General features: G+C 42.5%; 1 protein-coding gene across 1 annotated transcript; it reads right to left on the reverse strand.

Moving 5' to 3' along the window:
- Window positions 1-2320: 2320 nt before the first annotated feature.
- Window positions 2321-32189, reverse strand: AQP9 (aquaporin 9). The gene is made up of 6 exons (XM_040413887.1): window positions 31980-32189; window positions 21308-21434; window positions 14100-14237; window positions 8870-8988; window positions 5554-5771; window positions 2321-2925 (listed from the first exon to the last, which is right to left on the reverse strand). Exons 1-6 carry the CDS (start codon window positions 32160-32162, stop codon window positions 2751-2753), a joined length of 960 nt encoding a protein of 319 aa, XP_040269821.1. The 5' UTR covers window positions 32163-32189; the 3' UTR covers window positions 2321-2750.
- Between the last annotated feature and the right edge of the window lie 39900 nt (window positions 32190-72089).

The raw sequence follows: 72089 nt of genomic DNA on the forward strand, positions 1-72089 counted from the left end.
CTCTCAGTTCCTTCTCCTCTTCAATATGATGCATGCAGATTACACTGCCATTTCCTGGTGACAGGTTCCCTTTTTATAGTGCTTGAAAGGGGTTGCATACAGTCCACAACAGGGTGTCATCCACAACATTTCAGGGCAACTGGATCTCTTTCAATTCCGGTTGAATTTATTTGGAACCAAATCAAATTGCCTGATTCAATCGGCCGAATCAGATTTCAAGAAATTTGCTCATCACTAGTTTCTTTTCTATCACTATCATAACATCCCATATGTCGAAGGATGGGTGGCTGACATTTATAGTAACACCCAAACGCAGTGCAAGTAACATTCACACTTCATTATCTATACCATCTTGCATAAAATATTTAGCGTAAATTTTAAAAAATATGGGTAACTGCTCTTTAAGAATTAAAAGTATAGATCTTGATTTATCAAGACCGGCATGTGCTACCCTGGCAAGGGCGGATTGGAAACTTAAAGTGGCCCTGGCAAAAAAAAATCTAAAAGTGGCCCCATGCTGTGGGTGGGTCCAAATTGACAGAAGATAGGAAAAAACAAGTAGGCAGGGACAACTGAAGATGGCAGGCCCTGCAATACCATAGTGCAGCACAGAATACAGCCCCAGCAGAACCAAATACTACAGGGACCACAAAATATTGCCGCCTCAACTATAGTATTCAGTTGTATCATGAGGACGGTAATACAGTTGAGTTCAGCAGGGGACCTGTGGCCATTGAGCATCAGATCATTATGTACATGGCCTGCGCCATCCAGAGGGATTAAGTGGCCTCCTGGGCATCAGCCCACTGGGAAATTTCCCTGTAGGGTCTATGGCCAATCCACAACTGTACCCTGGTCTTGATAGGGAGGAGGCATTTAAATTATGACAGGGCGCAGACCTCATCATAAATTCAGTGACTTCTACGGACGTCTTTGTCCCAGAATCAAATCTACTCCAGCTAGATTTCCGTCATCATTTATATCAGTTCCTGGCGTAAATGATGGTGAATAGTGTTTATCACGAATATTCGAATTGCAAATTTTTACCCCGAATATCGGCACTTCGAGTATTTGTGAATATATAGAATATAGTTGTATATATTCGTAATTTAGAATATTCGAGATTTTTTTTTAATCAATACACATGATCCCTCCCTGCCTCTAGCCTCTAGAAGGCTGCAATATTTTTGACTTTAGGAGTAGTGTTGATTGCGAATTTTCGTAATGTGAATTTTCGTAATGAGAATCAATGAGATCGTGAAAACGCAGGTCCGATGGTATATTCTAACCCCCAGGCATTCCCATGATGACGGGGACTCTTGTCGGGGAGGAGTATGCCAAAGTGGAAGAAGAACTGTACAGATTAAAAAAAACAAGATGAATATTCTAAAAAAAAAATATATTTGTTTCTTAGAATATTCGTAATATTCAAAAACAAGAATATATAGCAATATAGCGAATATAAAAATATATATATATTGCAATTTAGCTAATATAGTGCTATAATCTTCTTTGTCTAATAGTTGTAATTTTTTTCTCATCTGAAGTTTTTATTTTTTTAGAATATTCGCTATATTGCTATAAATTCTTGTTTTAGAATATTACGAATATTCGAAAAAACAAATATATAGCACTGTATCGAATATATTTCTAGAATATCCATCTTTTTTTTTTAAAATCTGTACAGTTGTTCCACTTTGGCATACTCCTCCCGACAAGCGTCTCCATCACCATGGGAATGCCTGGGGGTTAGACTATACCATCGGATCTGAGTTTTCACAATCTCATTGATTCTCATTACGAAAATTTGCATTACGAAAATTCACAATCAACACTACTAATGAATATTCGAATTTGCAAATATTCTACGAATATTCTACGAAATATTTGCGAATATGACCCCTGCCGCTCATCACTAATGGTGAATGTGTAGGGACTGATGGCCCTGCTCACACCACTCCCTTTTTAACGGCAAATACCCAACATAGGGGAGTGATATAGAGTATTTTCCCCTAAGCCCCTATTGATTGCCTCAATATTTTTTGCTTGGGGGTAGCTTAAAAGTTTTTGAGGTTGCACAGTAGACTGTAGTATTTAAGTTAAACATTGAAAGAGTTACAGCAGAAAATTTTGCATGTTTCTAGAAGCTACTGTATTTTCCAGGCCTGTAGCTTTGAGCTGTGGCTTTGAGCACTGAATGTTTATGACTTTACAAATTGACCTCACTAGCAGCATAATTGATAGCAGCGCATCATACATTTTCTTCTAGATGGGAAACAGCATCTTACTGAAGTGAAGTTCTTGGCCTCTGACAGTAAAATCATTTTAACACACAGCAAATTTTAATGGTATTGATGATTGATCACGGTTATTACACATAAATGTATGACAAGACCAATTACCTGCATATACCTTTGTGACCCAGTCTATGGTCCATTAGTGCTTCATTAAGAAGGCTGATTTATGGCTGAGCAATTAAGAGGCATTATGATTATCCCCTGATACTTTTATGTTGGCGATTGAAGGCTAGGAATAAAATACTAATGAGAACCTTTAAAAAGTCTCATATTTTGTTTTAATTTGAACTTAAAATTTTGCAGGTAATTACTTAAGTCACGGCTCACAGTTACATCACCATAAACCAATCACAGATTGTCCATGTGCAAAGGAGAAAGGCAAGTTGGCGTATGCACACAAGAGCACGTAGCCCGTGGATGTCGGAAAGCAGGTTAATAAAGATTTGCAGTCTCTCACGCCATGTTGGCAAGTTCATGTTTCTCAAAGTGATCAGTATCAAGGGTTTGATCAAAGGCGCATGGTTCCTTTTTGTGATGAGCTTCAATGAATAGAATGTATATGTAGGATCCAATTACAGCACCAATCATTGGTCCAATCACAGGGATCCACCAAAAGCTATTGCCAGCACTGTGAATGTGAAAAAGAAGGAATTTTTACTATCAGGAAATAAAAGATAGTAGCACAAGACACAATGTTTGACTAGATGTTAATGTGTGGAGAGGCTGAATTTATATTGTGTTATTATTTTTTTATGTAGTTTTTATGGAGAACAAGCTAAATCTAAAGACATCTCTCATGAGAAAGGTGCTCTCAGTGAAACATATCAGCAAGTGGTATGGAACTGCTCCCCAAGGACCTATTCTGGGCTCCTAAACACCATGTGGGTTGTATGTACTGGATGCTCTGAGTTATAGGTGCCTGTTATCATGACAGAGTTCCTTTAAAACTGAATAATGCATAGGTCAAAAAGGATATTTATCTTGGAGTTCCTGGAAAAGGGTGATGTGTAATTGCTGCACCATTGATCATTCAAGTATTCACATCGAGCACCTCTTTCACACAGTCAGTGAATGATCAGTGATTTCCATCAGTTATTATGAAGCCAAAACCAGGTGTGGTTCGAAAACACAGAACAGTGGCAAATCTTTCCATCATATCTTATCATTGTGTAGGCTCCACTCCTGGTTTTGGCTCATAATCACTGATTGCAATAACTGACCAAATATTGGTTTTGTGAAAGCAGCCTAACAGAACGTGTTTCTGATGATTAGTGCTTGGCAAATATTGCAACCATTTAAAATAAAGGTAGTAAAGAAAAAGTTAGCAGTAAACTTCATTTCTCTAGTGCTACACATTTTCATTAATATTTGGAATATAAACTTTAAAAATTATGGACACTTTTGACACAGAAAAAAATATTTTTTAACCTCTCCACCCAACATACCCACTCACCTGTGTATGTATCCTGAACAAGAAGAGAGGGGGTGGGGGGGGGGGGGGAGACTGCTACCACATTCCTCTGACTGCAGCTTATCTCTCCAAGAACAAAAGAATTGGGTAAACAAAATACTACTGCCTGATCGTAATCTATCCTGACATTTGCTGCCAAGGAGAGCCAGGAAGCCTCATACACATTAGATGGGCAGCCAATCCCTCTGAAATTAGCAGGTTTGGACAATATTTAATGTGTTTGACCAGGTAACTGTGATTCTGGTCTTCAGTGGAGGGGAGCCATCAGGCCACCACCTCTTGGAAAAGTCCTGGTGCGGTTGGAAGTTGACTCAAGGGGGTCAGAGACACTGGTGCAACGCACCAAGGGAACAGGCAATAGTCAGGAAATAGGCCGAGGTCAGAGAAGGCAGAGTACATGCAAATCCATGAAACTAGTCCGAGGTCAGGCAGGCAGCAGAGGGTCGATAAGATAAGTGAACTAAGGTCAGGTCAAGGAGCAGGGGTTCAGATTGGGTAGTCAGGCAGGCCCCCACCGCTGGCAAAGCGGAAAGGAAATTTGTAATGAAGACCAGTCAGACAATGTTTACATTTTGCATTTCAGAACCAATAAGAAAACTGTGCAAAGATGTCCATTGCATTTAAAGGGGTTTTCTGGGCTCCAGACATTTATCATCTATTCTCAGGGTAGGTGATCAATTTCAGATCTGTGGGGTTCAAACCCGGCAACCCCATTAATCAGCTGTTTCCTGTAGCCAGTACTACCACTTTGAACAGAGCCAGAAGCACAGCTCTGTTCAAAGTGTAGTGGCTGTGCGGGTTTAGCTTTCGCACTGGTGGGTGCAGGCTTGGACTGGCCCATCAGAGTGAGAGAATCATCACTCCACAGAACTAGTTTCCACTGCTCCAGAGTTCAGAAGTGGTGTGCTTTTCAGCACTCCATTCAACGCTTGGCATTGTACTTGGAGATATATAGCTGGCATCCAGTTGCTTGGCCATAGAACCCCTTGAAGCATCCGGTGCACATTTTTGTGCTGATGTTGATGCCAGAGGAGGTTTGGAGCTCTGAATTTATTGTTGACCATTATGCAAAATGCGCCTCAGCACTTGGAGATTCCACTGTGTAATTCTATGTGGTCTACCACAAGGTCTACCAATGTGATTCCTAAAAACTTTGCAATAATAACCCTCATAGTTAATGGTGGAATATCTAGGAGGGAAGAAATGTTCCGAACTGCTTTGTAGTTCGAATTACAGTACCACACTGGAATTCAGTGAGCTCTTTAAAAGGACCCATTCTTTGGCCACACGACACATATTTAATGTACTGCTAATGTAAATGAATATGGATATTCACAGGGGCATATCATTTCAGTCAGTATTTTAAGTCTGCAGCATGTCTTAGTTTTGTGAATATTTGTTCCAAAAATGCAGGAAGGAAGTATGTAAATTCAGGTGCATTACTGAAGCAATACTGATGACAATACGGATGATATATCTTCCGGAATCTGTGTGTATTCCAGAGCTGGAATGTCGACTGTTTTTGATACGCTCATGTGAAAGTGGTCACTGACAAATATTTGTAAATGTAGAATGTATGGCTAGGTCCTGGATTTTATACACGTATTGCCATGGGACTAAATGAAACAGCTAAGTTCAATGATTAAGAGATGTGTCCCAATATTTTTGTCCATAGAGTTTATGTGCTCAAGCTGCGTCTGATTATACGAACAATAATGTTTTAATCAAGGTCTTCCAATGTAATATACAGAATATACACGTTTTATTATCTTGATCATCACTTACGTGAAAACTTCAAAGCCCCAGCCAGCCACAGCGGTAAAGATTCTTGGACCTAAATCTCTAGCTGGATTCATAGCAGCTCCACAGTTAGTTCCTAGTGCTAGCACTAATGCTAGAATGAGGAGCCCAACTGCAATTGGCTCTAGTCCACTTGGAGCTGCCATGTTCTTTTTGTCAAACATGGCAAAAATCATAACGAGCAGCAGAGCAGTGGACATTATCTGTGCAAAAGAAGAATGAATATTTTTTTTACTACTTTCTCTTCTTTTAGCAAATTAATCAAAACCACAAAAAACAACACTACTATATAACTTTTGCTCAAAGTCAAAAACATTGCACCTGCTAGGCTGAGTAGGAGAACACACAAGCCAAAGATCATCCTCTGCACTCTCTTTCCTAGCTTAGCAGGTGTGATAACATAACTACATTGTGCCTGCTACTGGGGACATCAAGATGTGCTCCATTCATTAGGGGGACAGGGTTAAGTAGGTATTACATTTTCATTTTATTAATACCACAGGGGTTTTACTACTGTAAGGAGTCACTAAAGGAGCAGCACTACTGTAAGAGGGACACTAAGAGGCTAAAACTACTGTTTGGGGCACCAAGGGGGAATACCTACTGTGTGGGAGCACTAAGGAGGCATGACTACTGTGTGGGGACACTGAGGGGCATGGCTACTGTGTGGGGGTGCAAAAGAGACATAGCTACTGTAAAGGGAGCACAACAGGGGCATTCTACTGCAAAGGGGGCACTAAGTAGGAACAACTACTGTGTGGGGGCACTAAGGTAAAACAACTATTGTGTGGAGCACTAATAGGGAATAACTACTGTGCTGGGACACTAAGGGGGCTAAACAACTGTATGGGGGCATTAAGGGGGCACCACTACTGTGTGGGACACTAAGGGGGCATGACTACTCTGTGGAGACACTAAGTGGACAAAACTACTGCAGGGGGGTACTACTGCTGATGGGGACTGTAAGAGGGAATAACTTTACCATGTGGTGGCACTAGGAGGGGATAACTACTGTGTGGGGGCATTAAGGGAGCAAAACTACTGTGTGGGGGCAATAAGGGGGAATAACTACTACTAGAAGCACTAAGGGAGCAAAACTACTGTGTGGGGCTCTAAAAGAGCATGACTGCTGTGTGGGGGACTAATGGGGCATGACTAATGTGTGGGGCACAAAGGGGACATAACCACTGTGAAAGGTGCACTAAGGGAGCATTTTACAGTGGGGGGCACCAAGGGGGAATAACTACTGTTTGAAGCACTATGCAGGTATACAGAACCCAGGTGGCATATTGTAAAATCTTGACCCCTCCTCTTGTCTAGTGCTAGTAAGCGTTTTATTTTCATATTTTCTTACATGACCAAGTGGGTTGGGGGTTGCATTGCGAGCATGGGCACTCTTGGCTAGCCATGCGGGGCTGAGCATTTTCTAGTTACTCTCCTGATACTTTCCATGGATCTGTACTCTGAAAGCTGCAAAAGCAGAGCCGATGCAAGTGGAAGGGGAAGATCACTCTGAGAAGTGCTGCTGCACCTTGCTGTACATAAAGGTTTAGGTACTCTTTAAGGAGTAGTGCAACTCTAGTCCATACCCTGTTTTTGGTATTGCAGTTCAATAATTCCACCCTATAACACTGTATGTATACCGGCCATCTTGTCTGAGAGGACAAACCCCTTAGAGTACAACTTTTAATGCAGTTTTGTGTTGTCTCAAAGAGATTTTACTGCACTGTAATAAATCAGCTGGGAAAGCATGAGTATAACTAATGTAGTGACATTACAGTCCCTACAGAGGTCATCACCCATCTTCCCTAGATTCCTGAACTGCAAATCTGTCCACTTATATAACTTCACAAAAGAGATAGCTGTATCACAGCCTAATTAGGTAGAAGCTGTAAATGTATCCATATTAGGGCTCTTTCACACCTGCGTTCTTGTCTTCCGGCATAGAGTTCCGTCGTCGGGGCTCTATGCCGGAAGAATCCTGATCAGGATTATCCTAATGCATTCTGAATGGAGAGAAATCCGTTCAGGATGCATCAGGATGTCTTCAGTTCCGGAACGGAAAGTTTTTTGGCCGGAGAAAATACCGCAGCATGCTGCGCTTTTTGCTCCGGCCAAAAATCCTGAACACTTGCCGCAAGGCCGGATCCGGAATTAATGCCCATTGGAAGGCATTAATCCGGATCCGGCCTTAAGCTAAACGTCGTTTCGGCGCATTGCCGGAGCCGACATTTAGCTTTTTCTGAATGGTTACCATGACTGCCGGGACGCTAAAGTCCTGGCAGCCATGGTAAAGTGCAGTGGGGAGCGGGGGAGCAGCATACTTACCGTCTGTGCGGCTCCCGGGGCGCTCCAGAGTGACGTCAGGGCGCCCCGAGCGCATGGATCACGTGATCACATGGATCACGTCATCCATGCGCATGGGGCGCTCTGACGTCATTCTGGAGCGCCCCGGGAGCCGCACGGACTGTAAGTATACCGCTCCCCCGCTCCCCGCTCCTACTATGGCAACCAGGACTTTAATAGCGTCCTGGGTGCCATAGTAACACTGAAAGCATTTGGAAGACGGTTCCGTCTTCAAATGCTTTCAGTACACTTGCGTTTTTCCGGATCCGGCGGGCACCTCCGGCAACGGAAGTGCATGCCGGATCCCAACAACGCAAGTGTGAAAGAGGCCTTAGTTGTCACCTAGTCATGGCTATAACTTCCCACATACCAGGTATATAAGTTATGAGACCCAGGAGACAAGGGGATCCTTTTTCTCTCTAAGGCTACTTTCACACTTGCGTTCAGAGCGGATCCGTCTGGTGTCTGCACAGACGGATCCGCTCCTATAATGCAGACGTTTGGATCCGTTCAGAATGGATCCGTCTGCATTATAGTTTAGAAAAAATTCTAAGTGTGAAAGTTGTTCAGACGGATCCGTCAAGACTTTACATTGAAAGTCAATGGGGGACGGATCAGTTTGAAAATTGAGCCATATTGTGTCAACTTCAAACGGATCCGTCCCCATTGACTTACATTGTAAGGCTGGACGGATCCGTTTGCCTCCGCATGGCCAGGCGGACACCCGAGCGGAGCGGAGGCTGAACGCTGCCAGACTGATGCATTCTGAGCGGATCCGCATCCACTCAGAATGCATTAGGGCAGTACGGATGCATTCGGGGCCGCTTGTGAGACCCTTCAAACGGAGCTCACAAGCGGAGCCCCGAACGCTAGTGTGAAAGTAGCCTAAGAAGGGGTGCAATTAATTAAAAGGGGTGGATTGTAATGAGTGCTAATCAATGTAACTTCAGCTTACTTGATCTACAAGTCCATTAATTGTTGTAAGATATGGAGATGGATACGTTGCAAAAATGTGTGCTGTAGCATTCGGGCCAGTTACTGTAAGTGCTCCTCCCGAGTATGATTTTAATGCATCTGTAAAACACATCAAAAGTTTGTCATTAAAATGTAACTTATTATAGCTTTCTCAACCAATTAAATAAATATTTGTATAACAGATAACCTGCTAATGTTATAATCTTTTATGTTGTTTCTGTTATTGAGGACTATATTTTGTGCATTACACAGATAATTACTATGTATTTTATAGCTAAAAAAACATAGGCAGAAAGCTATGGGAGAAAAGGATAGATAGATAGATAGATAGATAGATAGATAGATAGATAGATAGACAGATAAATCAGAGACACCATTGCAAAGTGCAGAGTTTGTGTGATTCGGAGGCAATCAGGATAGTTCACTTCCACTGGTTAAGGTACTACATAAATTAGGAAGCTAAGCTCAGGCACCCTCCCACTTAGGAAGGCGCCTTAAATACCTAGATGCCTCCATAGGTTATGAAAGAATTACAACATGCATGCGCTGGCAGGAAGCTTGCACCCTATGGGCAGGAGCAGAAGCAGACCCTGGTGGCCAGGCCCACTGTCGGTGTGGACAAGGAGGCAAGATAGAGCCTGTGCCTGCCAAAGGACTGCACCAGTGCCCGCCAGGCTAACAGTATAATATTCATTCATTCATTCATTCTCAGTACTCCAGATATTTCGTTTGCAAACTGCTCCTAGTCTCAAACCTTTCTCATGTGGATGTGTCACTCTCAGCAATACAGGGTGTGGCATGATTAACAGTACCTGTTTCCCTTATGTGGTTTGTAAAGGATAGCGCTTATAGGGCCTCATTTATCCAAAAGCTCTTACAATAAAACTGTGTTTATTTCCAATAGTAACCAAACAAAGCCCAGGTTTCATTTTATAGCATCCTGTACAAACAACACAGGGGAAACAGGGTTCTGTTTTTTATGGCCCACCTTGTATATTCTATATGTGAGAGCTGTGTGTCTAGGATGCTACTGCCTTCACTCACTCTCATTTATCAGAACAGCCAGGGCCGGTGCAAGGATTTTTGCCAACACAAGCGAAGCTACATTTTGGCGCCCCCCCGCCCGGACGGCCCTGGTCACATCCATGATCACATCATTACCCCCTATTGTGTCACATTTCTTTCCCCCCCCCCCCATGGCACATCATTCCCCCCCCCCGCCCGGATGGCCCTGGCCCCATCCATGATCACATCATTACCCCCTATTGACAATAGGGGGTAATGATGTGATCATGGATGGGGCCAGGGCCATCCGGGCGGGGGGTGGGAATGATGTGCCATGGGGGGGAGAAATGTGTCACATTTATCCCCCCCCCCATGGCACTTAATCCCCCCCCCGCCAGGACGGCTCTGGCCCCATCCATGATCACATCATTACCCCCCATTGTGTCACATTTTCCCCCCCCCCCATGGCACATCATTCCCCCCCCCCCCCGGCCCCCAGCCGACCCTTCCTGGCGACCTGGCCCCATTCCCATGTCACATACAGTGACATACTCAAAGTACAGACATTTACATTGTCCCCCCCGGCCCTCCCTCCATCATGTCACGGTCACACAAACTAGATCCAGAGCAGAGGCGCTCAGGCTTAGCACGGCATCAATGATGTGTTTAAAAAAATTAATTACAAAACAACAATCATTAATATTTTAAACACATTGATGCCGTGCTAAGCCTGAGCGCCTCTGCTCTGGCGCTAGTCAGTGTGTGCGCTAGCCTAGCTCTTTGCGCTTATGGGCGCTTATGGACACTCTCACACCAGTCACGCCCCCTGTGCAGGTGACTTGAGGCAGCCTGAGCCTAATGAATGCCTATCTGTGAAACTTTCTGTTGCGTACTGTTGCCCTGACTACGACAAGCGCCACAGCCGCCGGCCAGCAGACGCAGGCTAGTGGCGGGCGGGTTCACTGATGGAGGCGGTGCTGCAACACAAGTAAGTGCTAAAAAAAAGGCATTCATTCAGTCTTCCGCCCTGCGCAGCCGCTTGGTCTGCCTTATGGTAGCGCCGGCCCTGAAAACAGCGCCATTCCTGAAACCTACTTGACATAGTGATTATGCGCCTAAGGACTGGAATGCTGGGTAACTTTGTTCTTAAAGGAACTTAAAGGATCTTAAACTTCTTAAAGGTTCTTACATTTAGATCACATATGTACAATATGTATCATGGTGAAGCCATAAATCCCTAAAGTCTATTTGTGCAGACCTTGGAAAAAACAATGCAGTAGTATGTTGTAGTAACAGTAGTGGTGTATGTTGTATCTGTTCAGTATTGTCTTTTAGTACTAAGCTAAGGACAGATACAATGGACATTTGTGTTTTTGTTGCCCATAACAACTTGGGTTGAGATTTGTTTTGTAACATTGCAAACTGAACTCCAGTTGGTATCTGTAACAAGGATACATAGCTGTATGCATCTAATTCCTAATTTTTCTCTACTAGTGGCTGCAGGTAGACAGGGGGCTATGTTTTAAATGCATATCTATACAGATGATCTGGAGCTCAGTATAAGAAAAACAAAGCTCCGACTATTGTAAAGAAAATAATCAGCTCAGAATTTTGGGCCTATAAAACATTGTATAAGAAAATAGTATAGGACCGTCTTATACAGTGACCTGTGAAAGTTGTGAATTTATATGCATGCCCATGTGAATTGTAACGTAGTAATAATGCTTACATTTAATGTTTATTTATTTGATGACCTTAAGGCACTATTAGAGTGCCCGATATATAGGCAGGATGCATCTTGATGAGCGATGAACATATACATTGCCGCTCATTTGCATTGGCTTATTAAATGGGTCAAGTTAATGTGGGAGGAATGTGGGAGGAATGATTGCTACCGCAGTTCTAATGATTATCGGTGGTACATAGGGAGATACAGTGTCGAACTTGAGTGTCTAGGGTCCACCAATAAAATTAATTTTGGGAGTCCACTGTACAGCTACATGCAAATACAACCTGCTCACACAGCGGCAGCAGATGATTGATTATGGGGGTCCCTGCAGTGACTTTGAGAAGGCAGGTCCTGGAGAAAGAAGAAAGGTGGCTGCCCTTCCTCTGTACCCAGAAGTCATCTCAGACCCCCGATGCATCTATAATAATAAACTGGGTCGTTTTTTAAATAATCTACCCAGTTTTTATATGAACATAGGCTGGTTGAGGTGCTGTCAGCTTGCCTAAACATATGTAGTGCAGTCAGTCTACTGTGTTATGTGCCACTTGTGCAGGTGGTAGGAGACTAGGGGTCCACTATACTCAGGAGCCCACCAGGGGATTCACCTGTTAGACCACATGCAGTTAAACAGTGAAGAGGACACAGCACTCACACGATTGCCATGCCCTCTTTAAACAGCTGGGGAGGCCAGGTGTTGGACCTTGCTGATCTGATATTGATGACCTATCCTGAGGATATATAATAGCACTGCACAACCTCTTTAATGGTGTGCATTCTGAAGAGAAATTAGTGATTAGTGGTGACCACAAGGGCCTGTTCTAGCCATGCAAGGGATGGCCCTCTTTCATGTGCTCACTCACTGACACAAATACAGACACATTAGATGGGGAATGAGCAAGATTGGTATACATGTTTGGGTTGGTTAACTCCTTAGATGCCATAGTCAGTAGTGATCATGGCTTCGAAGTAGTTTGACAGAAAGAGGGACCTCTCTCTGTCACCCATCGTTGGGGGAGCAAGGATTAACTATGGCAGCTGAGGGCCCCCAGGTCAGCCATGGGCATGTGCCTATTAGGCCATACAAGGAATCTGAGTAAGTATTTTCAAAGCATTGCATAAGAATATCACAACTAATAGTCCCATAAAGGGCAAAAAAGTTAAAGTTTATTAAAAATAAAAAGGAATCTAGATATAACATAAACTAGCATGACAGCACCACAATTGTAACAAGAATTTGTCGATGGTGTAAAAAAAATGCAAAAATAATGGCAGAATTGTCTAGTTTCCACAATTCCACAACTCATGTCCCAATAAACAATCCGCCATGTAGCTGTATCTATGAATAAATTAAAAAGTAATGGGTTTTGTCAAGGGGCTCTCCCCAAATTGTTTTCCAAAAAATATACTTTCATTCAGCAAAAGTACTAAACATTCAAAACCTGTATAAATATGGTATCACCATAATTCCATAATTGTCCAAATTCATAGAATAAATGTATTTATACTGTACAGTCCATGATGTAAAAAAAAAAGCACAGAATAATGATGGAATAGCGTTTTTTTTTTTTTCCACCAACTCAACCCAAGAATGTAAGAAAGTTCATCAATCTACTTTATCTATGTCAAACTGGTGCCAACAGAAAATACAATTTGTCCTGAAAAAAAAAAAGCTCTCAAACAGAGCTTTCTAGATGGCCCACAATCAGCTGGTCCTCAGCGGATTAAGGGAGTGGACCTAAACTAAAATCCTGAGTTTGTCACTTATCCAGGGCCGGTGCTATAATAAGGCAGAACAAGCGGCTGCCTTAGGGCACAGAGACGGGGGGGGGGGGGGGGGGGGCGGAAAAATGGTCCTCCGCTCGGCTGTCTGCTGTGAAGGGCTTGCCACCATGTGACCTCACTGTGAGCAGCCTTCACAGCTGACAGCCGAGAACCAGGAAGCAGAGAGAGAACGTTGGTGGTGAGGAGCGGCGGAGTCCAGGAGCAGGAGAGGTAAGTTATTTTATTTCATTTTATTTGTGCTGATGGTTGACATGGGGGGGCATGATGGCTGACATGGGGGGCATGATGGCTGACATGGAGGACTGATCTCAGGCATTGGGGGTTTGATCTGAGGTGCAATGGAAAATATTTTTTTCTTATTATCCTCCTCTAAATCCTAGGTGCGTCTTATGGGCCGGTGCGTCTTAGAGGGCAAAAAATACGGTCCTCAAACCAGCGATTGAAGCAGAGAGAAGATACCAGGACCACACAGAGGAGAAGCCAGCTGCTGCAGATGGGACCAGGGCCAGGTGAGCTGCAAGTAGGGATGGGGGGGGGGGGGGGGCAAAATGTAGCTTCGCTTGTGTTGGCAAAAATCCTTGCACCGGCCCTGCACTTATCTTGTATGAATTTTGCACTAGCAAGTAGGGATTAATTTATATTGTGTACATGATGGTTTGACATAGCTTACTTTATTGTGATATGCAGAACGTACCATAATAAACGCCAAAAACAACTGCAGATCCAGCGATAGCTCCCAGGAACTGTGCACTCACGTAGAAAGGAAGTTTAACCCATGGTAGTTTTCCAGTTATACACATGGCAAAGGACACTGCTGGATTGACGTGGCCACCTGAAACAACATGACAGAAAACATATTGCACATTATGGAATCATTGAGCTTTTGCCTGTTGGCGTGTTGTTGTCTGTGAAGTTATTTTGTCTTTGCATATGTGATCTACAGCGACAAACTAAAAAATTGAGCTACATAGGGGAAAATACAGTATAGCAATTTTTATATAATTCTTCAATTGCATTTTTTTTTTTGCAATAAGGACTTATCCCCTATTCTGTGTGTGATCAGTGAGGATTCGACCACTGGGGCCCCCCATCAATCACAGGAATGGGGGTACTTGCTCCCTTGTTTGGAGGGAGCAGCAGTCATGCATGTACGTTGCTGCTCCATTTAGATCTATGGGGCTGCCGGAGCTAGTTGAGCACTTGTACTTGGCTATCTCAAGCAGCCCCATAGAACTGAATGGAGTATTGGAATTCCATTCCCGAAAAAAATAGAAGATGTCCTATTCTTGTCGGCAATAGCGGACAAGAATAGGCATATTCTATTAGTGCCGACAATGTGCGGTCCGAAAAATGCGGAATGCACATTGCCACTGTCCGTGTTTTGCGTATCCGTGGATCCGCAAAACACGTTACGGACGTCTGAATGGAGCCTAATATACCCTTGTAGGAAGAGAAGTTACTTGTGCTTTATACAATTGTGAGGCAAATAAAGACTTGCAGATATTTGGCTTCATATTTCCCAAGTATAAGTATAACTTGTCATAATTAATAGTTTTATAATCAAAGAACATTTGTGCACATAGACTTAGGTTAGGTAGTGTATTTGGTTCTCAGTAATGATACAATATAAGGGGCAAATTCATTGTACTCTGTATCCTCAGTCTAAGCCTAGGTTAACTTTTCGTATGTAGCAGTTTGCATGAAAGATAATTGGTCAGGTATTCTAGTTATATTTCTTGCCAAGCATTGACGACCGGCAGTGGGTTATAATCGTACCAACCTAATATACCCACTTTTGCTGAATCATCTGTCTGTGAACATGTGGTGGAGTTGCACTAGATTTCCTGGCTCCATTTGATGTGATGTAGTGGGAACATAGAATAAATGTATAAAGAACCATCTTAACTCTGTAGAGTGCTCTACACTGGTAAGATACTGAATGTCAGCGAAAGATATCTGCAACCTTTGAGCTACTAATAGCGGCCCTGACGTCCTGTGTCGCTGCTTGCTTGGTCTTAAAGAGGACCTTTCATATTTTTTTTTTAGTTTAGCTTTCCTTGCGGGATACCCCCCACTGATGCTGCCACCCTGCCTGTTTTTTTTCTTCTTTTTTTTTTTATCACTCCTATGCCCTGCTGTGCCCTTCTGCTGTTTTCCCGCTTAGTATGTTAATACTGAGCATCGGTACAGGGAGGAGGAGATGCCAGGTTTCTCAATGGGCTTCTCATTCTCCCTGGCTGTGCCACAATCCAATCACAGCGGAGAGCGTCACAGCCAGGGAGAAGGTGAGCTTCTTTTTCTCCCTGGCTGTGATGCTCTCTGCTGAGATTGGTCCGCGCTACATCCAGGGAGAAGAAGACGCCCGTTGAGAAACCCCGGCATCACCTCCTCCCTGCACCGATGCTCAGTATTAAGATACTGAGCGCGAAAGCTGCAGGGGGGCACAGCGGGGCGTAGGAGCAATATTTGAAAAAAACAGGCAGGGTGGCAGCATCAGTACCACGCAAGTAAAGGTATTTATCTAAACTAAAAACAAACCATGAAAGGTCCTTTTTTACGGTCACTACTGAACATGTAAACCCACTGTAGATATTACGCATCATGTTAAAGGTCTTTCTGCATAGATGTATTTTGTTATTATTAGAATTATTTATGCTGACTATTTAATGAACCAGCACAACTGTAAATTTAACCCATAAATCAGGGGCAGGATTTTAGAAATTGTAAAATATTCCAGAATATAGAATCTACATAAATCTGACCAAGGAAGATCCAGCAAACAGACCGGGTAAAATCCAGTTTCTTTATTATATCCTTTTAAAATCCATAGGCTGCTCGGAGTATACAATGGTCTGCGCGTCTTAATAATGACCACAACGTATTGCCACTTTATCCATTTAAAAATCCTCCCCCACTGGGTACACGCCACCATTCTCTCTTCACCTGTCTAAATAATTATCAAATCAAGTCAAAGCTAGCGACATAAACAGTGGTGTATTAAAACACAAACAGAATATGATACCATGTAACAAACATATTAGCAGGAACTGAATCGATATTCCAGAATCAAATCATGTCTACTATTCATACCATTAGGGCTTCTTGTATCTAAAGAAAAAATCCAGAAAGATTCCCTATTGCAGAGTAATCTACTCATATCCCCCCTTCTCCCCCACCCCGGGTTGATTTGAAAACTCTTTCAATGCCCATAATTCTCAGATCTATTAGATTTCCATTGTGTATGTCCCTAAAATGTCGGGACAACATCAAAATGTTCACTAACTTTATATTGGATATGGGCACTCTGTACTTTAAGGGCTAATGAAGATCTTGCGATTAGGAAGTTAGAAAAAGAAAGCTGTACAGTAATTCTAGATGCAGGTTTATATAAGAAATAAAATGAAGAGTTACTTAGTGACCCATTCAAATATAGGGCATTAAAATCAGACCCTACTGTAGAGTTTTTGTCAGCATTACTGTTGGATAAGGGAGTTTTACTAGGGGTCCTGGATACAAGACTTAGAGATTATCTCTTTGTAGACAAACCTGTAGTACTAGTTTTTCATTTGCTCCCTAAAATACATAAAAAGATCTTTCCTCCCCTGATGCAACCTATAATATTGGGTATCGGAACTTTAGGGGAGGGTCTGGGGGCCTGTGTGGATCACTATTTACAGCCTCTTGTTAAATGTATACCAAGTTATTTAAGGGATACAAAGCATGTACTGGACATAGTCAGCAAATTAGAGTGGAATGAGGAGTTTAAATGGGCAACATGCAATGTTGTTGCTCTTTATCCCTCTATCCCACAACATTTGTGTCGGGCTTGCTTAAAGAGACATTTAGATTTGTACAGCAAATATAACCCAGCTCTTAAGGAGTTTTTGTACATGTCCGTGGAGTTTCTACTTACTCATAATTACTTCTCTTTCTTTAAAGTGATTTTTATAAATTTTCTAAATTTAACGTAAGGAATTTTACACATAAGGTTAATACAAACCATATTACAAATATGCGATCTTATATGATGTAAAGTAGTCAAACAATCAAATAAGAAATGTTACATATATGGGTGTTAGTGATTATATCACAAACATATGAGCAATCATTATTGTTATCAGTGCTAATGAATAAAGGAGAATCATGTGATTACTATGTTTGTATGCGTATGTTCATTGTTTAAACTCAGAAATGTAACATTTAGTCACCATATTTAGTCACCAATTACAAGATGTGCAGCATATTATTAAGAAGTATATACCCATTTTATATCAAGATGAGAGCTTGCGGCGTATCTTGGAACTGGGAGTTCAGGTGGTGAGTAGAAGAGCGCCCATGTTGGTGTTCACATTGTCTCAGAGTTTGTTTTTGGAGAATACCAAAGTGGGTAAACCCACGTGGCTGAATGTGACGGGGAGGTCTTTAAGATCAGATCGTATAGTTATTGTAATACAAGTAATGTAATCTACTTGGCCACATGTGTAAAATGCAACATCCACTACGTGGGTTCTACCTCGAACAGCCTAAAAATAAGGATAAAAAAAACACCTCTCAGATGTGTCCAATATAAAGTTAGTGAACATTTTGATGTTGTCCCGACATTTTTGGGACGTACACAATGGAAAACTAATAGATCTGAGAATTATGGGCATTGAAAGAGTTTTCAAATCAACTCGGGGGGGGGGGGGGGGGGGATATGAGTAGATTACTCCGCAATAAGGAATCTTTCTGGATTTTTTCTTTAGATATGAGAAGCCCGAGGGGTATGAATAGTAGACATGGTTTGATTCTGGAATATTCATTCAGTTCCTGCTAATATGTTTGTTACATGGTATCATATTCTGTTTGTGTTTTAATACACCACTGGGTATGCTGCTACATTTGACTTGATTTGATAATTATTTAGCACCTGAGAAGGGGGGAGTGTAGCGAGTGGGGGAGGATTTTTAAATGGATAATGTGGCAATACATTGTGGTCATGATTAAGACACTTTTTCAAAACGCGTAGACTATTGTATCCTCCGAGCAGCCTATGGATTTTAAAGGGATATAATAAAGAAACTGGATTAGACCAGCGGTCTGTTTGCTTGATCTTCCTTGGTGAGATTTATGATGTCCGAGCATGGTTGTGGAGTGTGGTGGGTGAGCAGTAATTTACTTACGATTTTATTATAGGATATACATAATACTGCGTCCGCATTCCATTATGTTATAAAAGTGTAATGGAAACTAGAGAAAGACAATTTCCCTTTATAAAGATTTATTAGGACAACTCCTGGCCTAGTAAATCAGTATTTCTTAAGCACTGTTTGGCAGGCAAGGGTCTGAATATGTCCAGGCTCCAGGTCATTGTTTTGTTGAATTATTGGGGTCACAGACTATGCCGCAGAAGGTCTTGTGATCCAAAGGTCAAAAAGGGGAAACATTTTTACATTTTCCAATTTGTAAGCGGTCCAAAGGAGCTCTAGCAAGGAACACTTTTGGCAACACAGTGTATGAGCAAATGTTAATTACATGTTGTTAAACTTTCAATAGAATATAGACACAACTTTCAATAGGAGGTAACACATAAAGCTTACTGTTAATAAATAATTTTATACGCAATTCTTATTCCCACACCCATAATTACATATTAGGTATCTGCGTGTCTGAACGTATAGAACTGAAGTGAGGAAACATTATTTTCATAGAATTAATTATAGAATAGAATTATAGAAAATAAAACGATTGTAAAAATCACAGAAAATATTCCGAAATGATCTAAATAAAAATGATATATTAAATATGACTGCATAATTGGATTGAATATGGGTATTCCCATCTTGTGAGGTTATGGCATGGATATGCAATCCTTTCACTGTGATTTTAATGCTCCTCTTTTTGTATTCCTCTTAGCTAATTAGCTAAAAGGAATACAATTCCATTATTTCATGGAAGTGACAACGTGGAGAACAAAGGACGCAACCACGCTGGTCCCACTGAAAATGAATACAGCATATGTTGTCACAATCCAGTTCCTAAACTGATATTTTAAGTAATGTCATTTAATTTGTGCTATGAAAATGACGGAAACCTCACCAGTACCTGAGACGACCCGAGATATAATGCAGTGGGTTCTGCTGGTTACCCTTTGGATCATTATAAATGGAAGCCATATTGCCAGTGACAGCATCATTTCGGTTTTAGACATTCACTTGCATAGCAAAACTATTTGTCTAGTGCACAGCCTTCTATACTATGTCTATGTTTGTAGCCACACATTAACAATATTAAGCAATATTCCACTTTTCCATTTTACTACTGAATTACTGAATTACTACTGCTTAACTGCCTGTTGTATAACCAAGTGCTTTCACATTATTGCAAATCCAATTTATATGCATCTAAGTGATACAGGAGCTTTAAAACAAGACCATCTCCATTCACAAATACAATTAGATTTTTTGACCACCATTGATCTCTGATCTTTATTATTGAATACCAGCTGCTGAGGTTAGCGTATACTTGACTTGCATTATTCTGTCACCTATATGATACGTGAAATATCTTCACATGAAAATTTACATTCCAGTAGATGAGACATTGAACTGTAATAAATGTCACTAAGATGGATCAGTTGTTTGCTGTCCTATGACTAGATGCTAGACTGTTTTAAAAGCTGTTCCAGCCATGCTATAGAAACATGCAGTGCAGGATTATGATTAAAATAACTATTTATTGACAAAGTTTTGTGTTTTTTTTTATTCCTATCCCCCCCGGTATATATATATCTGTTACATGGAGAACTACCGACACATACTTATGTGTGCATTCATGTGCATAGTTCAGGAGTTCTGCAAAGCACCTGCATTCGTTTTAATTGGTAAGATTTAATTATACTACCAGTAAGTAAAAATAAGATAAGATAAGATAGATAAGATGCCTTTATTGTCACTGTACAATACAATGTAATACAATGTACAATACAATGAAATGCTGTTTGGAGCAATCCTAGATGGCATGGACAGAGGAACAAGAACTGACATTTAAACTAAAGTATTACACTAGAAAAAAAAAACAAAAAAAAAAACATTGCACTAGAAAGCATTACTATTCACAGTTCACAGCATATATATAGCAAGAGCAAAGTAGGAAGTGCTTATGAGTATATATACACACTGATCAGACACCACTGCAGACAAGAGATCATATAGGTGATAAATATCTGATCACTGGGGGTCCTATCGCTGGTTTAAAGAGGCGTTTGAATGGAGTAGTGGATGAGCAGGCACTTTGCCTATTCAATGTCTTAAAGGATGATGGAAACAGCCAAGCACTGCATTTAGCTGTCTCTATCAGTCCCATAGACGTTCAATTGAGTGTCACCATACATGCTCAACTGCCAAGATATCCTCCTCACTAAGGAGAGGTGGGGGCTCTGGATCTCTGTTCTAATGATCAATGAGAATCCAAGTGGTAGGGCCCCCTGTGATCAGACATTTATCATCTATTGTATCTTGTGGATAAGTGGTAGAAGTCTAATGTAGGGAAAACCCTTTGACTCTTTTGATGCCAGGACTATTTCTGAGCTATAAAGTAAAAAATCATAAAGTATCCTAAAATCCATATATTTTCCAGAAGTAGACACCTTCGACATGCCACCCAGTACTTTACAATCATACAGTTTTGCATCAGAAGGTTCCAAAAATAGCTGTGATTGAGATACTGGTAAACCTTTTGGAAACCTTTTATCCTTATATCCTAGAGATATGCCATCAAAGTCTAACATGGATCAACCCCAAGTCTTTATACCATGTATCTATCTATTATAAAAGCTGTCCATGGGAGTTATAATGTAGGGTGTTGAGATTGGACAGTTTTTTCATATGAGAAAAAGGTTGTCAGAATATTAGATTTTGTTACCTGACACTCCTCCACTTGCATAGATCGCCATTGTGACTGCCAATGAACAGCCAACAACAGCACCCAGAGTTCCTCCAGATGTTCCATAGTTGAGAACAGATGTGGCAATGCTACAGCATGTGAAGGTCTAAAGGCAAAAGGAAAACTACAAATCAAAATAAATCTTTATATTATTATTATTATTATTATTATTATTATTATTATTATTATTATTATCTTTGGACTGTATTTTGCCATCATTCTTAGAGCTCATTTTCAGAATTATGGAATAGTAACATAGCAATAATGGTGGAATCCAAACATTGACAACTACAAAAGATTAAAACTAATGTGTGCCAAGCAGAGTATGCCTGCTGCATAATGACCAAATCAACAAAGAAAGAATATCAGAATTCTACATTGTTTCAACTCAAAAACTACCATCTAACAGTATTTGGGGCAATTCACATCACATTTTCACCCTCACATCAAAGGTATATGCTGTGAGGACACTTGACGTATCCCATTGTATAGACGTGCTATTATACTGTATGATTGTATCATTTAAACGTACTTACCAGTACTACACAGTACACAGATGTTTTATTAGATCTTTTGCCATCAGGATTTAAAGGGATATTCTTGTTATGTAATACTGCTGGGCCCCCAAATTATTAAGAGAACGGGGACCCTATACCCATAGAGCCACATTCCATCCCCTTACTTCACTTTTCTGATATATAAAAGTTGCAAACTCCTAAATCTAGGTAAAAGTGGCATTTCTATACTGCCCTATGCACTTTCCAAAAAGGAGGGATTGGCAAGAGTAAGGTGTGAGTCGGGTTATCGGCCCTAGCAGATTTGTCATTATTTACACCAGTTTTCTGGCATAAATGATCACTGTAATCTACACTAGCTAAGATCTCACGTAGATTTCAATCTATGCCCACGAAAGGCAAGAGGATGCGCTTATTTTACGACGAGCCCTGCGCCTAATCATCAATTAAGCTCATCCTTTATCAATGCAGCTGATATCAAGACCAGCATACACATGGCGGTATTGATAAATGACACCATAAAGGTTGCACCCTAGAAGGAAAAAGCTGTTTAAAATATACAAAATACAATTGTTACCAGAATTGCAAAAATGGTTCTTTGAAAAATACCAGCAATGGTCAGTAACATTTAGCAGGAAAACCGTGAAGGTGCTGGTGTACAAGACAATAGGAAATGACATGGTAGCATATTTTTATTATTCCCAATGTACTGTATTCATAGGCCCTGTTGGAATTGTACACACAGAGTTCATTGCACCCTGCCTGCAAATGTAGTTAAACTGTGGCTACTAATCAGTAAACAGAGCTCAGGACAAAAGTACCAAAAGTTCAGGGATAGGGCCTACAGTATATGGCAGGTTCACATCTGCTATTAAAAACTCTTGCACTGAATCCGGTCACTGTATCCGGTGCATATACTGGCTTTCAGTCTGACAAAAAAACACTACACAAAGCATTTTTTGTCTGGCTGAAAGCCTACATATCTAGACCAGAAAGCGCCCAGATCCCCGCTGGATCCTATTACAGTAAATGGGGAACTAGCGGAGTGCGATGGTAACTGGCTGTACCTGATACAGTGAACTCCAGCAGTCCGTTCCTCCACAGGAACAGACTGCTGGAGTTCACAGCGCAGATGTGAACCCGGCCTCAGTTAAAAAAAAGCACACTAAGGCCTCATGCACACGACCGTATTTTTTTGCGGTCCGCAAAAACGGGTTCCATTTTTCCGTGATCCGTGACCGTTTTTTCGTCCGTGGGTCTTCCTTGATTTTTGGAGGATCCACGGACATGAAAAAAAAGTCGTTTTGGTGTCCGCCTGGCCGTGCGGAGCCAAACGGATCCGTCCTGAATTACAATGCAAGTCAATGGGGACGGATCCGTTTGACGTTGACACAATATGGTGCAATTTCAAACGGATCCGTCCCCCATTGACTTTCAATGTAAAGTCAGGAGTTAATATACCATAGGATCTGAGTTTTCTCCAATTCGATGGTATATTTTAACTTGAAGCGTCCCCATCACCATGGGAACGCCTCTATGTTAGAATATACCGTCGGATTTGAGTTACATCGTGAAACTCAAATCCGACAGTATATTCTAACACAGAGGCGTTCCCATGGTGATGGGGACGCTTCAGGTTAGAATATAATAAAAGAACTGTGTACATGACTGCCCCCTGCTGCCTGGCAGGTGCTGCCAGGCAGCAGGGGGCAGCCCCTCCCTGTAGTTAACACATTGGTGGCCAGTGCGGCCGGCCCCCCCCTCCCCTGTAGTTAACTCATTGGTGGCCAGTGGGCCCCCCTCTCTCCCCTGTAGTTAACTCGTTGGTGGCCAGTGGGCCCCCCCTCCCTCCCCTGTAGTTAACTCATTGGTGGCCAGTGGGCCCCCCTCCCTCCCCTGTAGTTAACTCGTTGGTGGCCAGTGGGCCCTCTCCCCTCCCTCCCCCTCCTAATTAAAATCTCCCCCCCTATCATTGGTGGCAGCGGAGAGTACCGATCGGAGTCCCAGTTTAATTGCTGGCGCTCCGATCGGTAACCCTGGCAACCAGGACGCTACTGCAGTCCCGGTTGCCATGGTTACTTAGCAATTTGTAGAACCATTATACTTACCTGCGAGCTGCGATGTCTGCGTCCGGCCGGGAGCTCCTCCTACTGGTAAGTGACAGGTCTGTGCTCCCGGCCGGACGCAGACATCGCAGCTCGCAGGTAAGTATAATGGTTCTACAAATTGCTAAGTAACCATGGCAACCGGGACAGCAGTAGCGTCCTGGTTGCCATGGTTACCGATCGGAGCCCCAGCGATTAAACTGGGACTCCGATCGGTACTCTCCGCTGCCACCAATGATAGGGGGGAGATTTTAATTTGGAGGGGGAGGGAGGGGAGAGGGCCCACTGGCCACCAAAGAGTTAACTACAGGGGAGGGAGGGGGGCCGGCCGCACTGGCCACCAATGAGTTAACTACAGGGGAGGGAGGGGCCGGCCGCACTGGCCACCAATATGTTAACTACAGGGGGGGGCCCACTGGCCACCAATGTGTTAACTACAGGGGGGAGGGCTGCCCCCTGCTGCCTGGCAGCACCTGCCAGGCAGCGGGGGCAGTCATGTACACAGTTCTTTGAGTATATAGTGATGAGCGGCAGGGGTCATATTCTAATTCGCGATATTTCGCGAATTTTTGGAGAATATTCGTCGAAAATTCGCAAATTCGAAAATTCGCGATTTTTTTTTTTACTCCAAAAATCGGAAAGGTAATGATTGTGTAATATGAGAATTTTCGGAATTCGAATTTTCGGATTCGAATTTTTTATTGCGAATTTTTCAACTTCCAACTACTATTAGACAAAGAAGATTTTATCACTATATTAGCTAAATTGCTCTATTCGATTTTTTTCGAATATTCTCTATATTGCTATAACTTCGTTTTTTCGAATATTCGTAATATTCTAAAACAAGAATATATAGCAATATAGCGAATATTCAAAAAAAAACGAATATAGAGCGAAATTCGCAAACACTACTACTCCTAAAGTCAAGTATATTGCAGCCTTCTTATTGGCCCACAAGCTAGAAGCAGTGAGGGATCATGTGTACTGATTTTTTAAAAAAAAATCGAAAAAAAAAAGGAAAAAATTTGAATATTCGAAATTTAGAATATATATAACTATATTCGAAATTTTCGCGAAATTTCGAAGTACCTATATTCGCGAAAAAAAATTGAAATTCGAATATTCGTGATCAACACTATTAGTATATTCTAACCTGAAGCGTCCCCATCACCATGGGAACGCCTCTGTGTTAGAATATACTGTCGGATTTGAGTTTCACGATGTAACTCAAATCCGACGGTATATTCTAACATAGAGGCGTTCCCATGGTGATGGGGACGCTTAAAGTTAAAATATACCATCGAATTGGAGAAAACTCAGATCCTATGGTCTGTATAAAAAGTAACCTACGGCCACGGATCACGGACACGGATGCCAATCTTGTGTACATCTGTGTTCTTTCACGGACCCATTGACTTGAATGGGTCCGTGAACCGTTGTCCGTCAAAGAAATAGGACAGGTCATATTTTTTTGATGGACAGGATACACGGATCACGGTCTCGGCTGCAAAACGGTGCATTTTCCGATTTTTCCACGGACCCATTGAAAGTCAATGGGTCCGCGAAAAAAAACGGAAAATGGCACAACGGCCACGGTTGCACACAACGGTCGTGTGCATGAGGCCTAAGGCTACATTCACACGTCAGTAATTTTCTATATCCCGATTTTCGGTCCGTTTTTTGCGGATCCGTTGTTCCTGAAAATGTTTCCGTATGTCATCCGTATGTCATCCGTTTTTTGCGGATCCGCAAAAAACATAAACATGTATAAATTTCAATAAGCAAATAAAGTTGTTTGGATTTCTTTGAAAAAAAAATTTAAAAATAAAAAGTGAATAAAAGTCTAGTTATGTGTTACCTCAGGTGCCATTTAATTTCCAGGAACGGAATCCGCATAAAATGGATGACATACGTAATGACATACGAATGTCTTCCGTTTTTTGAGGATCCATTGACTTTGTATTGGTCCAGGATCCGATTTTTGCGGAAAAGAATAGGACAAGTTTTATATTTTTTCGGACATGCGGAACGGAACAACGGAAACGGACAGCACACATTGTGCTGTCCGATTTTTTCCAGGACCCATTGAAAATGAATGGGTACAGAACTGGTCCAGATCTGTTCCGCATAAAACGGAACAGATCAGGAAAGAAAAAACGGACGTGTGAATGGACCCTAAAAAGCAGTTTCACACTAGCGTTTCAATTTTCCGGTATTGAGATCCGTCATAGGGTCTCAATACCAGAAAAAAATATGCTTCCGTTTTGTCAACATTGTCAATAGGGACAAAAACGGAACTGAACAGAACGGAATGCTGCAAAGTGAATTTCATTCTGTTTGTTTGCGTTCTCATAACTGCATGCAGAAACCTGATTGTGTGGCAGTAACCTGGGCAAAACTGAAATAAATACTAAACTGGTTACGCCTGTATATGTTAGTAGGTCACGTGCAGATTTCTGCATTCAGATTATGTCTTTATGTAAAAAGCTGATCTGGCAGAAAAAAATAAAGGAAGTTACAAAACAGAATATTCAGATGATTGAAAACAAGTCTGCAGCAGAAATGTGCAGCATTCAGATCAGCAAATACATAGTACTGATAAAGAGTATTCAAGGCAAATAACTCTGCAGTGAGGAGACAACAGAAATCCATACTTGTTAATCATTAAGGCAGCCTACCCTTGGATGTTGGTTTATCTGGAAGTTTTTTTTTTTTAAAGGTCTATTTCCATCCTTAATACACAGGAGGCATACAAACTATGGGGGGAAATTGATCAAAACTGGTGTAAAGGAAAACTGGCTTATTTGCTCATAGTAACCAATCAGATTACACCCTTCATTTTCCAAAGGAACTCTGAAAAATGAAAGATGGAATCTGACACCACCAGCCAACCAGTTCCCCCCCCCCCTATACCAGTTTTGATAAATCTCTCCCAATTATTTTACATTTATACTTTCATGACTTAACAGGGTTTTTCTAAATAATTATCTTTCAATGCTTATACTGTCTTATATCTTATACTGATGACCTATCCTCAGGATGCTGATCGGTGGGGGTCCGACATCCAGGACCCCTGCTGATTAGCCGTTGGAAAAGGCAACAGCGCTTCTGTGAGCGCCACGGCCTTCTCTCTGCTTTTCCTAGGCTAGTGATGACACAATCATCCATCACATGGCGTAGGAACAACTCAGACCCATTGAAGTGAATGGGGCTGAGCGTGATATCAAGCACAGCTGCTATATAATTTACGGCACTGTGCTTGGTAAGCTGCGAGAAGGCAGTGGTGCTCAAAGGAGCACCGCTGCCCTCTCAAAACAGCTGATTGGTGGGGGTATTGGAGGTCGGACCCGCACCGATCATATACTGATGACCTATCCTGTTAAAAAATCCTGACGCCCACCTTCAGTAGCTGTTGGCTAAGTGACTCAATCCCATCTGCTCAATTCAGCCAAGCATTAATATATAGAGATGACCACATTTCTTAAAATTTGATTCAGGTTCAGCCAAATCGACCATCCGATTTGATTCTGATGTGAATAAATTTGACCGAGATAGAAAATACTTCCTGGTCAAATGTGTTCGCCCGACTCCTGAAATCTTTGGGGTGGGTCCCCTTTGCAATCAGCAAGAAACTTGAAAAGGAATGGTTCCAGGTCCAAATAGAGGTCCTCTTTAAAACTCCTTCTTTATTTAACATTCATTTACAGCAGACAGCCACTTGGTACACAAGACAAGTTGACGCGTTTCGGGTACTAGAACCTTAGTCGTAACAATACAACACAGTGAAACTCTGAAATTTAAATGGATATTGAGCCCACCCCTTCAAATTTCTGGGGAGGAGAGCACCTTTTCATTGGTTATTTCACTGCAATAAACACCCATCATCTAGACTGCTAATCACAGAATAGATGTCCTTCACATTGTGCTGAAGCTCTCAGACCCATTAACCCTGTATGGGGTAAGCCTAGTTGTATTTGGCTAAACAGTGGAAAGAAGAAAAACCGCACAATGTGAATGTTGTACTACATATAAAACATATGATGACATTACTAAAATGACCTTATTTCTGCCAGTAGATTCTCGACAAAAGGGATCTGTTTGTTGCCCCTGGGAGAAAGGTATATATAGATAAAAATAAATATAAACATAAATATAAATATGGGAACAATATCTCCTTGCAGCAATTTTACTGGTAGATGTACATTAACTCCCTTTTTAGGTTTAATCCAACAGGAACTCTGGTATTTAATCTGAAAATCCAGAATGCCTCCCGCAGGAGGAGTTTTTTCCGGTGGTCTCCACCCCTTGGGGGTGCAATTACCTTTTCAATTGCGAATGCATTAAAGCTTTTAACCTTACGGGCGTGCATCTGCACAAAATGTCTTGCTGCATTGGATTGCTAATATAATTCAGATGCTCCAATAGACGATTTCTAAATTTTCGCATTGTACTCCCCACATACAGCAAGTCACATTCGGTGCAACAAATGATATAAACCACCCCTGTAGTGTTACAATTGATGTAACTTTTAATTGGAAAAATACAGGAGTGGTCAGAATTTTCAAAGGATTGCAGGGGAGTCTCATAGTTGCAGGTTTTGCATGGATTGCCCCCGCACCCAGTGAACCCCTTATAACTAAGCCAGTTCTGTTTTTTATTTGGATGTTGTCTGTTGGAGGTGTATAGAGATGGGGACAGAGAGCAGGACAACGTCGCAGCCCTTCTGGGAACTATTCTGCAGCTAGATTTCAAAGCATTATATAGGATGTCGTCATCATATAATATCGGCAAACATCGGCTGCAAGAGATTATCCAGCCAATTGCCCAGGCGCTCAGTCAGGGACCCCATTCCTGACACTATTGGGCGCAAGGGGGGGGAAGGGTGGACATCCTTATGTATCTTAGGCAGGGCGTGCATTATGGGAGTCACAGGCGCATCAACACACAGATATCTGAACTCGGTCTCATTAAATATGCCCGAGTCCCGGCCTTTTTGTATCAATGTCATATACCCAATTTCATAATCCTTAAGTGGGTTTTTGGCTAATTTTCTGTATGTTGATGCGTCTGATAACATGTCTTGCATCTGATTATTATATGCCATGCTGTCCAGGACAACCACCCCCCCCCCCCCCCCTTGTCGGCCATTTTAATAACAATTTCATCACATTTTTGCAAATCCATGAGGGCCTGGGTCTGAGAGCGGGTTAAGTTGTCAGAACCTCTGACATCATTCCTCTCCAATTCTAATCTTCCCAGCTCTTTCTCCAGTACTCCATGACTACCCAGATGAGATTGTGCATACTCGAACATATAGGAAAAAAGTGGCAGGGAATTCGATTCTCAATGCCAGAAGCCACAATCCTTTACACATCATAAAAGCGATCCCGGTAGGAGAATACATCCGCACTGCGAGAAATTGCAGCTTACCGATGTACCTGGAAGAGGAATTTAGTTTAGTGGACAAGAGGTTAAAAGCGAGAAACTACCCTGATTGGATGTTGCTGAGGGGTCGGAAAATCGCGCTGCAGAAAAACAGATTTGACATGCTCTTTGCGCCTGGAAAGGAAAGGAGTAAATTTAGAAATCCAGGAAGGGGGATGGGGGTATATGGGGACAGAGACCAGGACAAGGTTCAGATTTTATCTATCAAATACAGTAAGGAATTTAATAAAATCTGCTCTGTGGTCAAAGGATGTTTGCCGATATTATATGATGACGACATCCTATATAATGCTTTGAAATCTGGCTGCAGAATAGTTCCCAGAAGGGCCACGACGTTGTCCTGCGCTCTGTCCCCATCTCTATACACCTCCAACAGACAACATCCAAATAAAAAACAGAACTGGCTCAGTTACAAGGGGTTCACTGGGAGCGGGGGCAATCCATGCAAAACCTGTAACTATGTGACTCCCCTGCAATCCTTTGAAAATTCTGACCACTCCTGTATTTTTCCAATTAAAAGTTACATCAATTGTAACACTACAGGGGTGGTTTATATCATTTGTTGCACCGAATGTGACTTGCTGTATGTGGGGAGTACAATGCGAAAATTTAGAAATCGTCTATTGGAACATCTGAATTATATTAGTAATCCAAACGCATTGAATATCTCCAATGCAGCAAGACATTTTGTGCAGATGCACGCCCGTAAGGTTAAAAGCTTTAATGCATTCGCAATTGAAAAGGTAATTGCACCCCCAAGGGGTGGAGACCACCGGAAAAAACTCCTCCTGCGGGAGGCATTCTGGATTTTCAGATTAAATACCAGAGTTCCGGTTGGATTAAACCTAAAAAGGGAGCTAATGTACATCTACCAGTAAAATTGCTGCAAGGAGATATTGTTCACATATTTATATTTATGTTTATATTTATTTTTATCTATATATACCTTTCTCCCAGGGGCAACAAACAGATCCCTTTTGTCGAGAATCTACTGGCAGAAATAAGGTCATTTTAGTAATGTCATCATATGTTTTTATATGTAGTACATCATTCACATTGTGCGGTTTTTCTTCTTTCCACTGTTTAGCCAAATACAACTAGGCTTACCCCATACAGGGTTAATGGGTCTGAGAGCTTCAGCACAATGTGAAGGACATCTATTCTGTGATTAGCAGTCTAGATGATGGGTGTTTATTGCAGTGAAATAACCAATGAAAAGGTGCTCTCCTCCCCAGAAATTTGGAGGGGTGGGCTCAATACCCATTTCAATTTTAGAGTTTCACTGTGTTGTATTGTTACGACTAAGGGTCTAGTACCCGAAACGCGTCAACTTGTCTTGTGTACCAAGTGGCTGTCTGCTGTAAATGAATGTTAAATAAAGAAGGAGTTTTAAAGAGGACCTCTATTTGAACCTGGAACCATTCCTTTTCAAGTTTCTTGCCTGGAAAAGTCTCTATTTCATCTCCTTGATTCACCCAAATTGAATCAAACCAAATAAAAATTAGATAGAATCATAACTTTTTGAACAATTAAAGTTGAATTTCTGAATGTTAGAATCGATTCACTCATCTCTATTCAGGTGTTGTCAATGGGCAAAGTGGAGTACGCCACTGCAAGACGCCTCCACTGAGACCAAAAGCATCAAGCATTGAAATTAAATATAGGAGACCCCCATAGACAAATTTGTCCACAAGTCCCACGAAAAAGGGCTGTTTGGGTTCATTTTGTATAGGGGCCTTACCTTGATGTTTACTGAAGGTGTACCTACACATTAATATCATCTAACAATTTAATTATATTGTATTCATGAAAATATGTACATAAATGATAACACAATTTTCTAGACAGTACAATTATGCATATCTATGGTGTATTTGATTGATTAGAACTCGAACTTGAACAGCATATTACAAATATAGGGAAGAAAGGGTAATACAAACTACAAATTGGCGTGGTATTAAAAAGCAGGAAGTGCTCAACCCCATATGCAGTGGTGCATCTATACCGGGGGGGGGGGGGGGGGGGGGGGGCAGATCCTGCACTTGTGGTCCGCTGCTAATGGCAATCCCCAGCAAAAATGCATACAATGGAGGATGCCTGCAGCGGACCACAAGTACCACAATGGACATCCTACACAGGATAGCAAATGTGTGGATGTGATAAATAGTATATATAATATAACACAAAACAAAGACAGGTGCACTCTGCGGTCTTACTAAGCCCTCAAACTGGTGTTAAAATTGAGAGATTAGCCAACATGTCCTCGAACTTATGCAGCAACACCACTGAACAGCATATTACAAATATAGGGAAGAAAGGGTAATATCAGTACAACTGTCAGTATGATCCAGTAAAGCATAGTAGAAAGGCAAAAAGTTTTAACAAAACAGAAGTTTGAATTAGTTCTAGTCTGGGCACGTTAACTAGTATGATTACAGTCATATAGAAAGGATTTATATCGTTTTTTCTAAGTACTAGGATTCTGCTGTTTTTCGAATGACAAACAGTCATACAGGCTTCAATGTAGAGAAAGGCACACATCAGCAGAATTACACATAAAGAAACAGGAAAGCAGCTGACACTTACTACCAGCAGAAATGTCCCGAAAAATTCAGCAAGGGTTTCCTTTGCTAGTGTGTTCCTCAGAGCAATTCGTTCTAAACAGCTCCTTTTTTGCCTCATGTCTAAAGTGCTGTATCTGCTGCTCCTCCTGTTTTCCTTGGTGGCATCAGCTTCAGACATCCTTTTCTGCAGATTTTGGGTTCCCATTTAACTATTAACCCACGTGGGATTGTGTGCAATGTGTGTATAACCTCCACTGAATGGCCTGATTCATATAGTGCCAGGAAACTTTGTTTCCTGCCTGCTATTGGCTGGATTAAACTACGTAGATGAAAAAAACACAGCTCATATTAAAGTATTTCCACATCATTTTTTCAATGTGCATTTATAAAATAGCATGTCATACGGATGACATTGTTCTGATAAAAAGATGTAATTAGAACCCGTGCTTAATTATTATTATAGCTATATAGTTTTTTATGACTTTAATAATGCTTACTCTGTTGTATAGGAGACTTCTAATTAGTACACTGAGATAATTATTACATATATTGAAAAGGGCTCATGAATCCTTACAGTTGTAGGGAGCTGTATTCTATCGGCCCATAATATATCTCCATAAAACTTCAATTTCATACTGAGGTATACATACGATTATGACAAATGCAGTCTTAATGCAGTGACCCATTGGATCACTGCTAAATGTTAATGAATGGTTTGCAAAAAGTTAAATGTTGTTATTTAAGGCGAAAAATACTTACCTCTCTATGCACTATGTATTCCAAATAGTTGTGTATGAACATAAAACAGTTAACACTGGCGGGATACCTGAAGCCTATGAGGCAGTAGAAAGGCACAGGAGGTTGCAATGACATCACAGTGACCTGCACATGACAACATCATCATGCAAGACCCGGCGCTTGAAGTTGTGATAATGTTATCACGACTTCCTGCACCAGAATGTGGCTATTCAGACGATAGGCAGAAAGACATCAGTGGCCTGCATCGCAGATGGCGGCAGAGAATGGGAAATAAGTGAGCATTTTCTTTAATATATATGCTGGCACTACTGGGGGCACTATTGGGTGGGGTGCATTATATATACGGGGGCAATATAACACAGGGGGGAGAGTAATGTATATATGGGGTATAATACTATGAGGGGAACATTATATATTTGGGAGCACTATACTACAGAAGTACTACAGGAGGGCGGGGGCATTATACAGTATATAAGGGGCATTATGCTACAGGGAGACGACAGGAGGAGAGAGCATTATATATATGGGGGCATTAAACTACTGGGGACCACAAGGGGGAGAGCATTATATATATGGTGATGTTATACTACAGGGGGAGGGCATTATATGTATGGGGGTATTATACTACAAGGGGGCTACAGGCGGGAGGGCATTATATATACTATGGGGCTACTATAGGGGGCATTATACTATAAGAGGAGAGCATTATACACTTACCTAAAGAATTATTAGGAACACCATACTAATACGGTGTTGGACCCCCTTTGCCTTCAGAACTGCCTTAATTCTACGTGGCATTGATTCAACAAGGTGCTGATAGCATTCTTTAGAAATGTTGGCCCATATTGATAGAATAGCATCTTGCAGTTGATGGAGATTTGAGGGATGCACATCCAGGGCACGAAGCTCCCGTTCCACCACATCCCAAAGATGCTCTATTGGGTTGAGATCTGGTGACTGTGGGGGCCATTTTAGTACAGTGAACTCATTGTCATGTTCAAGAAACCAATTTGAAATCATTCGAGCTTTGTGACATGGTGCATTATCCTGCTGGAAGTAGCCATCAGAGGATGGATACATGTTCTCATTCTGTTTACGCCAAATTCGGACTCTACCATTTGAATGTCTCAACAGAAATCGAGACTCATCAGACCAGGCAACATTTTTCCAGTCTTCAACAGTCCAATTTTGGTGAGCTCGTGCAAATTGTAGCCTCTTTTTCCTATTTGTAGTGGAGATGAGTGGTACCCGGTGGGGTCTTCTGCTGTTGTAGCCCATCCGCCTCAAGGTTGTGCGTGTTGTAGCTTCACAAATGCTTTGCTGCATACCTCGGTTGTAACGAGTGGTTATTTCCGTCAACGTTGCTCTTCTATCAGCTTGAATCAGTCGGCCCATTCTCCTCTGACCTCTAGCATCCACAAGGCATTTTCGCTCACAGGACTGCCGCATACTGGATGTTTTTCCCTTTTCACACCATTCTTTGTAAACCCTAGAAATGGTTGTGCGTGAAAATCCCAGTAACTGAGCAGATTGTGAAATACTCAGACCGGCCTGTCTGGCACCAACAACCATGCCACGCTCAAAATTGCTTAAATCACCTTTCTTTCCCATTCTGACATTCAGTTTGGAGTTCAGGAGATTGTCTTGACCAGGACCACACCCCTAAATGCATTGAAGCAACTGCCATGTGATTAGTTGACTAGATAATTGCATTAATGAGAAATAGAACAGGTGTTCCTAATAATTCTTTAGGTGAGAGTATATACTACTGCTACAGAAAGGAATTATACTACAGGGGTACTACGGGGAGAGCATTATATATACACTATCTCAACAGGGGGGCATTATACTATGGGGAGGGAGCGGGTGAGGGCATTATACATGCTAGCACTACAGTGGGGCAATATACAGGGTGGGCCATTTATATGGATACACCTTAATAAAATGGGAATGGTTGGTGATATTAACTTCCTGTTTGTGGCACATTAGTATATGTGAGGGGGGAAACTTTTCAAGATGGGTGGTGACCATGGCGGCCATTTTGAAGTCGGCCATTTTGAATCCAACTTTTTTTCAATAGGTAGAGGGTCATGTGACACATCAAACGTATTGGGAATTTCACAAGATAAACAATGGTGTGCTTGGTTTTAACGTAACTTTATTCTTTCATGAGTTATTTACAAGTTTCTGACCACTTATAAAATGTGTTCAATGTGCTGCCCATTGTGTTGGATTGTCAATGCAACCCTCTTCTCCCACTCTTCACACACTGATAGCAACACCGCAGGAGAAATGCTAGCACAGGCTTCCAGTATCCGTAGTTTCAGGTGCTGCACATCTCGCATCTTCACAGCATAGACAATTGCCTTCAGATTACCCCAAAGATAAAAGTCTAAGGGGGTCAGATCGGGAGACCTTGGGGGCCATTCAACTGGCCCACGACGACCAATCCACTTTTCAGGAAACTGTTCATCTAGGAATGCTCGGACCTGAAAAACTCAGGGAACGTGCCAGCTTCAGTGCATAAAGAGGGAAACACATCATCATGTAGCAATTTCGCATATCCAGTGGCCTTGAGGTTTCCATTGATGAAGAATGGCCCCACTATCTTTGTACCCCATATACCACACCATACCATCAATTTTTTGGTTCCAACAGTCTTGGAGGGATCTATCCAATGTGGGTTAGTGTCAGACCAATAGCGGTGGTTTTGTTTGTTAACTTCACCATTCACATAAAAGTTTGCCTCATCAATGAACAAAATCTGCGTAAACTGAGGGTCCTGTTCCAATTTTTGTTTTGCCCATTCTGTAAATTCAGTGCGCCGATCTGGGTCATCCTCGTTGAGATGCTGCAGTAGCTGGAGTTTGTAAGGGTGCCATTTGTGAGTAGCTAATATCCGCCTAAGGGATGTTCGACTAATGCCACTCTCCAGTGACATGCGGCGAGTGCTACGCTGTGGGCTCTTGCTGAATGAAGCTAGGACAGCCACTGATGTTTCTTCATTAGAGACAGATTTCATGCGTCCACATTTTGGCAAATCCAACACTGAACCAGTTTCACGAAAGTTAGCAAGCAGTTTGCTAACTGTAGCATGGGAGATGGGTGGTCTCGTAGGGTGTCTTGCATTGAAATCTGCTGCAATGACCCGGTTACTGCCTTCACCAGACATCAACACAATTTCTATCCGCTCCTCACGTGTTAACCTCGGCGACATGTCAATGGCTGTAAACAAAGAGAAACTTGTAAATAACTCATGAAAGAATAAAGTTACATTAAAACCAAGCACACCATTGTTTTTCGTGTGAAATTCCCAATAAGTTTGATGTGTCACATGACCCTCTTCCTATTGAAAAAACAAAAGTTGGATTCAAAATGGCCGACTTCAAAATGGCCCCAATGGTCACCACCCATCTTGAAAAGTTTCCCCCCTCACATATACTAATGTGCCACAAACAGGAAGTTAATATCACCAACCATTCCCATTTTATTAAGGTGTATCCATATAAATGGCCCACCCTGTACTACAGGGGACATTATAATACAGGGGGTCACTACAGGGGGTTGAGAGCATTATACATACTAGCACTACAGGGGAACATTATACCACAGGGGCACTACAGGGGTGAAAGCATTAAACATGATAGCACTACAAGGGGGCATTATACTACAGGGGGCACTATGGGGGGAATTATAATACAGGTCAGACTACTACATGCGGCATTATAATACAGGGCCTGGAGTAACCTTTGATTTTGCCCTGTCCTTCAAACTGCACATCCACCACCTGCTGCCTCCAACTCAAAAATATCTCTCACATCCATGCATTCCTCAGCCAGGAGCCTGCAAAAATGCTTGTACATGCCCTCATCATCTCCTGCCTAGACTACTGTAACATCCTCCTTTGTGGCCTTCCATCTAGCACCCTCACAACCCTCCAATCTATACTCAACTCTGCTCCCTGACTAATCCTACTCTCCGCCCCGCTACTCCTCTGTCTCTCCCCTCTGCTAATCCCTTCACTGGCTCCCCACCCCCCAGCGAATTCAGTTTAAAATATTCTCCTCTCCTCTTATCACCTCTTCCCTTAGTCGCCTCCAAGATTTCTCCTGTGCATCCTGTATACTCTTGCAATCTCTACCCCAACATATCAAACCTGAAAACCCACCTCTTCAGACAAGCCTACAACCAATGACCCTGCTGCTGCTATATCCCTATGACCAGCTTTTCTCTCACCTACTGTGTCCTTCTCCCATACCCTGTAGATTGTAAGCCCTCGCGAGCAGGGTCCTCTTTCCTTCTTATCAGTTTGTAACTCGTCTTGTCCATGCTTATTGCATTTGTTTAGTATACCCCTTTTCATATGTACAGTGCCATGGAATGAGTGGAATGAATGCCACTTTAATAATAAATAATAATAATACAAGAGATACTATGGGGGAAGCATTATAATACAGACCGGAACACTACAGGGGTGCATTATACTACAGGGGGCGCCAAGGAGGGGCATTATAATACAGGCCGGAGCACTACGGGGGCGTTATACTACAGGAGGGCACATTATACGTACTTGCACTACACTGGACATTATAATATAGGGTCACTACAGGGGGCACTGCATCAGGTTTTATAAATATTGGGGGTGCTACAGGGGGCATTATAAATATTGGGGCCACTATAAGGGGCGTTATAACTTATATACACTATGTGGTCTTTATTACTACTGTGGGCTTTATTGGGGTGCCTTATTGATCATCCTTATTACTACTGGGGCTCCAACTAGGTTACATATAGAAGAGCCTTGTTACTACAGGGGCCACTATAGGGGGTAATTTTCTACTAGGGGCCCTATGGGAGCAATATTTAAATTGGGGGTATTGTGTGGGCATTATTATTTGGCACAATATGGAGGGCATTACTACTAATGAGGTTGCTATTGGGTGTACTGTAGGGGGCATTATTACTATTGAGGAAAGTCTGGGAGCATAATACTATGGGGGATCAGTATGGCACTATTATTTCTGCAGTATAGTGCATTGGGCATTTGTTGGGCATTGGCAGAATAATAATGTTGGTGCACCAGGAGAGGGTGATGCAAAAATGAGGAACTTAAGATGTCTGTATGCCAAACTCTACAGAGATTAGACGCAGCTGAAAGATGTCATCATGGCGGTCTGCTTTTAATAGACAAGATGAGAAAAGAGAAGATCTACATCAGAGGAGATATCACTAGATGTAAGAGGTATGTGGTGCTGTTTTCTCCTGTATGTGTGATAGCGCTGTATGTAATGTTCATCCACATATGTCTTTTAAAGTAGGGGTAAAGGGGAGGCGTTAAATTGAGAATTTAGCATGGGGGACACCTTTTTAATTTTCACATTTTAACCTCAGGCAGCAAAATGGTTACAATTGGCCCTGTTGCAAGGTAACAGACATCCACAGAAGGTTTAGACCATCAAGATCGTGCACTGTATTCAGACAGTAAGGGCTGCATTACACCAACAGATTACCTGACCGATTTCTATTCAATCAGACCAATAGTTGGTGTGTATAACAAAAGATCTGTGTTCATAAATGCCCATCTGACCAATGATTGGTCAGATAATCTGTGCAATACAGGTCTAAGGTACCACTTGTTTATGGCATTAAGACGTGTGAAAAGGGTTAATTGCCTCTGGCACTCACCACACTTTGAGACGGACTGGCTATCCAAATCTAATATCTACACCCTGCAGCCTGATAATTGCAGAAAGAGTTAAGGTCCATTTACATACGCCAAGAATTGAACAGATCATCGCTAAAGAGCCTCATAGTAACACTCAATGATGATCTGGCAATGTAAATGCACCTCTGATTACCCAATGAACGAGTGAAACTCATGTGCATTGGGTAATTGGATGTTCAGGATTTCTATGTGCCAGAAAATTAAATTACACCAGCAATAGTCTGTACACAAGACTTTGTGACAAATGTGTAGGTAAGATGACTATATGTGTAGTGGCCTCACGGACTAAGCGTGGGCACTACACGAGGGTCAATTGGGGTGTGCGTGACTTCTCTTCACTAGGGACAGAAGTGTTATTTCCAATTGTGTATATTTTATGTAAATTTTAAAGTATTGTTTTTGTATTGTGTAATGTTTCCCTGTTATAGGCATTATCAGGCCTAGTCCTTGTAGTTAGTCATCCCAGACGCTAGAGGGAGCTAGAGTACCCCGAGTATAAGTGTTCAGGCCCCAGACAGAGAAGGGTTGTTGAAAGTCAGGAGTCTGAAAAGACAAGCTGGAAGGCACCAGTCAGGGCCTTCTCCTGACATGCAACTAGACAGTCCAGGCTTCTAGTTGCCACCAGGAGACTAGTAGAGGGATCCTAGTCTACCTCCTGATCCAGAGAGCCATGGTTAGCTCAGAAGATCTAACCCAGGGGAAGAGGTTGCCTCCTGGGAGAAACCCTGTAGTTCCCACCAAGTCAAGCAGAGCCCACAGGTCCAGCTGATACAAGCAAGCTGAAGGGCAGAGAGAATAGAGGTATGGAGCAAGAATGAGCACCTAAGGAGGACTATTTACGAAGGATAAAAGCCTACAATAAGGTATCTGGGCCTTGGGATTAAAGCCAGACAGGAGTCCGAAAGGGACAGTGTACACTAATCTCCGAGGAGTCTGTACAGCCTGATTCTGCGCATGTGGATGTTTACCCTCTGTGTATCTTGCCTAACCACCATATACCTGCCATCATTGTGTAACCTGCTTGTGAAGTGTACTTGACATGTGGAACTGAGTTGCCATCTAACTGTACAAAGTGGAATTTACTACAGTAAAGCAAAGTTTGGTTCACCCTGCCATCTGTGTTCCTTGCTTATTAAGACCTTCCACCGGTGTGCCACCGTTACCGGCACTGGCGTCACGTACCTTAAAGGGACCTTGCCCCAGGCACATAAAACACCTGCAACATCCAGGGCACCTCAACCAACATCAGGCTTGGTCCCTAAATACAGAGTGTGCCCCAGAGGACTTTTGTGCCAGCCTCTCCTTCACTGCTGTATGCCTGCCCAGGGGTTTCCATATATAACTGTGAGTGACCCTCGCTTGCCATTGACCGTGACCTCACAATCGCATTACCCTGCAGGTCTGGCGTACCGCATATGGCACTTACTAATATAGTCTGTCGGTATTCTGTGCCATTTGCTATATGTGTTAAGCCAGGCTCCATTGTTAGACAAATCTTCTGTGCTGTCCACATAGAGGTCTTGTCCATAAAATGGCTGCTGATGGATAGTGATGAGCGGCAGGTGCCATATTCGATTTCGACGAAATTCGCGAATATTCGATAGAATATTCGTTTTATATTCGTCGAAATCGAATATTCGTCATTATTCTTGTTGTCACGATTAATATGCGATTTGAATAATCGCGTATTGCGATTTTAACTTAAAAGGCTACTCTCCTATTGAAATAGCAATGCGATTAATTCAAGTTATAATAATCGAATTTCGATTTTAACTTAGCACTGCTATATTCCATATTCGTTAATTCTAGCTTAATATGGAATATAGCAGTGCTAAGTTAAAATCGAAATTCGATTATTATAAAAATAATTTTTTTTTTTTTTTTTTTTTTATTGTTATATTTTTTTCTTTCTCACTTCCCTAAAGTTGTTCTTACCTGTCCTTTGGATTCCTGGCTTCCTGGCTGCTCCAGTCAGTGCCCGTTGCCGCTTCTGCCGACTTCCGTGCTCATGGAGCGTCCCCATCACCATGGGAACGTCTCCATATACTAGAATGTACTGTCGGATTTGAGAATTACGTGAAAAATCGCAATTCGATTATTTCAAGTTATAATAATCAAATTTCGATTTTAACTTAGCACTGCTATATTCCATATTAGGCTATGGAATATAGCAGTGCTAAGTTAAAATCGAAATTCGATTATTATAACTTGAATTAATCGAATTGCGATTTGAACTTGGACCTGGTTTACTATGGTTGGCTTGGTAGAATTAGCGAATATGACGAATGTATTCAACATATTCCACAAAACGAATATAACGAATGTATTCGTCATATTCCACAAAACGAAGATAACAAAGTATTCTGCATCTTCGTTTTAGCTACCTATTCGTCAACTTCGCTAATTCTAGCAATCATATAGGAAAGTTTACTATAGAGACAGCTAAGTTTAATTCGCTATGCGATTATATGACTGCTTTTTTTAAATAAAAAAATAGAATAATTATAATACCTGATAATTATTATAATTATTCTATTTATAAAAAAAAAGCAAAGTAATATAATCGCATAGCGAATTAAACTTAGCTGTCTCTATAGTAAAGTTTCCTATATGATTGCTAGAATTAGCGAAGTTGATGAATAGGTAGCTAAAACGAAGATGCAGAATACTTCGTTATCTTCGTTTTGTGGAATATGACGAATACATTAGTTATATTCGTTTTGTGGAATATAACGAATATATTCGTCATATTCGCTAATTCTACCAAGCCAACCATAGTAAACTAGGTCCAAGTTGAAATCGCAATTCGATTAATTCAAGTTATAATAATCGAATTTCGATTTTAACTTAGCACTGCTATATTCCATAGCCTAATATGGAATATAGCAGTGCTAAGTTAAAATCGAAATTCGATTATTATAACTTGAAATAATCGAATTGCGATTTTTCACGTAATTCTCAAATCCGACAGTACATTCTAGTATATGGAGACGTTCCCATGGTGATGGGGACGCTCCATGAGCACGGAAGTCGGCAGAAGCGGCAACGGGCACTGACTGGAGCAGCCAGGAAGCCAGGAATCCAAAGGACAGGTAAGAACAACTTTAGGGAAGTGGAAAAGAAAAAAATATAACAATAAAAAAAAAAATAATAATATTCAAGTTATAATAATCGAATTTCGATTTTAACTTAGCACTGCTATATTCCATAGCCTAATATGGAATATAGCAGTGCTAAGTTAAAATCGAAATTCGATTATTATAACTTGAAATAATCGAATTGCGATTTTTCACGTAATTCTCAAATCCGACAGTACATTCTAGTATATGGAGACGTTCCCATGGTGATGGGGACGCTCCATGAGCACGGAAGTCGGCAGAAGCGGCAACGGGCACTGACTGGAGCAGCCAGGAAGCCAGGAATCCAAAGGACAGGTAAGAACAACTTTAGGGAAGTGGAAAAGAAAAAAATATAACAATAAAAAAAAAAAAAATAATATTCAAGTTATAATAATCGAATTTCGATTTTAACTTAGCACTGCTATATTCTATAGCCTAATATGGAATATAGCAGTGCTAAGTTAAAATCGAAATTCGATTATTATAACTTGAAATAATCGAATTGCGATTTTTCACGTAATTCTCAAATCCGACAGTACATTCTAGTATATGGAGACGTTCCCATGGTGATGGGGACGCTCCATGAGCACGGAAGTCGGCAGAAGCGGCAACGGGCACTGACTGGAGCAGCCAGGAATCCAAAGGACAGGTAAGAACAACTTTAGGGAAGTGGAAAATAAAAAAATATAACAATAAAAAAAAAAAAAATAACGAATATTCGAAATATCGAATTTATATCACTATATTCGAAATATTCGCGAATTAGCGAAGTGCCGATATTCGCAAAAAAAATTCGATATTCGAATATTCGCGCTCAACACTACTGATGGAGGGTCATGTGACCAGGGAAATCCATGTGATGTCTCCTCTATTAAAACACACAGCACCTAAACAGTGCAAATGCAGATGGCAGGTTCAGTGAGTTTGAATGGACGAGACATCACATGGAGATGATTTGTCTGGTCACATGACCCTCCATCAGTGGCCATCTTATGGACAGGACCTCTGTGTGGACAGCACAAAACACTTGGTAAACAATTGGTCATACCTTTTGAAATATTGAAAATTGTGCAGAATATCAACAAAGGCTATATTAACAAGTGTCATATAATCATCTTTCAAACACATTAGTCAACAGTAACCAGAAAGTGGCCAACCCTTTTAATAACTACATTTGCTAACTCTTCTGGACACTGTGACTTTTGAAAGAGACAGAAGAGCATGTCATATTAGCCCACGCACCAACCTTTGTATTATTGGAATTATGGGGAACAATGTTCCTGATCTCAATTTGTACATGCTTCTAATTATGACAACAGAGGAAGGACAGACTGATCTCCTAACCGCTGTCAGTGTGACACTGGTAGCTCATTTGTGACAGTGGGGAAGGACAATTATACCTGCTACCTGTACAGCAGAGTTTAGTAGTCTCAGAGTCATAAGTGACCAACCTAACCTGGTACACTCCTTGATAAATACTTTCTACCTGCACTTACAGTCAGCTACCTGGTCTAGGGCAGAAAAAGGGGTGTGTGACTGGCATTAAAGATAGCACTGTGACTACACTGCAGTGATTACTAATATGGGGTAAGCTTGCACTAATATTAAGGATACCATGGTTTGCCCTGATATAGGGAGCAATGCAACTAGCAAATACACAAAAAAAAATTATGCACTGAGATGGAGTTCTTGGAATCAAATGAAACGTTATATCTTTGAATGTAATGTAAAGTAAAATTAGAATTGATTTTAATTCGAATTTCAGGAAAAAATTGATTCCGAATTTGAATTTCCTCGCTCTTCATGGTAACGAATCAGATTTTTTCTAAAATGGCTGCTGCACATGTTAAAAAAGTGAAAAGAAAGAAGTAAGAAGCCCGAGAAGGAGATATAACCCATAATTGCATGCAGCCAGCCAATCAGCAAATAGCCATCCCATGTGATGTCACAGCCCTATAAAAATCCTAATCCCGCCCAGTCTGTGCCATTTTCCAGTGAACTGAGAATAGAAAATGACAGACAGAATTGTAGAATATTGGATAGGAACAATGCAGGGACAGTGTAAGGAGATCATAGGGAGACGGTTCAGACACTGTTGGAAGAGCATAGGGAGAACATAGGGAGACTGCAGGGAAAGTGAAGGGACAGTGCAAGCTCTGTGTAGTCGCCCTGTGCATCTTGTTTCACTGCTGTGCCATTTATACTTGACCTATTCTGTTAAACATAGACTAACTATGCATCAGACTTAGTCTCAACAGCCGGTGTAATATATTGGTGCATGTAACTAAGTAATTTGATGCTCCATTAATAATTAATCTGTTCAGTTATACATAGACGTATTGTGCATCAGACTCATTGTCATCAGGCGTTTGACTATATGCACGTTTATATACGTTCATCTTCTGTGCCATTTATACTTAATCTATTCTGTTATACATTGAATGTGCATCAGATTAGTCTCAGCAGCTGGTCTAATATATTGGCGATGTGCCATCTGATCCAGCTGCCCTGCATGGTGCATTTCTTCAATCTCATTGTCACCCAGTTAATCAAATCTTCAACTGAACTGCAAGAGCTGTTAAATATGTCCAGGAAAATGTGCATGCACTTCAGCCGCTCTTACTGTGCAAAACATGCCCTCCTTGAGCTGCAAAGGCAGAATGGTGTTTCCCTACATTGACTCATATGCAACGTTTCCACACGTTGGAACTCCACCCTCCACATGTTGGACTGACTGTATGAGCAGTGACCAATTTCTTGATGATGCAGACAGACAGGACTACTCCACGGTGTAACTTTGACATTAGGGAGGAACAAAAATACCAAACTTCAAAAAAGCTAAATGTAGCCAACTAAGAGAGGCCATAGGCCTAACTAACTGGGAAAAAGTCCTCAAAAATAAAAATACAGCCACAAAATGGGATATTTTTTAAAAGAATCCTAAAATCTAATTGTGAGAGGTACATACCTTATGGGAATAAAAGGTTAAGGAACAAGAAGAAACCAATGTGGATAAATAGAACTGTAAAGAAGGCAATAAATGACAAAAAGAGAGCATTTAAATCACTAAAACAGGAGGGTAGTGAGGAAGCACTGAAAAACTATAAGGAAAAAAATAGAACATGTAAAAAACGAATAAAAGCGGCCAAACAAGAAACCGAGAGATTAATTGCCAGAGAGTAAAACTAACCCTAAAATGTTCTTTAATTATATAAATGGTAAAAAATATAAATCTGAAGGTATCCGCCCTTTACAGAGTGATGATGGGGGAGTTGCAGAGAGCGATGAGGAGAAAGCAAAGCTATTATATATTTTTTTCTCCACTGTATTCACTGAAGAAAATAGACTGTCAGATAAAATGCAGAATGTAAAAGTACATTCCCCATTAACAGTGCCCTGTCTGACCCAGGAAGAAGTACAGCGGCATCTTAAAAATATTAAAATAGACAAATCGCCAGGACCGGATGGCACACACCCCCGTATCCTAAGAGAATTAAGTAATGTCATAGCCAGACCCTTATTTCTGATATTTAAGGACTCTATACTGACAGGGAGTGTTCCACAGGATTGGCGAATAGCAAATGTGGTGCCATAATTCAAAAAGGGTCCAAAAACAGAGCCCGGAAACAATAGGCCGGTAAGTTTAACATCTGTCATGTGTAAACTGTTTGAAGGTTTTCTAAGATATGCTATCTTAGAGCACCTCAATAAAAATAAGCAAATAACGCCATATCAGCATGGCTTCATGAGGGATCGGTCATGTCAAACTAATTGAATCAGTTTCTATGAAGAGGTAAGTTCTAGACTTGACAGCGGCGAATCAATGGATGTCGTATATCTGGACTTCTCCAAAGCATTTGACACTGTACCGCATAAAAGGTTAGTATATAAAATGAGAATGCTCGGACTGGGAGAAAATGTCTGTATGTGGGTAAGTAACTGGCTCAGTAATAGAAAACAGAGGGTGGTTATTAATGGTAAACACTCAGATTGGGTCACTGTCTCTAGTGGAGTACCTCAGGGGTCAGTATTGGGCCCTATTCTCTTCAATATATTTATTAATGATCTTGTAGAAGGCTTGCACAGTAAAACACCAATTTTTGCAGATGACGCTAAACTGTGTAAAGTATTTGACACGGAAGAGGACAGTATACTACTACAGAGGGATCTGGATAGATTGGAGGCTTGGGCAGATAAGTGGCAGATGAGGTTTAACACTGACAAAAGGTTATGCACATGGGTAGGAATAACACAAGTCACCTGTACATACTAAATGGTAAAACACTGGGTAACACTGACATGGAAAAGGACCTAGGAATTTTTGTGAACAGCAAACTAAGTTGTAAAAACCAGTGTCAGGCAGCTGCTGCCAAGGTCAATAAGATAATAGGTTGCATCAAAAGGGGCATAGATGCCCGTGATGACAACATAGTCCTACCACTTTACAAATCACTGGTCAGACCACAGATGGAGTACTGTGTACAGTTCTGGGCTCCTGTGAACAAGGCAGACATAGCAATGCTGGAGAGGGTTCAGAGGACGGCAACTTAAGTAATTACGGGAATGAGGAAATTACAGTACCCTGAAAGATTATCAAAATTAGGGTTATTCACTTTAGAAAAAAAACGACTGAGGGGAGATTTAATTTATATGTATAAAAATATCAGGGGTCAGTACAGAGATCTCTCCCATCATCTATTTATCCCCAGGACTGTGACAAGGGGACATCCTCTGCGCCTCGAGGAAAGAAGGTTTGTACACAAACATAGAAGAGGATTCTTTATGGTAAGAGCAGTAAGACTATGGAACTCTCTGCCTGAGGAGGTGGTGAAGGTAAGTTCACTAAAAGAGTTCAAGCTGGGCCTGGATGTATTTCTGGAGTGTAATAATATTACAGGCTATAGCTACTAGAGAGGGGTCGTTGATCCAGGGAGTTATCTGATTGCCTGAATGGAGTCGGGAAGGAATTTTTTTCCCCTTAAGTGGGGAAAATTGGCTTCTACCTCACAGTTATTTTTTTGCCTTCTTCTGGATCAAATTGCATGATAACAGGCCGAACTGGATGGACAAATGCCTTTTTTCGGACTTATATACTATTTTACTATGTTACTAGACATTGGCAGCTCATGTGTGATACCTGCCGTTTGCTCAGGCCCTTTGAGGAGGCCACTTTATTTGAGTCCCTCCGAATCCCTTGCACAAATGGCCGCGTGCATGCTGAGTTGCTTGCATAGTGACAGCTGCATTATCACCATTAGGCAGAGGGATGACTACTGACTCTACACAATGCTAGACCCTCGCTACCAGCCCTAAATGGGGGTCTTTTTCACGCCTTCTGAGAGGGGAAAAAACTCAACTACTGTCGAGACGTCCTATGTAGTTGGTTGGTTGCTGCCTATGCGCGCCATCGCCCATCCTCACAAAGGTCTAACTGAAGGGAACCCCTCAGCTCATGCTCCACTGCCATGACTGTTGAAGGGTGGTGGGGGGTCGAAGCAGCACCTGCTCCATCAGCAGCAATTTAAGTCTTGAGTCTGTTACTTTTCTTCATCCGCCTTCTGAAGAAATCACTCAGCAGCAGGACATGGATTAGAAGCTCAACCAGCAGGTGGTGGCATATTTTGACTGCACCCTGTCACCCCAGATCTAAGATCCAAACTTGAAGTGTGGCCGCAACTGGCCGAGCTTGCCCTGGGCAAGCTTTCCTGCCCGGCCAGTAGTGTGACATCAGAGTGGGTGTTTAGTGCAGCAGGTGGCATGGTTACACCCAACGTGAACTCGTCTTTTAACATAAAATGTTGAGAGACTAATAGGGTTGCCCGAACTGTAAAGTGATTTTTGGACTTTTCAGTAAAAGTTTGTGTTAGAGTTCGGGGTTCGGCGAGTTAATGGCACTTTTTGAAAGGCTGCAGAGCAGCCAATCAACAAGCGTTTAACTCGTGTGGCCATAGAAGCCATCACAGCCATGCCTACTAATGCCTCTATATAAGCTGGAGTCACGTAGCGCTGCACGTCACTTTGCTCTTATTAGTGTAGGGATAGGATGTTGCTGCTGTGAGGGAGAGAATAGGAAAGAATATTTTATCAGAAGTGCTTGTTAACTCAGCGATCTACAGCGATTTTGTTTTGTGGGTGCAGTGCACAATTTTTTTACCCTGCCCTGAGCCCAGTGACACAGAAAAATAACTTTTATCCGTTTGTTAGTTAGGTTGGCGTGGGCACTGAACTTGCATAAAATGGCACAGTACCTTGCAGATAAAAAAGCAATACAATTTTTTCTCTGTAATATAATTGCAGTTGCCTGCCAGTGTGTGTCAGGCCCAAAGACTGTACTGTGCCCACTGCCCACCACTCATATCTGGTGGCACAGTACCTTGCAGATAAAAAAGTAATAATTTATTTTCTCTGTAATATAATTGCAGTTGCCTGCCAGTGTGTGTCAGGCCCACAGACTGTACTGTGCCCACTGCCCACCACTCATATCTGGTGGCACAGTACCTTGCAGATAAAAAAGTAATACAATTTTTTCTCTGTAATATAATTGCAGTTGCCTGCCAGTGTGTGTCAGGCCCACAGACTGTACTGTGCCCACTGCCCACCACTCATATCTGGTGGCACAGTACCTTGCAGATAAAAAAGTAATACATTTTTTTCTCTGTAATATAATTGCAGTTGCCTGCCAGTGTGTGTCAGGCCCACAGACTGTATTGTGCCCACTGCCCACCACTCATATCTGGTGGCACAGTACCTTGCAGATAAAAAAGTTATAATTTTTTTTCTTTGTAATATAATTGCAGTTGCCTGCCAGTGAGTGTCAGGCCCACAGACTGTACTGTGCCCACTGCCAGTGCCCACCACTCATATCTGGTGGCACAGTACCTTGCAGATAAAAAAGTTATACATTTTTTTCTCTGTAATATAATTGCAGTTGCTTGCCAGTGAGTGTCAGGCCCACAGACTGTACTGTGCCCACAGCCCACCACTCATATCGGGTGGCACAGTACCTTGCATGCATAGTACCACTAATCTAAAAAAAATGACAGGCAGAGGCAGGCCACCCCGCAGGGGCCGCCGTGGTCGTGGTGCTGTGATTTCCTTTGCCCTAGAATAATGCGCAGTGTTCAGAGGCCACGTACCCTGAACTCGAAAAGTTCTGGGAACACAGGACACCCAATCTTCTACAGCTTCCGCTCGAAACCTTGACGCACCATCCTCCTCCAGCTCAGCTTCGGGCACCTGCTCTCAAGTTACCACTCGCCCCCCTGCCGCCACCACCAACACTAGCACCACAGCCGCTTCACTTGATCTGTCAGAGGAGTTATTTACACATCAGTTGGAAGAAATGAGTGATGCGCAACCATTATTGCCAGAGGATGTAGATAACAGGGATATGTCTCAGTCAGGCAGCATTACACACATGGACGTACGGTGTGATAATGATGATGTTGTACCCGCTGCTGCTTCCTTTGCTGAGTTGTCAGATACAAGTGAAGCGGTTGATGATGACGATGTGTCCGTGGATGCCCGCTCGAAGAGAAGAAGAACAGGGGGAATGTTCAGATGGGGAGACAGAGAGGAGGAGCAGACGAGTTGGAAGCAGGGGGAGGTCGTCGCAAGAAGCTAGTGGCACAGTCAGACAGCATGTATCGGTACCCGGGGTCAGCCAGACAGCATTCCAATCAACGCATGCTGCTGCCACCACCAGAATGCCGTTATTGCAAAGCTCAGCAATGTGGCATTTTTTATGTGTGTCTGCCTCTGATAACAGCTATGCCATTTGCAACCTGTGCCAAAAGAAACTGAGTCATAGGAAGTCCAACACCCACCTAGGTACAACTGCTTTGCGAAGGCACATGATCTGACATCACAAACGCCTATGGGATCAAGACATGATGAGTACAAGTAGCACACAAACTCAAAGCCACCATCCTCCTCCTGGTCCAGCATCTTCGGCCACGTCAACCACTGCTGTCCTCCATGTCCCCTCTCAACCACCCGCCACTCCGCCTCTCACCTTCAGCAGTTCCTGCTCATCTGCCCACAGGTGTCTGTCAAGGAAATGTTTGAGCGTAAGAAGCCAATGTCACAGAGTCACCCCCTTGCCCGGCATCTGACAGCTGGCTTGTCGGAACTCTTAGCCCGCCAGCTTTTACCATACAAGCTGGTGGAGTCTGAGGCCTTCAAAAAATTTGTAGCTATTGGGACACCGCAGTGGAAGGTACCCGGCCGATTTCTTTTTTCACAAAAGGCAATCCCCAACCTGTACTCTATTGTGGAAAAGGAAGTCATGGCATGTCTGGCACACAGTGTTGGGGCAAGGGTCCATCTGACCACTGATACCTGGTCTGCAAAGCACGGTCAGGGCAGGTATATCACGTACACTGCGCATTGGGTAAACCTGCTGATGGCTACCAAGCATGGAATGCGTGGCTCTGCAGAGGAGTTGGTGACACCGCCACGACTTGCAGGCAGGCCTGCTGCCACCTCCTCTACTCCTCCTACTCCATCCTCTTCGCTAACCTCCTTGGCTGAGTCCTCTTCTGCTGCTGCGTCTTGCTCCACATCAACTGCACCCCCACAGCTCCCCAGGGGCTATTCCACATCCCGGATACGTCAGTGTCACGCCGTCTTGGGGTTGACTTGCCTGAAAGCAGAGAGTCACACCGGACCAGCACTCCTGTCCGCCCTGAATGCACAGGTGGATCAGTGGCTGACCCCGCACCAACTGGAGATCGGCAAAGTGGTGTGTGACAACGGAAGCAATTTGTTGGAGGCATTGAATTTGTGCAAGTTGTGCCGTGCATGGCACATGTGTTGAATCTGATCGTACAACGCTTTGTGCATAAGTACCCAGGCTTACAGGCTGTCCTCAAGCAGGCCAGGACTGCACTTTTCTGATATTCAGCGGCGAAACATGCCAGTGAGGCGCTTGATTTGCGACAGCCCGACACGTTGGAATTCAACACTCCTAATGTTCGACCGCCTGCTCCAACAAGAAAAAGCCGTCAACGAGAGCTGGGTATTTTTTTGCCACGTTACTGGACGCTCATGCACAATGTCTGTAGGCTCATGCGTCCTTTTGAAGAGGTGACAAACCTAGTCAGTCGCACCGAAGGCATCATCAGCGACATCATCCCATTTGTTTTCTTCCTGGAGCGTGCCCTGTGAAGAGTGCTGGATCAGGCCGTAGATGAGCGTGAAGAGGAAGAGTTGTGGTCACCATCACCACCAGAAACAGCCTTATCATCATCGCTTGCTGGACCTGCGGCAACGCTGGAAGAGGAGTCTGAGGAAGAGGAGTCAGAGGAGGAATGTGGCTTTGAGGAGGAGGAAGACGAACCACAGCAGGCATCCCTTGGTGCTCGTTGTCACCTGTCTGGTACCTGTGGTGTTGTACGTGGCTGGGGGAAAAGAACAGACCTTCAATGAGATCAGTGAGGACGAGGAACGGGACATGAGTAGCTCGGCATCCAACCTTGTGCAAATGGGGTCTTTCATGCTGTCATGCCTGTTGAGGGACCCCAGTATAAAAAGGCTGAAGGAGAACGACCTGTACTGGGTGGCCACGCTACTAGACCCCCGGTATAAGCAGAAAGTGGCTGAAATGTTACCGAATTACCAGAAGTCGGAAAGGATGCAGCAGTTCCAAAACAAGTTAAAAAGTAGGTTTTACACAGCGTATAAGGGTGATGTCACAGCACAATTGGAATCTAACAGGGGAAGAGGTGAAAGTAATCCTCCTCCTACCACGACCACGCCGGCAAGGACAGGACGCTTTACAGACGTGTTGTTGATGGAGGACATGCGGAGCTTTTTAAGTCCTACGCATCGCCACAGCACTTCGGGGTCCACCCTCAGATAACGACTCGACCAACAGGTAGCAGACTACCCCGCCTTAACTGCAGATATCGACACTCCAAGGAGCGATGAACCCCTTGACTACTGGGTGTGCAGGCTTGACCTGTGGCCTGAGCTATCCCAATTTGCGATAGAACTTCTGGCCTGCCCCGCTTCAAGTGTCCTGTCAGAAAGGACCTTCTGCGCAGCAGGAGGTATTGTCACTGAGAAGAGAAGTCGCCTATGTCAAAAAAGTCTAGATTACCTCACCTTCATTAAGATGAATGAGGCATGGTGGGGGATGCATTTGACTAAAAAAGGCCTGATGAGATGCCTTGGGCTAAAAATGGTCCCCACGCTGCTGTATTTAATCTCAGCATGCCGGATGACTTGCGTGACTTCTCCGCCACCAACTAGGGTTCAAGCCGCAATGTTTTCGTACACTTTCTGCCTGGAAAACAGCAGCGGCTGCAACAATACCAAATTTTTCAGGCATGTGTACATACCTAATTTTTCTGGCCTCTGGTGCTGCACTGTGGCTGCAAAAACAAAACAAAAAAAAAAGGCACATACATGTGTCAATTCCCCTTCGTGATCGTTACCTTGTTGTGGTGAAGGGACTTGCGTATAACAATGAAGTGATCACCTCTATGAGTGTGTTGGCAATGTTGGCACACCCCAGATGATAAGGTTGTTGCTTCATTGTGAACAGACCAAAAGCGATCGGCTGGAAAATTTTGCATAGAAAAAACATTAATTTTCTTTGTGATCATCTAAGGTGATCATTAAAGCCTACTAGGTCAACAATGGGCCCACACTGCAGAATCATTGTTTTCCGGGTCACTTAACTGTCACTGAACTACCTCAGCACGATTATAGGCTTTGAAAAACCGCCATCGCCTGCAATCTCCCAAACGTGCGCACGAGCACAGTCACCACTACACCAAGATTGACGCATAGAGGAATAAAATTTATGTCATGAGTGTGTCAACTATTGACAACTCTTTGCGGTTGTTTGCGGTGCGTTAAATGGGGAGTTTGGTCTGTCAGAGTTTGGTCTGTCACTGTGAAACGGGCGTAACCCTTACACTACCTGATCGATACAACATCATACCTGATCGTATACACACACTGGATGTTTTAAAGCACGTTATTCCAAACAATTTAGGAATGTTAGGTGATTTATGCCCTTTATGGATTAAAACCCGACTCTGCGTCAACTACGTAATTTTCCATGGGAGTTTTGCCATGGATCCCCCTCCGGCATGCCACAGTCCAGGTGTTAGTCCCCTTGAAACAACTTTTCCATCACTATTGTGGCGGAAAAGTTGCCCTGTGGGTTTTAAAATTCGCCTGCCTATTGAAGTCTATGGCGGTTTGCCCGGTTCGCCCGTTCGCGAACATTTGCGTAATTCGCATTCGGCGTTCGCGAACGGAAAATTTTATGTTCGCGACATCTCTAGTCTAGTGTAAACACTGCAGTCAGTCAGTTCATAGTCTGGTGTAAACACTGTGGTCAGTCAGTCCATAGTCTGGTGTAAACACTGCAGTCAGTCAGTCCATAGTCTAGTGTAAACACTGCAGTCAGTCGGTCAGTCCATAGTCTGGTGTAGAAAGAAGTTGGCCGGCACACGCTAAGATGCACGCCGCACGGGATAGGATAGTTTCCACGTGTAATTGAAAGAAGATCCCAGCAGACGTGACTTCAATGCTCATGAAGTTTTATTGCATATAACAATATGTCCCATAGAAAAGGACGCGTTTCGGCTCAATTGCCTTTTTCAACAGGTAGATGTACATAGTCAGTAGCTCATATATATACACATATCAATGATTAGAGAAGGGAACCTCCCTGTGACGTCAACGCCCAAAGTGGGGGCGGTACATGCATGGTCACATGATAACGTAGTCAAAGTTGTCAATCAAAGGATCAAAAAAGCGGAACAAGTATCAGAACACATGTCAGTAGTAATCAAATGTTATTAAATATTATTAAATACCAGTACAGCTGAGGTACTCCTTCATTTATGTGGTCGATGTCTAGAAACTAATAATACAAAAATTACAGAAATTAATAAAAGTTGATATATAATAGTGAACAAAAGATTGCACTTGTAAACACAGATCAGATATGCATAATCTCGTAGTCTCGATTGAGACCCCTTGGATGTAGGGTATCAAGGGTATGAATCCAGTAGGCCTCCCGGCGCAAAAGTAGTTTTTTGATGTCACCGCCCCGCCTGGGTCTGGTGATCTGTTCTATAACCTGGAACTTCAATTGAGCAATTGTGTGGTTATACTTTTCAAAATGGGAGGGAACTGGTAGAAGTAAGTTTTTTGTCCTGATAGTGGATTTGTGTTTTCCAATGCGGTCTTTAACACTCTGCATGGTTTCCCCAATATATAACAGCCCACATGGACATTTTATTAGATATATGACGTTGGCTGATTCGCATGTGAAAAAGCTATCTACTGCGTATGTACGTCCAGTATGTGGGTGGTAAATATTGGGCCCTTTGATGACATTAGAGCACTGGAAACAATGGAGACACGGAAAAGTGCCCTTCCGCTGTGTAGCCAGTACTCCCTGTTTGAGGGTACCCTGGGTGCTACCAATATCCGCACGCACTAGCTTGTCTCTATAACTTGGGTTTTTCTTATTACAAATAAGAGGCGGATTTTTGAATTCCCTAATTTGGGGGTATGCTTTGCCTAACAGACACCAATGTTTCTTCACAATATTATCCAGTTTTAGATTGAATGGATGGTATTTATGGATCAATGCCACTCGTGAGCTTTTATCATGTTCTTTTTCAGAGCTGTGAGGGGTTTCTAATTCATTTAAGGTTTTTGTTAGGATAGATGGTGGGTACCCTCTTTCTTTAAATCTTGTGGTCATCTCTTCTATTCTAAGTTCCCGTACTGAGGGATTAGAAACAATCCGTCTAACCCTCTGATACTGGGACTTTGGAATGGCTTTTTTTAGAGAAGGTGGGTGGGCACTGGTAAAGTGGAGGATACTGTTCCTATCTGTCTCCTTCCGGAATAGATCAATTGAAAGGTTACCATTCAAATCCTTGATAACCCTTGTGTCCAAGAAGCTAACCGTCTGGCTGTCACTTGTAACTGTGAATTGTAAACCAGTGCATGCATGGTTCAGATGTAGGACAAATGACATTAGGGTCTCCTGTGGCCCCGCCCATATGCAAAAGATGTCGTCGATCAATCTTTTCCACAATAAAATGTGGTTATGATGCCATTGACTATTGTATACAAAATCATCCTCAAATTGCGACATATATGCATTTGCATAGGGCGGGGCCACATGTATGTGACCATGCATGTACCGCCCCCACTTTGGGCGTTGACGTCACAGGGAGGTTCCCTTCTCTAATCATTGATATGTGTATATATATGAGCTACTGACTATGTACATCTACCTGTTGAAAAAGGCAATTGAGCCGAAAAGCGTCCTTTTCTATGGGACATATTGTTATATGCAATAAAACTTCATGAGCATTGAAGTCACGTCTGCTGGGACCATAGTCTGGTGTAAACACTGCAGTCAGTCAGTCCATAGTCTAGGGTAAACACTGTAGTCAGTCAGTCCATAGTCTAGTGTAAACCCTGCAGTCAGTCAGTCCATAGTCTAGTGTAAACACTGCAGTCAGTCAGTCAGTCCATAGTCTAGTGTAAATGCTGCGGTCAGTCAGTCCATAGTCTAGTGCAAACACTGCAGTAAGTCAGTCCATAGTCTAGTGTAAACACTGCAGTCGGTCAGTCCATAGTCTGGTGTAAACACTGCAGTCAGTCAGTCGGTCAGTCCATAGTCTGGTGTAAACACTGCAGTCAGTCAGTCCATAGTATAGTGTAAACACTGCAGTCAGTCAGTCCATAGTCTGGTGTAAACGCTGTGGTCAGTCAGTCCATAGTCTGGTGTAAACACTGTGGTCAGTGAGTCCATAGTCTAGTGTAAATGCTGTGGTCAGTCAGTCGGTCAGTCCATAGTCTGGTGTAAACACTGCAGTCAGTCAGTCCATAGTCTAGTGTAAGCACTGTAGTCAGTCAGTCCATAGTCTAGTGTAAACCCTGCAGTCAGTCAGTCCATAGTCTAGTGTAAACACTGCAGTCAGTCAGTCGGTCAGTCCATAGTCTGGTGTAAACACTGCAGTCAGTCAGTCCATAGTCTGGTGTAAACACTGCGGTCAGTCAGTCCATAGTCTAGTGTAAACCCTGCAGTCAGTCAGTCCATAGTCTAGTGTAAACACTGCAGTCAGTCAGTCCATAGTCTAGTGTAAACACTGCTGTCAGTCAGTCGGTCAGTCCATAGTCTGGTATAAACACTGCAGTCAGTCAGTCCATAGTCTAGTGTAAACACTGCAGTCAGTTAGTCCATAGTCTGGTGTAAACACTGCAGTCAGTCCATATTCTGGTGTAAACACTGCAGTCAGTCAGTCCCTAGTCTTGTGTAAACACTGCAGTCAGTCAGTCCATAGTCTAGTGTAAACACTGCACTCAGTCAGTCCATAGTCTAGTGTAAACACTGCTGTCAGTCAGTCCATAGTCTAGTGTAAACACCGCAGTCAGTCAGTCCATAGTCTAGTGTAAACACTGCAGTCAGTCAGTCCATAGTCTAGTGTAAACACCGCAGTTAGTTGGTCAGTCCATAGTCTGGTGTAAACACTACAGTCAGTCAGTCAGTCAGTCCACAGTGGTAAGAGTATTCGGAGTATGCGGAGTTAAAAATTGTACCACCCATCATCCCACTAGAAATTGGTTACAAACAGTAACTGATATGACACAGTCAGAGGCAGAATAAACAATGACAGAAAGTGACTCACAGGTTTGCATTCATTCTCATTCCTTCTAGTTTAATCTGGCCAAGTCAACAATGACGCAGGGTTTTCAGCACATACTTCTTTGACTCCTAACTTTTTCACATCCTTATCCTATGACAAGCTCCTTCTAATGCTGCACATAGCACCCCTTAGAGAGATTGACAACAGTTTCATTATTTTCCAAAACAAATAAAGAACATCTGCAGCGTCCCACTATGTGTGTGTGTGGGCACTGCTTAAAAGCACTTTTTATTAAAAGCACTAGGTTGTAATGTATGATTTTGTATGTATGTATCTGCAAAATCCCTGTTAACAGGCCTATTAGGTGTAATTTATACATCCCACCACTAGATGGGGATAAAGTTCAGGTCCTATATATACCTAGGTCAGGCCTAGTTAGTCAGTGGAGACCAGGAGGGAGTTGAGATCAGTTGGGAAAATGTAGTTAGAGAAGAGAGCAGATCTGAGGTAGTCAGATCAGATTAGTGGGAGAGAAGATAGAGTGAAGACTTCATAACACAGATTAGTAAGTGGAGCCAACTTCGCTAGTAGGTGATACTCAGATGTTAGGCGCAGAAGAGCGTTTTCCTTCTGTAGCTGGACTATGGACTTGCATCCCTGACCAGTAGGAGAAGCGTTTGCCCCCCTGGAAAAGAAACAAGCATTCCTAGGAATCATCGGTGATAAGAGCCATTATTGAGGGCCACAGACACCTTTGCATGGTGGAGGTTTATAGCTTCAGGCAGCCACACGAAACTTCTGAGAGGCAGTTGAGTTTTCCTGTCTAAAATATTCAGCTTGTAGGGAATTACAAGGAATAGGATCCCACTCATCTAAAGTAACCAGGTACACCTAACCCACTGCTCCAAAGCCACGAAACCCAAACAGCCTAAAACTGTGGATTTGCAGAATTAACTCTGTACCATCTAGAGACTGCATAATTGTACTGCTGCAACTAAAAGACATCCAAAGTAAAAGTTGTGAGTTGCATCTTACCACTGTCTACTCATTATTACTACCTATGGTTGTACCACCATTAACGGTACTGGCATCACAACAAAAACCATCAAGGAACTCAGCCGCAACAAGCACCCTAAGCACCCCTAACATCAAGGGCACCTCAACCACCATCTTGGCTGATGCTTCCCTACCACAGAGCATGCCCCGGAGGATTTCGTGCTGTCCACCTCAACACTGTGCTGCCAGCCCAGGGAGGCTATCTGCTAACCGTGAGTAAACTGATGAACTGTGTGTTATACTATTTGGCCCCTCATCGGTCCACCGTGCACCTCGCGTGTTGCCCCTGCGACTGGCTGGCTGCACATCTACATCAGATCATTGCCCCAATGGCTTACACTGATCCTACTCCCTGACTGCACAGTATACCATTCTCAACATGGCCACTGAAGGCACGTGAAATGATCTGTCTATCAGCAGTCTCCACTGAACCACACTGTATATGGCAAGGAAATGTGGCGCATGTGCAGTGTTTGGCCCAGTGTAGTTCAATGGATACTGCTGATGGATGGGTCAGGTCACTTGAATCTCAATTAGCAGCCATGTTAGAATGAAATACTGCACAGCCAGGGATAGAGTCCTGTGCAAGTCCTTGAAAGGAGAGAACTGACATAGGTGCCCATACATTATATTGGCAAGTTGAGAAGGACTTAGAAGAGCAGATAATCGTTTAAAGGATCACTGACATGACCGACCGAACATTCTAGCATTTAACCCCTTAATGACCGGGTCATTTTGCACCTTCGTGACCAGTCTTATTTTTAAAGATCTGACATGTTTCACTTTACGTGGTAATAACTTTGGAACACTTTTACTTATCCAAGCCATTCTGAGGCTGTTTTCTTGTGACACATTGTACTTCATAACAGTCATAAATTTGAGTCAATATATTTCACCTTTATTTATGAAGAAATCCCAAATTTATCAAAAATTTAGAAACATTTGCAATTTTCTAAATGTCTATTTCTCTGCTTTTGAAACAGAAAGTGATACCTCGTGAAATATTTATTACTTAACATTCCCCATATTTCCACTTTATGTTGGCATCATTTTGTAAATGAAAAAGGAGGTTTAGACCGGCACTCTATATATGGAAATAGCAGATATTTATTTATAGAAAAATAAAAGGGAATGTCACAACAATAAAATAGTACCGCACTCTAAAAATATCACGTAAAAAATATATCACAAGGTTATCGCAATAAAAATTTAAGAAATTGTGAAACGAAGAATCAAATAATACAGTTCTGTCCCAAAAAGTGCATGCCACCAGTCATAAATGGTGCCCAAGTTCCAGATGGTACAGGTACAGATGGGCACCATTTATGACAGGTGGCATGCACTTTTTGGGACAGAACTGTAGAATTAGATTCTTCGTTTCACAATTTCTTCAATTTTTATTGCGATACCCTTTTATGTGATATATTTTTTATGTGAGATTTTTAGAGTGCGGTACTATTTTATTGGTGTGACATTCCCTTTTATTTATCTATAAATAAATATCTGCTATTTCCATATATAGAGTGGCGGTCTATACCTCAGTTTTCACTTCTCCAATTCTCTGACTGAGTGAGTCAGTCCAGACCTAGAGCACCTACATATTGCATTAGGAGGTGAGCCACCACATCCCTCGTTTTTTAATCATTTTGTAAATGTAATTTTATTTTTGGGGAGGTTAGAAGGCTTAGAATTTTAGAAGCAATTTTTGAAATTTTTAAGAAAATTTCCAAAACCCACTTTTTAAGGACCAGTTCAGGTCTGAGGTCACTTTTTGGGGTTTACATAGTAGAAACCCTCCATAAATGATCCCACTTTGGAAACTATACCTCTCAGGTTACTGATTGAAAACTGATTTTACAAACTTTGTTCACCCTTTAGTTATTCCACAAGAATTAAAGGAAAATGGAGATGAAATTTCAAAATTTCACTTTTTGGGCAGATTTTCCATTTTAATCAATTTTTTTCTTTAACACATCGAGGGTTAACAGCCAAACAAAACTCAATATTTATTACATATATCAAGGGGAGAAAAACAGAACTGGATCGCACATCCACAATGCTATGCTTAGATCTAATTAAACTCGCTTATCAGCGCAATAATAAAGTGTACAGCCCCCTAAACTGCATGCTGTACAAGAGGCATTAGTGTACATTTTGATCAAAAGGCATAAGCCTACTCACCACGCCAAGGAGTGGGACCTACTCTGACAAAAAGGCGCAGCACAATGCGGGGACAAAGCGGCACTGCCCTAGTAGGCGGCAGGACCCAGGAGTCAAACAGCAACCCTGCTGTCTTACAATGCCACCCATCAACCCACTAACCCACCAGCACAGCGCCACAAAAACAAAGGCCACAATAATAGCATTTTTGAAACAAAAATAAATGTTTTAGTGTCTCCATCCATAGCTCTTTTATTTTTTGGTCGATTGTCTTAGGTAGGATCAAATTTTTTGCTGGATGAGGTGACGGTTTGATTAGTACTATTTTGGGGGGCATACGTCCTTTTGATCGCTTGGTGTTGCACTTTTTGTGATGGTAGGTGACAAAAAAAAATCTTTTTTGGCACTGTTTTTATTTTTTTACGGTGTTCACCTGAGGGGTTAGGTCATGTGATTTTTTTTTATAGAGCTGGTTGTTACAGTTGCGAAGATAACAAACATGTTTAGGGTATTTTATTTTCTTCATTTTTACCCAATTATAAATGTGCGTACAGTATATGGGAAAATGTTAGTTTTTTTAAAACTATTTTTAAACTTTAAAAAAAAAAATTACAATTATTTTTACACTTTTTTGACTCAGACCCACTTGGTTCTTGAAGATCCAGTGGGTCTGATGGCTCAGCAATAGGGATGAGCGAACCCGAACTGTATAGATCGAGTTCGTAACGAATTTTGGGGTGTCCGTGACACGGACCCGAACCCGAACATTTTAGTAAAAGTCTGGGTTCGGGTTCGGTGTTCGTCGTTTTCTTGGCGCTTTTTGAAAGGCTGCAAAGCAGCCAATCAGCAAGCGTCATACTACTTGCCCCACGAGGCCATCACAGCCATACCTACTATTGGCATGGCTGTGATTGGCCAGTGCAGCATGTGACCCAGCCTCTATTTAAGCTGGAGTCACGTAGCGCCGCACGTCACTCTGCTGTGCTTAGTGTAGGGAGAGGTTGCAGCTGCGACGTTAGGGCGAGATTAGGCAGTGATTAACTCCTCCAAAACACTTAAGTCAGTGATCGATCTACAGCTGTGGATCATTGAACTGCTGCTATTCAATTGCTCACTGTTTTTAGGCTGCCCAGAGCGTTTTTCAGTCACATTTTTCTGGGGTGATCGGCGGCCATTTTGTGGCTTGTGGTGGGCCAGCACAAGCTGCCACCAAGTCCATTTAACCATCAATAGTGTGGTTATTTTTTTGCTATATCCTACATCAGGGGCAAGCTGTCACCAAGTCCATTTAACCATCAATAGTGTGGTTATTTTTTTGCTATATCCTACATCAGGGGCAAGCTGCCACCAAGTCCATTTAACCATCAATAGTGTGGTTATTTTTTGGCTATATCCTACATCAGGGGCAAGCTGCCACCAAGTCCATTTAACCATCAATAGTGTGGTTATTTTTTGGCTATATCCTACATCAGGGGCAAGCTGCCACCAAGTCCATTTAACCATCAATAGTGTGGTTATTTTTTGGCTATATCCTACATCAGGGGCAAGCTGCCACCAAGTCCATTTAACCATCAATAGTGTGGTTATTTTTTGGCTATATCCTACATCAGGGGCAAGCTGCCACCAAGTCCATTTAACCATCAATAGTGTGGTTATTTTTTTGCTATATCCTACATCAGGGGCAAGCTGCCACCAAGTCCATTTAACCATCAATAGTGTGGTTATTTTTTTGCTATATCTTACATCAGGGGCAAGCTGTCACCAAGTCCATTTAACCATCAATAGTGTGGTTATTTTTTGGCTATATCCTACATCAGGGGCAAGCTGCCACCAAGTCCATTTAACCATCAATAGTGTGGTTATTTTTTTGCTATATCCTACATCAGGGGCAAGCTGTCACCAAGTCCATTTAACCATCAATAGTGTGGTTATTTTTTGGCTATATCCTACATCAGGGGCAAGCTGCCACCAAGTCCATTTAACCATCAATAGTGTGGTTATTTTTTGGCTATATCCTACATCAGGGGCAAGCTGCCACCAAGTCCATTTAACCATCAATAGTGTGGTTATTTTTTTGCTATATCCTACATCAGGGGCAAGCTGCCACCAAGTCCATTTAACCATCAATAGTGTGGTTATTTTTTGGCTATATCCTACATCAGGGGCAAGCTGCCACCAAGTCCATTTAACCATCAATAGTGTGGTTATTTTTTTGCTATATCCTACATCAGGGGCAAGCTGCCACCAAGTCCATTTAACCATCAATAGTGTGGTTATTTTTTGGCTATATCCTACATCAGGGGCAAGCTGCCACCAAGTCCATTTAACCATCAATAGTGTGGTTATTTTTTTGCTATATCCTACATCAGGGGCAAGCTGTCACCAAGTCCATTTAACCATCAATAGTGTGGTTATTTTTTGGCTATATCCTACATCAGGGGCAAGCTGCCACCAAGTCCATTTAACCATCAATAGTGTGGTTATTTTTTGGCTATATCCTACATCAGGGGCAAGCTGCCACCAAGTCCATTTAACCATCAATAGTGTGGTTATTTTTTGGCTATATCCTACATCAGGGGCAAGCTGCCACCAAGTCCATTTAACCATCAATAGTGTGGTTATTTTTTTGGCTATATCCTACATCAGGGGCAAGCTGCCACCAAGTCCATTTAACCATCAATAGTGTGGTTATTTTTTTGCTATATCCTACATCAGGGGCAAGCTGCCACCAAGTCCATTTAACCATCAATAGTGTGGTTATTTTTTGGCTATATCCTACATCAGGGGCAAGCTGTCACCAAGTCCATTTAACCATCAATAGTGTGGTTATTTTTTGGCTATATCCTACATCAGGGGCAAGCTGCCACCAAGTCCATTTAACCATCAATAGTGTGGTTATTTTTTGGCTATATCCTACATCAGGGGCAAGCTGCCACCAAGTCCATTTAACCATCAATAGTGTGGTTATTTTTTTGCTATATCCTACATCAGGGGCAAGCTGCCACCAAGTCCATTAAACCATCAATAGTGTGGTTATTTTTTGGCTATATCCTACATCAGGGGCAAGCTGCCACCAAGTCCATTTAACCATCAATAGTGTGGTTATTTTTTTGCTATATCCTACATCAGGGGCAAGCTGCCACCAAGTCCATTTAACCATCAATAGTGTGGTTATTTTTTGGCTATATCCTACATCAGGGGCAAGCTGCCACCAAGTCCATTTAACCATCAATAGTGTGGTTATTTTTTTGCTATATCCTACATCAGGGGCAAGCTGTCACCAAGTCCATTTAACCATCAATAGTGTGGTTATTTTTTGGCTATATCCTACATCAGGGGCAAGCTGCCACCAAGTCCATTTAACCATCAATAGTGTGGTTATTTTTTGGCTATATCCTACATCAGGGGCAAGCTGCCACCAAGTCCATTTAACCATCAATAGTGTGGTTATTTTTTGGCTATATCCTACATCAGGGGCAAGCTGCCACCAAGTCCATTTAACCATCAATAGTGTGGTTATTTTTTTGGCTATATCCTACATCAGGGGCAAGCTGCCACCAAGTCCATTTAACCATCAATAGTGTGGTTATTTTTTTGCTATATCCTACATCAGGGGCAAGCTGCCACCAAGTCCATTTAACCATCAATAGTGTGGTTATTTTTTGGCTATATCCTACATCAGGGGCAAGCTGTCACCAAGTCCATTTAACCATCAATAGTGTGGTTATTTTTTGGCTATATCCTACATCAGGGGCAAGCTGCCACCAAGTCCATTTAACCATCAATAGTGTGGTTATTTTTTTGCTATATCCTACATCAGGGGCAAGCTGCCACCAAGTCCATTTAACCATCAATAGTGTGGTTATTTTTTGGCTATATCCTACATCAGGGGCAAGCTGTCACCAAGTCCATTTAACCATCAATAGTGTGGTTATTTTTGGCTATATCCTACATGAGGGGCAAGCTGTCACCAAGTCCATTTAACCATCAATAGTGTGGTTATTTTTTTGCTATATCCTACATCAGGGGCAAGCTGCCACCAAGTCCATTTAACCATCAATAGTGTGGTTATTTTTTTGCTATATCCTACATCAGGGGCAATCTGCCACCAAGTCCATTTAACCATCAATAGTGTGGTTATTTTTTGGCTATATCCTACATCAGGGGCAAGCTGCCACCAAGTCCATTTAACCATCAATAGTGTGGTTATTTTTTGGCTATATCCTACATAAGGGGCAAGCTGCCACCAAGTCCATTTAACCATCAATAGTGTGGTTATTTTTTTGCTATATCCTACATCAGGGGCAAGCTGCCACCAAGTCCATTTAACCATCAATAGTGTGGTTATTTTTTGGCTATATCCTACATCAGGGGCAAGCTGCCACCAAGTCCATTTAACCATCAATAGTGTGGTTATTTTTTTGCTATATCCTACATCAGGTGCAAGCTGCCACCAAGTCCATTTAACCATCAATAGTGTGGTTATTTTTTGGCTATATCCTACATCAGGGGCAAGCTGCCACCAAGTCCATTTAACCATCAATAGTGTGGTTATTTTTTGGCTATATCCTACATCAGGGGCAAGCTGCCACCAAGTCCATTTAACCATCAATAGTGTGGTTATTTTTTTGCTATATCCTACATCAGGGGCAAGCTGCCACCAAGTCCATTTAACCATCAATAGTGTGGTTATTTTTTGGCTAGATCCTACATCAGGGGCAAGCTGCCACCAAGTCCATTTAACCATCAATAGTGTGGTTATTTTTTTGCTATATCCTACATCAGCGGCAAGCTGCCACCAAGTCCATTTAACCATCAATAGTGTGGTTATTTTTTGGCTATATCCTACATCAGGGGTAAGCTGCCACCAAGTCCATTTAACCATCAATAGTGTGGTTATTTTTTTTGCTATATCCTACATCAGGGGCAAGCTGTCACCAAGTCCATTTAACCATCAATAGTGTGGTTATTTTTTGGCTATATCCTACATCAGGGGCAAGCTGCCACCAAGTCCATTTAACCATCAATAGTGTGGTTATTTTTTGGCTATATCCCACATCAGGGGCAAGCTGCCACCAAGTCCATTTAACCATCAATAGTGTGGTTATTTATTGGCTATATCCTACATCAGGGGCAAGCTGCCACCAAGTCCATTTAACCATCAATAGTGTGGTTATTTTTTTGCTATATCCTACATCAGGGGCAAGCTGCCACCAAGTCCATTTAACCATCAATAGTGTGGTTATTTTTTGGCTATATCCTACATCAGGGGCAAGCTGCCACCAAGTCCATTTAACCATCAATAGTGTGGTTATTTTTTGGCTATATCCTACATCAGGGCAAGCTGTCACCAAGTCCATTTAACCATCAATAGTGTGGTTATTTTTTGGCTATATCCTACATCAGGGGCAAGCTGCCACCAAGTCCATTTAACCATCAATAGTGTGGTTATTTTTTGGCTATATCCTACATCAGGGGCAAGCTGCCACCAAGTCCATTTAACCATCAATAATGTGGTTATTTTTTTGGCTATATCCTACATCAGGGGCAAGCTGCCACCAAGTCCATTTAACCATCAATAGTGTGGTTATTTTTTTTGCTATATCCTACATCAGGGGCAAGCTGCCACCAAGTCCATTTAACCATCAATAGTGTGGTTATTTTTTGGCTATATCCTACATCAGGGGCAAGCTGCCACCAAGTCCATTTAACCATCAATAGTGTGGTTATTTTTTTGCTATATCCTACATCAGGGGCAAGCTGCCACCAAGTCCATTAAACCATCAATAGTGTGGTTATTTTTTGGCTATATCCTACATCAGGGGCAAGCTGCCACCAAGTCCATTTAACCATCAATAGTGTGGTTATTTTTTTGCTATATCCTACATCAGGGACAAGCTGCCACCAAGTCCATTTAACCATCAATAGTGTGGTTATTTTTTTTGCTATATCCTACATCAGGGGCAAGCTGTCACCAAGTCCATTTAACCATCAATAGTGTGGTTATTTTTTGGCTATATCCTACATCAGGGGCAAGCTGCCACCAAGTCCATTTAACCACCTCAGCCCCCAGTGCTTAAACACCCTGAAAGACCAGGCCACTTTTTACACTTCTGACCTACTATACTTTCACAGTTTATTGCTCGGTCATGCAACTTACCACCCAAATGAATTTTACCTCCTTTTCTTTTCACTAATAGAGCTTTTATTTGGTGGTATTTCATTGCTGCTGACATTTTTACTTTTTTTGTTATTAATCGAAATTTAACGATTTTTTTGCAAAAAAATTACATTTTTCACTTTCAGTTGTAAAATTTTGCAAAAAAAAACGAGATCCATATATAAATTTTGCTCGAAATCAAATTCTGTAAAAACTGACCAGTGAAATCCGAAAGGTGCTCTTTGTAATATGGGCCCCTTTGCCCACCTAGGCTGCAAAAAAGTGTCACACATCTGGTATCTCCGTACTCAGGAGAAGTTGGGGAATGTGTTTTGGGGTGTCATTTTACATATACCCATGCTGGGTGAGAGAAATATCTTGGCAAAAGACAACTTTTCCCATTTTTTTATACAAAGTTGGCATTTGACCAAGATATTTATCTCACCCAGCATGGGTATATGTAAAAAGACACCCCAAAACACATTCCTCAACTTCTCCTGAATACAGAGATACCAGATGTGTGACACTTTTTTGCAGCCTAGGTGGGCAAAGGGGCCCATATTCCAAAGAGCACCTTTCGGATTTCACAGGCCATTTTTTACAGAATTTGATTTCAAACTCCTTACCACACATTTGGGCCCCTAGAATGCCAGGGCAGTATAACTACCCCACAAGTGACCCCATTTTGGAAAGAAGAGACCCCAAGGTATTCGCTGATGGGCATAGTGAGTTCTTGGAAGTTTTTATTTTTTGTCACAAGTTAGTGGAATATGAGACTTTGTATGAAAAAAATAAAATAAATATAAATCATAATTTTCCACTAACTTGTGACAAAAAATACAAAATTCTAGGAACTTGCCATGCCCCTCACGGAATACCTTGGGGTGTCTTATTTCCAAAATGGGGTCACTTGTGGGGTAGTTATACTGCCCTGGCATTTTCCAGGGGCCCTAAAGTGTGGTAAGTAGATAAATGACCTGTGAAATCCGAAAGGTGCTCTTTGGAATGTGGGCCCCTTTCCCACCTAGGCTGCAAAAAAGTGTCACACATGTGGTATCGCCGTATTCAGGAGAAGTTGGGGAATGTGTTTTGTGGTGTCATTTTACATATACCCATGCTGGGTGAGAGAAATATCTTGGCAAAAGACAACTTTTCCCATTTTTTTATACAAAGTTGGCATTTGACCAAGATATTTATCTCACCCAGCATGGGTATATGTAAAATGACACCCCAAAACATATTCCCCAACTTCTCCTGAATACGGAGATACCACATGTGTGACACTTTTTTGCAGCCTAGGTGGGCAAAGGTGCCCAAATTCCTTTTAGGAGGGCATTTTTAGACATTTGGATACCAGACTTCTTCTCACGCTTTGGGGCCCCTAAAATGCCAGGGCAGTAGAAATACCGCACATGTGACCCCATTTTGGAAAGAAGACACCCCAAGGTATTCAATGAGGGGCATGGCGAGTTCATAGAAAAAAAAATTTTTGGCACAAGTTAGCGGAAATTGATTTTTTTGATTTTGTTCTCACAAAGTCTCCCTTTCCGCTAACTTGGGACAAAAATTTAAATCTTTCATGGACTCAATATGCCCCTCAGCGAATACCTTGGGGTGTCTTCTTTCCAAAATGGTGTTATTTGTGGGGTGTTTGTACTGCCCTGGCATTTGAGGGTCTCCGCAATCATTACATGTATGCCCAGCATTAGGAGTTTCTGCTATTCTCCTTATATTGAGCATACAGGTAATGAGATTTTTTTTTTCCGTTCAGCCTCTGGGCTGAAAGAAAAAAATGAACGGCACAGATTTCTTCATTCGCATCGATCAATGTGGATGAAAAAATCTCTGCCAAAAAAAGAAAAAGGAGGGGAAAGGCGTCTGCCAGGACATAGGAGCTCCGCCCAACATCCATACCCACTTAGCTCGTATGCCCTGGCAAACCAGATTTCTCCATTCACATCAATCGATGTGGATGAATAAATCATTGCCGGGATTTTTTTTTTTATATATACAAAGTGTTTGCCAAAGTATATGAACACCGCCACCTCCTCAGCTCATATGCCTCGGCAAACGTATCTTTTACTGCAGAGGAGAAATCTCGTCTTGCAGCGCCGCATACACCGACTTGCGTGTAATCTGACAGCAGCGCAATGCTTCTGTCCGAATGCACATCAGTGCTGCAGCTAGTCGATCGGTTGGTCCACCTGGAAGGTAAAAAAAAAAAAAAAAAAACAGGCCACTACGCAATAACTTTATTAACTTTAGAACAGAACATATTAACTTTTTTTTAACTTTTTTAACTTTTTTACTTACCAGTAATTTTTTTTTGTTTAGTTTTTTTTACCTTTATAGAACAAACCTCTCCTTCCCCATGGGACAATGTGCAAAGCGCAAATCGCCCAAAGATGTGGCAAAGTACGTTATGCACTTTATCCCAGGTGAAAGGAGAGGTTTGCAGCAGCTGTGAGTAAAAGGGCCCTAATAGCCCTGTGTGCCTGTCCTGTGAGATGCAATCCCTATGCTAGGTGTACCTGTGTGTGGTACTTCCGGAAACACTCACCAAAGCATAGGGCAGGGTGGTCAGGACAGTCAGGACAGAAATAGCGGGTGTCACGCCTTATTCCACTCCTGCTACAGACACGACATCTTTTTCGGGGTGACGGTTGGGTTGAGGTACCAGGAACGACACTGGGGAAATGTCGCTCGTGTAGACGGATAACTACACTGGTGGATGGGGCCACGGAACCTCCTGGATATAGGAGGTTCTCGATGATCTCTTCCTGGAATTTGAGGAAGGATCCTGTTCTCCCAGCCTTACTGTAGAGAACAAAACTATTATACAGCGCCAATTGAATTAAATATACAGACACCTTCTTATACCAGCGTCTGGTTCTGCGGGAAACTAAATACGGAGACAACATCTGGTCATTGAAGTCCACCCCTCCCATGAGCAAATTATAGTCGTGGACTGAGAGGGGCTTTTCAATGACACGGGTTGCTCGCTCAATTTGGATTGTCGTGTCTGCGTGAATGGAGGAGAGCATGTAAACGTCACGCTTGTCTCTCCATTTCACCGCGAGCAGTTCTTCGTTACACAAGGCAGCCCTCTCCCCCCTTGCAAGACGGGTGGTTACAAGCCGTTGGGGGAAGCCCACGCGACTAGTTTGCGCAGTGCCACAGGCGCAAATCCGTTCTAGAAACAAATGCCTAAAGAGGGCCATACTTGTGTAAAAATTGTCCACATAAAGATGGTACCCCTTGCCGAATAAGGGTGACACCAAGTCCCAGACTGTCTTCCCACTGCTCCCCAGGTAGTCAGGGCAACCGACCGGCTCAGGGTCTGATCTTTTCCCTCATAGATCCGAAATTTGTGGGTATAGCCTGTGGCCCTTTCACAGAGCTTATACAATTTGACCCCATACCGGGCACGCTTGCTTGGGATGTATTGTTTGAAGCCAAGGCGCCCAGTAAAATGTATTAGGGACTCGTCTACGCAGATGTTTTGCTCGGGGGTATACAAATCTGCAAATTTCTGGTTGAAATGGTCTATGAGGGGCCGAATTTTGTGGAGCCGGTCAAAAGCTGGGTGGCCTCTGGGACGGGAGGTGGTGTTGTCGCTAAAATGCAGGAAACGGAGGATGGCCTCAAATCGTGCCCTGGACATAGCAGCAGAGAACATGGGCATGTGATGAATCGGGTTCGTGGACCAATATGACCGCAATTCATGCTTTTTTGTCAGGCCCATGTTGAGGAGAAGGCCCAAAAAAATTTTAAGTTCGGAAACTTGGACTGGTTTCCACCGGAAAGGCTGGGCATAAAAGCTTCCCGGGTTGGCGGATATAAATTGTGTGGCATACCGGTAAGTCCAAGAGCTCAACCCGAACTCCAGATTGGGCGGTGAAAGGGGGAACTACAGGTGCGGCTGAAGTTGGTGACTGCCAATCAGGGTTTGCCAGCACCTCAGGGATTCTAGGGGCTCTACGGGCCTGTCTGTGCAGTGGCTGCGACGGGGTAACTACTGCACGTGCCACCGTACCAGCTTCAACTGCCCTTCTGGTGCTCGCCACGTCACCATGTTGTACGGCAGTGCTGGTACTAGGTCCAGGGAGGGCTGCGCTGCTGGTGTATGCCTCACCACGTGATCCGGCAGCGACAGCCCCACTCTGCTGCTCTTGAAGCGGATCCTGCATAACCTGTGGTCTAGCGACACGGGGCCGGGTACGCCTAGTGCTGCCAGGGACCTCAACCTCCTCGTCCGAACTTTGTGTCAGAGAGCCACTGCTTTCTACAGGTTCATATTCTGACCCGCTAGATTCGTCAGATGAGGGTTCCCACTCCTCATCCGACTGGGTCAGAATCCTGTAGGCCTCTTCAGAAGAATACCCCCTGTTTGACATTTTGGACTACTAAATTTAGGGGTATTCCCTGAGACTACCCAAGAAAAAAAGCAAGCCTGTCTTACAAAGGGGAGGCTAGCGAAGTACCGGAGGCCGCTGCGGTTGATAAAAATATCAAAACTGATTTTTTTTATCGCCACAGTGCGTGTAAAATGAATGTGCAGTGATCAAAAAAATATATATTTTTTCTCACTGCGGTGGGGCGGGCGTGGGTGAACGCACGTGTGGGCGACCGATCAGGCCTGATCGGGCAAACACTGCGTTTTGGGTGGAGGGCGAGCTAAGGTGACACTAATACTATTATAGATCTGACCGTGATCAGTTTTGATCACTTACAGATACTATAAAAGTACAAATGCTGATTAGCGATACGCTAAACAGCAAATAAGTGACTGCGGTGCGGTGGGCTGGGCGCTAACTCACGCTAAACTACCTAACCAAGGGGCCTAAACTATCCCTAAAAGCTAACAGCCAATACTAGTGAAAAAAATAAAGTGACAGTTTACACTGATCACTTTTTTTCCTTTCACTAGTGATTGACAGGGGCGATCAAAGGGGTGATCAAAGGGTTAATTGGGGTGCAGGGGGGTGATCTGGGGCTAAGGTGTAGTGTTTGGTGTACTCACAGTTCAGTCTGCTCCTCTGCTGGATCCAACCGACGAAAAGGACCAGCAGAGGAGCAGACAAGCCATATAACAGATCATATTTACTAATATGATCTGTTATATGACTTGTGATTGGATTTTTTGAAAATCGCCAGCCTGCCAGCCAATGATCGTTGCTGGCAGGCTGGTGACGAACTTCTTCTTTAACTTTTGCCGGCCCGAGATGCGCATGCGCGGGCCGGCTTGGAGCGAAATCTCGCGTCTCGCGAGATGACGCGTATATGCGTGATTGTGCGCAGCGCTGCCACCTCCGGAACGCGAATCTGCGTTAGGCAGTCCGGAGGTGGTTAACCATCAATAGTGTGGTTATTTTTTGGCTATATCCTACATCAGGGGCAAGCTGCCACCAAGTCCATTTACCATCAATAGTGTGGTTATTTTTTTTGCTATATCCTACATCAGGGGCAAACTGCCACCGAGTCCATTTAACCATCAATAGTGTGGTTATTTTTTTGCTATATCCTACATCAGGGGCAAGCTGCCACCAAGTCCATTTAACCATCAATAGTGTGGTTATTTTTTTGCTATATCCTACATCAGGGGCAAGCTGCCACCAAGTCCATTTAACCATCAATAGTGTGGTTATTTTTTTGCTATATCCTACATCAGGGGCAAGCTGCCACCAAGTCCATTTAACCATCAATAGTGTGGTTATTTTTTGGCTATATCCTACATCAGGGGCAAGCTGCCACCAAGTCCATTTAACCATCAATAGTGTGGTTATTTTTTTGCTATATCCTACATCAGGGGCAAGCTGTCACCAAGTCCATTTAACCATCAATAGTGTGGTTATTTTTTGGCTATATCCTACATCAGGGGCAAGCTGCCACCAAGTCCATTTAACCATCAATAGTGTGGTTATTTTTTGGCTATATCCTACATCAGGGGCAAGCTGCCACCAAGTCCATTTAACCATCAATAGTGTGGTTATTTTTTTGCTATATCCTACATCAGGGGCAAACTGCCACCGAGTCCATTTAACCATCAATAGTGTGGTTATTTTTTTGCTATATCCTACATCAGGGGCAAGCTGTCACCAAGTCCATTTAACCATCAATAGTGTGGTTATTTTTTGGCTATATCCTACATCAGGGGCAAGCTGCCACCAAGTCCATTTAACCATCAATAGTGTGGTTATTTTTTTGCTATATCCTACATCAGGGGCAAGCTGTCACCAAGTCCATTTAACCATCAATAGTGTGGTTATTTTTTGGCTATATCCTACATCAGGGGCAAGCTGCCACCAAGTCCATTTAACCATCAATAGTGTGGTTTTCTTTTCGCTATATTCTACATCAGGGGCTTGGCTGTGCTTGCTATTTTATTGAGGGGTGAAATACAATTGCCAAAATAGCAGTACCCTAAATCTGGTGTTTCAGCTGTGGCCAGCCAATTGTAATACTGTCTGCTGTCTGGCAAAGGATATATTTTTGTTCTGGGTTGAAATACAATTCC

Source organism: Bufo bufo, chromosome 1 (genome assembly GCF_905171765.1).
Source record: "Bufo bufo chromosome 1, aBufBuf1.1, whole genome shotgun sequence".
Classification (NCBI taxonomy): Eukaryota; Metazoa; Chordata; class Amphibia; order Anura; family Bufonidae; genus Bufo; species Bufo bufo.

Bases quoted from the DNA above. Each gene is read 5' to 3' on its own strand.
- AQP9 (XM_040413887.1), bottom strand. From the start codon at position 32,162: ATGGGAACCCAAAATCTGCAGAAAAGGATGTCTGAAGCTGATGCCACC. The intron at 21,435-31,979 runs GTAAGTGTCAGC...TTTTGCCTTTAG, and splicing joins TCGGGACATTTCTGCTGGTA to ACCTTCACATGCTGTAGCAT. The intron at 2,926-5,553 runs GTAAGTGATGAT...TCACATTCACAG, and splicing joins TGGGGCTTTGAAGTTTTCAC to TGCTGGCAATAGCTTTTGGT.